General features: G+C 40.6%; 1 protein-coding gene across 1 annotated transcript; it reads right to left on the bottom strand.

Annotated features, from left to right (window-relative positions):
• Positions 1–15,073: 15,073 nt before the first annotated feature.
• prkx (protein kinase X-linked) lies at positions 15,074–48,797 on the bottom strand. Its single transcript, XM_047803398.1, has 8 exons — positions 48,261–48,797; positions 38,312–38,480; positions 37,790–38,053; positions 32,304–32,423; positions 23,292–23,387; positions 20,183–20,240; positions 18,374–18,451; positions 15,074–17,230 (listed from the first exon to the last, which is right to left on the bottom strand). The coding sequence occupies exons 1-8, from the start codon at positions 48,406–48,408 to the stop codon at positions 17,105–17,107; spliced, it is 1,059 nt and encodes a 352-aa protein (XP_047659354.1). The 5' UTR covers positions 48,409–48,797; the 3' UTR covers positions 15,074–17,104.
• Positions 48,798–72,089: the final 23,292 nt, after the last annotated feature.

The raw sequence follows: 72,089 nt of genomic DNA, 5'->3' as shown, positions 1-72,089 counted from the left end.
CAAATCATCGAGGCCTGGAGTAAAGGGGGATGGAGACTTAAAACCTGGGAAAACTGATTAAAACAGTCTGACGAGGACCATCTGTGGAATGCCATTTTAATGAATACCTTTCATTTGGGGTTGTGGCATTCGAAAGGCGAGTAGCTGCCGAAACCTCATTAATAACATCCCAGCTGAAAACCAGATAGCAAGAAAGAAAAACAAAATCTGATATCATCTTTCTTAAGCAAACATCATGCAAGGTAAGAAGCCTTTGTTTTAAGTAGGAGGCTGTTTTTTTTTTTTTTTATCTTCAAGAGGAACAGAAAGAAATCATTACCTAGCAATGAATTCAGAATTTTTGAGATGACACATGAAGAGATGAAAAAAAAAAACACCTTATAAGGAGCTCAAGGATAGATAGAATGGTCCATGACTCCAAGGAGAGATAGTAGTCAGTAGAATATCCTACCAAAGCGTGCTTGCCCTGTGCTGGCTCCTGAATAGGACCAGAAGCAAATGTTTTAAAAGTTAATCATTTTTACTGTAAGTAGAAAACGATGTAATTGCTACCTGTTGGAGCTGTAACGGAACAGCCACAAACTGCCTACACACACGATTAACCAAGCAGCTGCTCGCCACATTCAGAGAATAAAACACCAAATTACACACACCAGTTCCACATACTTATACACCTCAGTATGTTCAAGAAACCTTTAAGGTTTTGTGCTAAAGAGCAGATGGGTTATCCAGCATATTTATCTCATGTATGTTGTGGATTTGTCTAGACAGCATCTGGGCAGTATCTCGGTAGATTTCTTTAATAGAACAATGCAGATCTAAATGTTAAGCTGTGAGCTCCATCCCAAATGTTGTTTTTTTTTATAGCTGTGTGCAAATGGATGTGAAATCTAGGCCAGCTTTCTTTCTTTTCTTTTTTTTCTTTTTCGTTTCAGCTGAATTGAGAAGTTACTTACAGTACTTACTTTGGTAAAGGCCAATGCCAAAAAAAGACTAGGTCTGAATGCACGGCCCTTTTGCACAAACTGTTGAGATGAATTCCTTGTAAAAGACAGATATTACCACACAGCAAAATATGCATTTGGAAAATAGATGACAGCACAGACAGATGGAATATTATTTGTGTGCTTCAGGGAATTTTAATGGATGAACCTCAGCACATGGATCCCTTTCAGGGGTCGGGTTTGAGGGTCCAGCATATGGAAAGAAGATTGCAGGACCACCTTCAGTGAGGGAGAGGTAGAGAGATGACATTAGACAACCCATTATGAGCTGAAGACGGATACTGATAACTATTTTCTTGCATTATTATTATTATTATTATTATTATTATTATTATTATTATTATTATTATTATTATAAAGCTTTTCACGTATTACAAAACATGACCTCTTTTATTACTCTTTTAGTACATCTTTTATTACCATTAAAATGATTTGGTATTTAAAACGAGCCGATAAGAGCACGTTTCGGTTCCTGTAAAAGGACCAGCACTGTGTTTTTAATCATCGCGTAGACTTGAACATTAGCCGGACTACAGAAGCACTACGTCACCAGGACAAATTTTGGCTTCTGGATGGAATGTAGAGCCAGTCTCCATGTGCCAAATGCTGACACAAAAAATGAGAAAGGAAAAGGTAGTAACACTAAAATAATCATAGAGGAAATGGAAGTTTATGGGATCTTCTGTATTGTATTGAATCGGAACCGGTGATTTCTTTTCCAGTTTCGGACGTTTAACTTATAAATCCCATTTGGACAAAGACTCGCAGCTTGTGATCCTTTGACAGCGATGGATTCTAGTGGGAAAGACAGTTAAATAATGTGTATGAAAGTGTCTAATGGTAATAAGACAATATAAGGTGCATTTTCAGGACACCAGGACAATTATGTAGGTATTCTGAATAAGAGCAACAAAATGATACGATGACAAGCAAAAGAACACCACAGACCGCATCCCAAACCACAGACAATGTCACAGAAAGAAATAGCAACTTGATGAAATTGGAAATTCACTGGGTGTAAACCACATAATAGAAAAATATAATCCAAAGATCTCAATAAACCTTTTTTACTCAGTGTTCAGTTCCCCACACATCTCCACGCTCATTCAGTTTTATGTTTACATTCACAGATTTAAAGTCGCAAGCATCTGAGACATCGAGCTCTAGCTGAAGTTGAGGAACTATTCTGATTTTTTTTTTGTACGATTTAGAGAATTTTCTGCAGCAGAGGGGTTCATATTTTATATAAAAAAAAAACATATAACCCCCACACTAAATAAATCAATTAATTAAATTAAAAAACAAACAAACACACAAAAAAGAAGAAGAACAACAACAACAACAAAAAAAACACATTCCTGGTTGGGGTGCACAGTGGCTTAGTGGTTAGCTCGTTCTCCTCACACCTCCAGGGTTGGGCGTTCGATTCCTGCCTCCGCCTCGTGTGTGTGGAGTTTGCATGTTCTCCCTGTGCCTCGGGGGTTTCCTCCGGGTACTCCGGTTTCCTCCCCCAGTCCAAAGACATGCATGGTAGGTTGATTGGCATCTCTGGAAAATTGTCCGTAGTGTGTGAGTGTGTGTGAGTGAGAGTGTGTGTGTGCCCTGCGATGGGTTGGCACTCCGTCCAGGGTGTATCCTGCCTCGATGCCCGATGACGCCTGAGATAGACACAGGCTCCCCGTGACCCGAGAAGTTCGGATAAGCGGTAGTAAATGAATGAATGAATGAATGAATGAATGAATAATACTACTACTACTACTAATACTAATAATAATAAAAGTAGATGTTTGGAGTAATAAACCTACTTAGATCATTAGGGATAAATATGATTTGTAAATATGATATTAATTTGAATCTTTGTAATTTTGATCCTATATTTTCCTATTTCTATAATGCTGCTTTTAACATAATGTCCTTTGTTAAAATTGCTATACAAATCATTCAATTGAATTAAACCTAATCTGTAATCAATGAGATCAAGCATTAAGTCATCTTCATTTTTTTCCTGGGTTCTGTCTTGATATTGATTTATATTAACACACAATCTCTCATCTAGAATGCCACCCTTACCATCTTCATCAGGATTTTATTGCCAACATTCCACAGTAAGGAAACCACAAAAATGGAAGGTAACCTTTAATAGGAGACTACGAACATGTTCACCCATGTTTTACTGTTGTTTAAGACCCCAGGCTACGAAAGAAGACATACACATAGTTCATGTCAGAAAACCTTCTTGACGGTAATGACCGGGTGGTGACAGATAGTACATTGTGAAAGGTCGCCAGTTTACACAATATCCGGTTTTTGTTTCCAATCAGGGTTGCCCTGGTCGGGACAGACGATAGGAGAGTGTAAAAAAATACATAGGGGATGTTAAAGATTTTGCTTTAAGGTAACATTTATTCAAATCACAAGCTATGACAAACAAAGGGAATGTGTAAGGGTGCTTTCACATCTATAGTTCGGTTCATTTGGTCCGGGCCGAAAGCAAAAAATGACCCATTGTAGCTTTTTATCAGTTTTGGTTCCTTTTCACACCACACTGATCGTTCTGTTCCGCACCAGTTGAAACGAACCGAAATGCAGTCATGTGATAACATCCACATCACTCATTGGCCACATGTCTTTGAGCGTATTTCCTAAACTGCTTCTCGATTGGTCAGAATAAACGTGCGGGAAATTTCAGCGAAACTCCGGAAGTAAACAAAAAGAGAAAAATACAGCATACAGTACACCATGGAGAGACGACCGCGTGCTGCGATTATGTTCGTGGTTGTAATCTACTACATCGCTTGTATACAGCATTCTATGCAAAGTCTTGAATGAAGCGCGGATGCGGATGCGGTAAATATCATTTTAATGCACTGCAAAATGGCAAAGATGCATCGCAAGACACTTCGGGAGGCGGCGAGCATTACTTTTGCGAAACTGTGACATGCTCATCTTCCGAAATATTGCCAGCGACCCACTACGGCAGCTGGTTTAGTCCAAAATGCACAATACTTTTTGCAGTTAGGTCTATTCGAACTCGGATCGTGTTCTCACCACAAACGAACCGTACCAGAGTTCGTTTGAAAGCGTACCGAGACCACCTCTTCAAGGAGGTCTCGGTACGCTTGTCCGGTCCGCATTTGGTGCGCCCCAGAGTTCGATTGCTGCATTCTCACCTGCCCAAACGAACCACACCAAATGAGCAATCGAACTCTGATACGATTCAACCGAACTAAAACAAGGCAGGTGTGAAAGCACCCTCAATGTAGATAGTGAATCTATGATGTATAGAAACATTGTGTTCTAAAACATTGAAAAGGGGATTATAATGAAGAGTGGATCATCATAACCCTAACCCTAACGCTAACCCTAACGCTAACCCTAGGCCATACATTATGACCATAACAAAAAAAACACTGCAAATAAAGATGTTGAGTTATAGTTGAGCCGATCTATGGCATCTCAACAACATGATGTCTCATCACAGGATACGAATTTGAAAAGATGACCATTTAAATCACGCTTTCTTGTCACATAAATCAGCTGAATTTTTAGTCGAAGGATCTCAGCCATCCAGATAATGGATTCTTCTCTCTTCTCTTTTCCTCTGAAGGCAAACACAGAGAGAATAAGGAAGAGATTCTTTCTGAATGCTATTCAGGACTACAACTAGGACTTAGAACTTGAACTCCACCCAATATCTAAATTTTTTTACCCCATCACTACCTGTACAGGTTACTTTTATTTTTCTTATAACTCTATTCATTTTCTATTTCCTCTTTTGTCTTTTCTACTTTCTCTTTTCTATTGTCAGAAAAGCCTATCGCTGTATAATGTACTGTGTGTGTGGTTGTTTATGTGACCAATAAACACCCGGGATTCATTAGCGCTCCTCGGCTCGAAAGCAATCTGCCAATGAATAGTTCTGAAATTATGAGGATTCCTGAGGTTAGCCGATGATAGTATGAGAGCTTAACCGGTGGCACCACTCAAAACCCGATAAACAGCTATCGTCCTCTTGAAGACATGTCCACCGCATTCCGTAAGGATATCATATGACAGGAAGGCCAGATCTCAGCTTGAACCAGATCAGCATTCATACACTCTTAAATCTCGCATCTGCTTCTCAGCTATCGGTCTGTTTCACGTTTCCTCAACCGGTGCCAAGAAAACATCTTCCTGAATACACCTTAGCACCGCCAGCAGGGAGTCATCACCTCTGTTCTGTGTGTCAAAGTGTGTCAGCGTGTCGAGACCTGAGTGTGTTTTACAGGCGTCGTGGATGGAGTGACAGAAAAATTGGACCTACAGCTAGAGCTGTTATTTCGTCTTGTAAATCAATGTGTACTCCAGCAAAGAGATAGATGATACATGGTGTGGTGTATTGGAAGGATTCTGTTTATCATCCATGGCAATGTAACGAAATACCGAAATACTGGGTCTAATAACCCCAAAGCTATGAAGTCTTGGAATCTAAGATAATTCCAAGTTAGACATCGCAAATCAGTAAATGCTTCAATATGAAAGATCAGTCACGTTGCTACTTTATTTACAAAGCAGAGAACTGTAATGATGAGTGTGTTTTTTAGCTGCTTTATCCTTGTGAACCTGGAGTCCACACACACACACACACACACACACACACACACACACACACACACACACACACACACTCCTTAATGATATGATGATTCTTCTATTTCTTCTATCTCTACCTAAAGCCCGTTATTTGACTTTCATGTCTGAATATCCCTCTTAACTTGAGATCAGAGCGACAAGAAATGACTGGTTCCTCCCAAAGTGTCTCTAGAGTTTTCTTTAGACCTGATCCCAGATCCAAAGAATGTAATTCATCCCAAACTCCCAAACTCAGCTGTCACATCCAGCAGCTGTTTTAATCAGGAAAAGCCACAGGAAAGAGTCAGCGTTAGTTTGACCTAGTTATGATCTCATCATATCAGTTATCTTCAATAGTCCCATAGTTTAAACTGAACATTGCATGTGTCAGTTATGGATATGCTAATAATTATTCCGACCTAAAGGACATAACATATTGTAGGATCTGATGTATGTATTTACAGATCTTACGAAGAGTTGTAAATGAAAATCTAAATCAAGTTTTTAAAAACACATGGCCGCTACGGCCCTGTGCTCATAAAAAAGTCTTACAAACGCTTTGATTAGCGACTATGGCGTTGTTTGCAACAGCCGGTTCTATTAAGTTTAAACTTTAATCTTATTAGCTTTGTTGCAAAACAATGAAGGTTATGAAGTGCAGAAAATCATGAGGTCATCATAACACAAAAGCACTAAAACCAGAGTGTGACTTTGATGCAGATGTGCTTCAGCCACATCTGCATTTGGGTGGACAGAGATTTCCTTCTTGGTCCTGTTGTGCTGGTAATAAAGATATACTCTATGGTATCCATGTCCTCATTAACTCCGGTGTTAGAGACAATTGTCTCTGTGTAGCTGTTAGTCCAACATGCTTTGCTTGTGAAATCAAGGAAATAATTTCTGCCTCTTCAGCATGTGGGTCAGCTGCCTGTCCAGTGAATTAGACCAGCTGCTGAAAGACATTAAATAAATGAACATCTGATATTAGGCTAAAACAAACCCACAAAGCTGCTTTCAGCAACCGTTGCTGTCTCAGGAGGCATGACACCAATTCTCAAGCGTTGGGTTCTTTCCCAAAGTCATTCAAAACACACCAAGCAGCTGCGAGTTCTGGTCTGAAGAAAATAAATTGCCAATACAAATGAGGACAAAACAAGGCCAAGAACTCCGACCTTTCCATACACTGATTTCCCAAGTGTCAAATCAAAGCTTTTGAGTTTTTTGCTAATTATCATTATGGAGTTGTTACGATGAGTGCAAATTTTTAGTCACGGATCAGAAAAGTAGCTGACTAGTCATCGTTTCCATAGTTACAACAAACAAACAACAATTTAAATTTTTTCAACTGAAGTCAACTGAAAGTATTTCTGCTAGAGATTAGATAGTGATGTGCAACCAAAAGCACTTTTTCACCCAGCTCTGGTCACGACCACATTTACTGCAACTTCATCTATTCTGAAATCAGATTAGATTCAACTTTATTGTCATCACACATGTACAAGTACAATGCATTTGGGTTTTCACGTGTCCCAGCTTATTATCAAGCTGGGGTCAGAGCTCATGGTCAGCCGTGGTGCAGGGTAACCCCTGGAGCAGGTAAGGTTAAAGGTCTTGCTCTAGGATCTAACCTTGATAGCTTAGCAGCTTGTAGGTTTGAACCAGAGGTCTTCTCAGGTCTAAAGAAATGTCCCCGATGCGAAGTGACCCGAATCACCTTTTACCCGAACCCGACCTGCATTATTTATTTATTTATTTATTTTATGCAAGACCTGACCCGAGACAAACCCGAAAAAATTAGACCCAAGTCCGTCACGACCGGTTGGACCCGAATGTTGCATACACCGATGCAGCCCTGCACGCAACAGTCAGACAGAAAAGTAACCGCTACAGCTTGGATTCAAAATTGATTGACAGGTCTGTTTCAACGAAAATTAGCTTGCCGCCAGCAACACGATGTCATACGCGGTCTTGGCAAATAGAGGAGAGGTTTGAAAAGGATGCACACATGTGAGATACAGTAGTTCGAGACCCAATGCCGCTATTATTATACCCGACCCGTGTCTGAGGCACACGTGGAACCTTTAGACCCGAACCCACTTGGGATCTCGAGTCAGACCTCAGGTCTTTGGATCTAGGTGGACCCGTGAAGACCTCTAGTTTGAACCCCAACCTTCTGATCAGTAACCCAGCCCCTGGACCTTTGAGCCACCACGGCCCCACCAATTCAATGTTTAAAATCACTTCAAATTAACAAATTACGATTAGCCGCTTTTTATTTACTATTTAACCCAGATCCAGGAGTCAGAGCAGGAGAGACGCAGCAGAGAAACTGAGTGCGGGCGTGGCCGTGTGCATGTGCATGATGACAGGCCTCTTTGATCTTATCACACCTCGAGCTTTTAAGTGCACTAATATGAGCTGCAGCCCTGTTATTCACGTCAAGTTTTGTTGAGAGGGATGTTGTTGTTGACCCAGAGCTCTTCATCCAGAGCTCTCTTTTGTGGTCTACAGAAGGTTGGTTAATGGAAATGTGCGTGTGAGTCATTGCATTAGTCTCTTTAATCACATCACACTCGTGTCTCAATTACAAGGTGGGAAGTTGACCCAGGAAAACAAGCGGCCTTGTCTACGGCTTAAATTCACGATGTCATAGAGCTCGTTTCTGCTCGAAACTTTCTGTGAGAGGAGTTCTGTTCTGGTCTTTTTGTCATATTTCTTTTCTGAGAAATGACAGCAAATTGAAGAACTGAAGAAAAATAATGCAGAGATGAATTCTTTTGCTAGACACTTTTGTCTTCAAATTTCTCATTCGCATTCTATTCATTCTCCAAATAACTATATACAACTGTAGACAGGACATTATTTATAATTCACACTCTCTGGTGTTTATAACCATTTATAATCACACTCTCTGGTGTTTATAATCATTTATAATCACACTCTCTGGTGTTTATAATCATTTATAATCACACTCTCTGGTGTTTATAATCATTTATAATCACACTTTCTGGTGTTTATAATCATTTATAATTCACACTCTCTGGTGTTTATAATCATTTATAATCACACTCTCTGGTGTTTATAATAATTTATAATCACACTCTCTGGTGTTTATAATCATTTATAATCACACTTTCTGGTGTTTATAATCATTTATAATTCACACTCTCTGGTGTTTATAATCACACTTTCTGGTGTTTATAATCATTTATAATCACACTCTCTGGTGTTTATAATCACACTTTCTGGTGTTTATAATCATTTATAATCACACTCTCTGGTGTTTATAATCATTTATAATCACACTCTCTGGTGTTTATAACCATTTATAATCACACTCTCTGGTGTTTATAATCATTTATAATCACACTCTCTGGTGTTTTAAAGACTGGTTTAATTTTGAGTCTGGTTCCTCTCAGGGTTTCTTCCTTATACATTCTCAGGGAGTTTTTCCTTGCCACAGTCGCCTCAGTCTCGCTCGTTAGGGATAAATATAAATATGTCTAATGAATCCATGTAATATTAAACTTTGAAATGTTTGTTCTATATTTCTTACATTCTATAAAGCTACTTTCAGACAATGTCTATTGTTAAAATAGTCCATTGTTATACAAATAAATTGAATTGTATAAATTGAATATCGAATTGAATTGAATACTTTCTAAATAACACTGCCCCAGACCGTCTAGCACTGCACGACTGGTCCCACCATCTCAGGGTCTGGAACCCAGAAGGTAGAATGAACTTCCCCTAAATGTTTGAACAGCTGAGTTACTGACGAGTGAAGTCCTACCTCTTCCTGAAATACAAACATATATTACCTATATTACCTCTCGACAGCGGATAACACTCACAGTACCCTTAGTCTGTGACCTAGCCAACCAGTATTTATGCAATCATTTGGAAAACATTGTTAAAAATAAAAGTTATATTGAGTTGCTCACCTTTCCAGATGTCCTAGAGTGCTCACTGTACCAATTAGCATCATGAGTTATTACCGCACCTTCTGGTCAATAATAGGAACTGCAACTACACCTGATATGGGCTCACTGGGGTGAGATCCATGCTGACCCATGCTGCTGCTCTGAATATTTTTAGTGAAGGATGAGCAGTGGGCAGGACAACTAATAAAAGGGTTGCAAAGGGATACACTCTGATACACAGACAGTTAATATAAGTGCACTCAGCATGTGTTTGATGTACAGAGCAAGTTCTATTGTAAGATATATAGCAAGGATTGCAAGATGAACATAAAGATTGCCACGGTGACCATGCTTCCCATGCAAAGAGAGGTTTCCAACAATAAGTAGTTTGTGTGTTTTTTGTGAAACCTGTCAACTGTTAATAATAATGTTACCCTTTCTGTGTGATCTCTGGCAGTCTCTGTCCTAACCCACCAAAACCTACAGTCATGAAATGTTGCTAAATCTACCCTCATGCCAAGCAATTTTATCCTGAAAGGTGCAATTTTGTTCACTGCTCTGAAGAGACAGGAGCCTAAATTTTCTGCTGATGTGTCAAAATGTGCGTCGTTATTACATAAATGTCATCGGGATTCAATAAAGCAGCAGGCAGCTATGTCAACAAAACTATTTCATTGGAATCAAAGGGGCTGGAAAAAGTTGCCCTTTCAGTCAGGGATCATACAACATAGATCCGCCTTTGTTTTATTTTCCAAGAACAAGGATCCTAGCTTGCTAATAACGTTTCATTAGAGTGAATTAGACGATTATTAATGAAAATCTTCAAGAGCTTGTTTGGTAAAATGAGGGATTAGGCATGTCCGAATCAATCCACAGGATCTCTGGAAGCAGGGTTCGAGGAGTAAGTTAAGATCTTGTCAAGTGGGATTTCCAGAAGCTTTTCGCTCTTCATCCAAGTTGTTTATAAAACTGCAAAGCCTCACTGTATTCGTTAGAAGGTCAGCAAGTCTGTGAGGAGCGTGAAAAGCCCGGCTTGTTCTTTCAGTGTAAAGAAAGAAGACGATGGAGATCTAATCATTCAGCGCTCAACCGGTCAGAGCGAATGAGTTTACACAATGGAGGTGTGTTGTCCCACTGAGGATTTATGGTGACTAAAAACACCTACGTAACATGTCATGTGTAATTGTCAGAATCCGGACGAAGGTGGCATGGAGACAGACCCGTACGCAGGATAGCTTCAAATGAGAGGGGTTTAATACATGAGGAAGACAAACATAAACCACCCTACACAGGGAACTAACATTATTATTAATGAAGCAACGCGGCCCACATATATACAGGCAGGGACAATCACACACAATGGGGAACAGGTGTGATGACCGGGAGGATCAGACGTGGATCAGACGATTTCTAATGTATAGAAATAATTTCAACTGGAGTTACATCGGTGTATGCAACATTCGGGTCCAGTCGGGTTAAAAAAAATTGCCAAAAGGTCGTGTCGGACTTGGGTCTAATTTTTTCGAATTTGTCTCGGGTCAGGTCTTGCATAAAAAAAAAAAATAAATAAGGTGCATCATATATTTGTTTTTTTTTTTTTACAATTTTTTTAGTATGGGTATTTAATTCATTTAAAAGAGAAGGTGAACGTTCGGAGACACTCCGATGTAAAAGCCGATTTGACGTCTTGAAGTGTCTTGTATCACATTAGTCGACAGGCTCATTTGTCCACACCACCAGATTTAAAAGATATCTCTTTCGGTCTAATTATCGGAGATTAAATATGCTGTAAATAAATTTAAAAAATGCTAAATTAAAGTTAAATTAGAATTAAATTCATAATGGATTGGTAATGGCTTTTCAGTGGTGGTGGATCTGGGTTGTTGATCAGAAATTCGGTGTTCAAGCCCCTGCATTGCCATGGTTTTGGGCAATTAAGCAAGGCCTTTAACCCTCCCTGCTCCATGGGCACTGTATCATCGCTGCCCCTGCACCCTGACCACAACCTCCTCAGTTGGGGTATGTGTAGAAAAGTATTCCACTGTGCTGTAATGTATTATGTGGTGATAATAAAGGCTTCTATGCCCCAATTTTATGTTTTATTGGAGTTTTATAAAAGTATAAGCAAGTACCTTTTCACACATCTTTGCTAACGCCAACATACTGAATTTCCAAAGGATGTCAATAAATTCACCGTACAGACTCATTAATTTGTGTGATTTTCTTAAACGAACGATCTACAGTTGCACGCCGGTCTGTTTTGATAGGGACTATACATTTTCACATCCCTAAACATGATGCTGAAAAAACAGTGATTACATGTCAGTCAGACACCATCTTGGATAGATTTTGGCCAATAAAAGCTGCTTTGGCATCCAGACCCTGTGCTGTCAGTCTAGAGGTCTAAAGAGAACCTTAAGCTCAAGGTTGTGGATCGAATCCCACACATTGGGACATGGTGGATCAAGCAGTTTAGGCTCTTCTGACTAGAAGGTTAATACCTGTCACTGTTGGGAAAATCCCTTTATGCTGTCTGTATTGCATATGTGAGAAATGAAGGCTTCTTCTTCTTCTAATGTGAAACTGAAATGACTGGATTCTAAACCGAGACCACGGACTGATATCTTGCACCAAGTCATGGGACAGAACAGAGAACAGACCTTTGAGATTTATTGAAATATTTAACCAGTACAACTTAAATCGTCTTTTTTCTTGTAGATGTATTTAAGTGTCACTAGTATAAATAATACAAAATAATTCTAAGACAACTATAAAGCATAGTAATGAAGGACAGTTACTCCGATTTTTTAGCTATGGTGAGGTATTTATCATGTTAATTGGGTTCTCGCTGTCTTTATATGATTAACCCTTGTATGTTGTTCGGGTCTAACATCAATAGTTTTGAAAAACTTTGCTTTCTTGTAAATTTGTTGATTTTTTTCCACTCATAACTTGATTAAATTTGATTTTCTTTTAATAAAATGTAATTTAAAGAAAATCAAATTTAATCAAGTTATGAGTGGGAAAAAATCAACAAATTTACAAGGAAGCAAAATTTTTCAAAACTATTGATATTAGACCCGAACAACATACAACATACACCCTCATATGGTGTTAATAGTAAATAAGAGCATGTTAAAGGTTTTGGATGGGCGACAACATTAATAAGCTTTTACTATGGCGCTTTTCAGACGGCTCTTGGCAGAGAACAACGTCAGCATGTTACAGTATTCATAATTCGACGTCTCGTTCTGAGCTTGTCGTTTTATCGTGTTATCGATCTCCTGATCCAGTCTGGGTCGATACCATCAGTAGCGTTTATTCCATTTGGGAAAAAACTTTTGGTTCAAGAGGATTATGACTGAAATCCATGCTAGCTGACAGAAAAGGTTAAGGTCTTGGTTAAGTCAGTCAGTTTTTAAATAAATGAATGAATGAATGAATGAATGAATGAATGAATGAATGAATGAATGAATGGGGGGGGCACGGTGGCTTAGTGGTTAGCACGTTCGCCTCACACCTCCATGTTTGGGGGTTCGATTCCCACCTCCACCGTGTGTGTGTGGAGTTTGCATGTTCTCCCCGTGCCTCGGGGGTTTCCTCCGGGTACTCCGGTTTCCTCCCCCGGTCCAAAGACATGCATGGTAGGTTGATTGGCATCTCTGGAAAATTGTCCGTAGTGTGTGTGTGTGTGAGTGAATGAGAGTGTGTGTGTGCCCTGAGATGGGTTGGCACTCCGTCCAGGGTGTATCCTGCCTTGATGCCCGATGATGCCTGAGATAGGCACAGGCTCCCCGTGACCCGAGGTAGTTCAGATAAGCGGTAGAAAATGAATGAATGAATGAATGAATGAATGAGTAAGTAAGTAAGTAAATAAATAAATAAATAAAGGAAAAAACAACAAGACAAAAATATCACAAAAGCATCCACATGAAAGGTTTATTCATTTCTGTTTTTTAGCTCTTGTAAACAGCAGGTAACACTGCACTTACACCACTTTATATACACTGCTAAAGAAGAAATAAAAGGAAATAAAGGACCAAGGAAAAAAACCCATCATCATTTAAAAATCAGTATAAAAATCTTTAAAGCAAGATTTTTCTTTAAAGCAATATTTAAGTTCACAGAGCTTAAACATTGCAACGAGTTTCACTGTTTCAAAAGACATCGAGAGGTAAAAAACGGAGAATGGTGGATGTTTTATAAACAACAACAACAACATCAACAACAACACTGTAAGATGTGAGAGACGGTGTGGAAGGATAACAGCCAAATAATATGTACATTGTTCTGCTTCCTATTTCAGCACTGATGAAACCTAAATCTCTTTTATAACCTTTGAATACACAGCATTACCTCTGAGAGAGTTTAGGGCTCCACGGTTTTGTAGGTTTTATTTTCAACAACAATCAGAGTGTTCAGTTGGGCATAATATTTAGGGAGTTACCATAGTTATGAATGTCGAACCTTCATGCGGTGGATTAGGTTGAAGTGTTAGGGGAAACTTCAAGCTGTCATGTTCTGTGATTTGTATATATTTTCCTCCTTACTGTCGTCTGGTTTGATGATGAATCCACGGGCTACACGCTACCAGTCAAACATTAGAATACACACATCATTGTCCTATTGAATGGTCTGTTTTTTTCTTAGACATGTGAGATTTGTTAGCACATGTATATGTTTATACTTGACTCGAACATGTCTTAAAATAAGTAGCTACAACTTATTTTCAATTCCTGGACAAGGAAGATGCCAAAGATGGTGTAGAAATATTTCTATAATAGAAATAGGAAACGTTTTTTGTCCAAATGTTTGAGTGGTAATGTACAGTGGGTTGCATAGACTAGTTAACTAGTAGACTAACTAGCTGCCGCAGTGAGAATGTTGACTAGTTGGGTCAGTGGAGAAACAAACAAACAAACAAAGAAAAACAATGCTGGATAAATGTACAAATACACAAAACTACACTTAGGATTTCTTTTCACTTGGCATGTAGTAGAGAGGTTTTTATTTAAATCACTAACCAACCTACTCAGCTAGTGTTAGAGATTTACATGACGTATATTCAGACGATGCTCCGGATGTTGTTACATCCATCACATCCTCCAGCTGTCGTTAACCTGTAACGGATTTCCGCACCATGCTGCAAGCTCTCAGTTTCAGATCTGTAGAACTTCTACGATGTCCTTTATAAAAACCGGGACCTTTTTAAATACTGTAATATGTAATACACAGATTTAGTCTTTTACACGTTTATTGCACTGACGTATTTACTTTCATCATTAACAGTGTGGCTTTAGAGCTGCACAAGTTGAACGAGTTTTGTACCACACGCCTTCTTTACTGCGCATTATAAATAATGAAAGTCCTGAACCAGGTTTGTGTTTTAACTACAGACTAGAAGACTAGAACCGAGTCCTTTATGAGCTTCTTCTTAACGTGTAACAATTAATGCAACCCGTGTAGAAGATGTGGGAATTTTGTTTATGGTCAAGTAAAAGAAGAAATAGGAGAGGAAGAGCTTGATTTGGACACACACACACACACACACACACACACACACACACACACACACACACACACACACACACACACACACACACACCTAATTTAACAGCACACTTAAGTCTCACGTGTCTATACAGAGGTTTTATATCCCAGAGTAACAAGTGATTCGACTGCACCAGTGGGTTCAAACGCACCAGTACCTTTTTTTTTTTTTTTTAAAAAGAAACTAATGTTCCATGTATGCATCCTAACATAAGGCCACCTTAGGCAAGTGCTAAAAGTTTCGTTACATACATGCAGAGATGACGAGGATAGCGTCCTAACTGAGGCCGCATCAAACCTCAATGGAAACTAATGCTACCGGTTAAAAAAGTCAATAAGCACCATGTCGTTTTATTAATCATCAAAGCCGTCGATACTCAGACCCATATTTGTCGAGTTTATGATAGAGATGCATCGATACAGATGCTAAGATCAGTCTGATACTCCAAAAAAAAAAGCTCCAATACCACCATCCAGTATCAGGAGATACTAAGTTTGAACCTAGTTTGCGTTGTGGACAGCGATCTGGACGTATTTAAAAAAATGTTGTTTTTTGTGTAGTAGAGAATAGTTTGAGTAGCAGGTTTACACTTACAACTCGCAGCTTTGGTTATGTAGCAGAAGAAGGGCAGGGCTAGCAGGCACTCACGCCGGATGAGAAAACATTTTCAAGATGGCTCATGAGACTCTGGTGTATGAGACAGGCGTTAACTAAATTCCAGGGGTTTCGTTACCGCGATGTAAAGTGGGCGTGTTTCCGGAGGTCTTGGAAAAACGTCCTTTTTCCAAAAAAAAAAAAAGAGCATACCTACGAAGGACAAAACAGTCATACGGGTAGATTTCTTTTAGAAAACAATAAACAACCAAAAACTACGGTTAGGGTTAGATGATCAAATAGGCCATGCCTACCCGATGACGCAATATCTGTTATACTGTTCTGAAATCCCTGGAAATAAGTGCGCCCCGTACGAGCCGTCTTTACATCGTTATATGCTATCGATTGTGAACCTAAGAACTGCTTTGGGTATGTGATTTGGGACACTAGCTAGAATCCTCCCAATAGCTGATTGAGAAGATCAGCTTTTTTTCCAGTGTATTGTTGTTGACAATCAGCCCTTATTGGTCCTCGGCGATGACGGATTTGGACGCAGCCGAAAACATACAAAAACATCTTCTTTACGTACCGCTGTAGTAAAGCGTACTTGAAAGAGACAACCTCAACCCTACATCATCCAAGGTAACTAATGTAGCTAAATATTTGCACAAACTTACTCGCTCATAAAGAACAAGTCTAGTAGCCTAAGATCATGAACATGCACTAGTGCACTTTTCCTGGACACTAATTACCCAAGGAAAATGAAATAAAGCTGAATATTAGGGTTGAGTGACATCCCTGATTGACTGATTACTCATTTTTTTTTTTTAGAATTACTTAATATTTGGTCTGGAAAAAACCCAATACAAAACAAATCCAAGGTATCGGTGAATCTCTACTTGAACACATCGTGTTTGTCTTATTACTCATATGATGAAAAGCTTTAAATATGATAATGATGTGTATTGATATGACAATGATCTGACATCTAGATTAGAAGAACCTTTAGAGTGTAAACACTTTGTTGTTGGTTCTCTGGCTTTTCCATGTCGCATGACGCCACAACTAGACGAGAGATGCGTCTGAAAGCTAGTTTCTGATAGTGTGACAGGCGTTCGTCTAAACCGAATCAAACTACTGGCTTCTAGCATGTTCTTGGCTTAGACACCTTTGAGGAAAAACAGTGGTGCCTTTTTTACTTTCTTTTTTTTTTTTTTTTGCAAACATAAGCGCAAATAAAAAACGCTTCCTTCTGTCCACACTTGAGGATCTTCAGGATGATGGTGATAGTAAAAACGATGGCCTGTCACTCTGCGTGCTGTCGATCGAGTTGCGACAAGAGAGCATCGAGACTGGCCACCAGGATTGCAGTGGTCCTTTTGCACCAGCGGAGGAAAACATGGTTCCCTTGTTTTCCAGTTTCAAAAGTTCTTGAAAATCTCGAGGTCTTTCGGTGACACTGGAGTCTCTTTTTTCCACTCGTCCTCTGGGTAAGCTTCGAAGTTGGAAGTGTCACCTTCGTGAGATACCTTAGGAACTATAGGGGGCTGTAAAAAAAAAAGAGAGGAGAGTGTAGGGTCAAAATCCATAAGTACACTGGGATTAATATCATTTTTCCTTAAATTGGTTTTGCTAGACTAATCACAGCTGTGTCCAATCGGCAACAAACAGTTGAGTTAATCTAGTGTTTAATCCACTCTCTCACTCACACACTCTCTCTCACTCTCTCTCTTTCTCTCTCTCTCTCACTCACACACTATATATATATATATTTCTTGTTGTTGTGTTTTGTTTGCTTTTCAATTTCTGGAACGTTAACTCCTTCATTATCTGCTGCTGAGGATTGACAATGAGTGTAATGTAACCCAAAAACGATCATGAAGAAACCATGAAGATGTGACACCGTACAGTGTGATTGTGAATCATTTCTCTTCTGTAAATGTGTACAGTATGGTCAAGTGATACATTTAGAATTTGTACTGAGTTTATAGATTTCTGTGAAGCTATGAATTGAAATAAAGTGAAATATCCATTGGCCTCAATGACCACAGTGAATAGTTACAGCTGAGCAAAATTTTTCAAATTTTTTTTTGGAGAAATAACAAAATGAGGATTTCTTCAGTTCATTATTAGCTTATATTTTGGAACCCGTTCCAATGGGCATCCTTCTCTTGCCTTATAGATAGTGGTCAACCTCCCTATTGGTCTGGCTATGTCCTTCCATTGGTCTGGCTACATCCCCATTTGATTAGCAATGCCCCCCCATTGGTCTAGCTATGTCCCCCCATTGGTCTAGCTATGCCCCCCCATTGGGTTGGCTATGTCCCCCATTGGTCTGGGCACACCCCCATAGTTCTGGCTGCATCCTGTCATTTGGTCTGGCTACATCACCCCACTGGTCTGGCTACGTCCTCCCACTGGTCTGGCTACATCACCCCACTGGTCTGGCTACGTCCTCCCACTGGTCTGGCTACATCACCCCACTGGTCTGGCTACGTCCTCCCACTGGTCTGGCTACATCACCCCACTGGTCTGGCTACGTCCTCCCCCTGGTCTGGCTACATCCCCCAACTAGCCTGGCTATGTCCCCCCATTGATCTGGATATGTCCCCTGTTGGTCCAGATACATCTCTCTGTGTAAGATGTTGATCTCAATCTTTGACACTGGGATCTTAATGAAAAAGATTTACCTTTAGTTTCCTATTTGGCACCGCATCCCAGTCTACAGTCTTAAACCACCTGTGCTTTTTCACGTCTTCTGCTCCGTTCTGCCAAATAAGAACAACATGAAGACCTTCATAAGTGACTTCAAATAGAGGAACAAAGGAATCTCAGATTTGAAAGATTACTGAAACAATAAATCAATAAAAAAAAAGAACACACATGCGTGCTAACGGAATGCATTACTTTCTCCTTGGGAGTGCAGCCAAACAAAAAATCTCATGCATATGGGAATGTTTGTGCGAGATTCATTGATTGTTAGGCATTGTGAATGTCGGAGACCTTTCATCTGGGTTGTGGTGATCCATAGCCAATATAAGACAAGGACACAGGAAAAGGAAACACACAAGTTCACGCAGTATACATGTTGTACGTCTGTAAGATGACTTCAGCGCTATAAAATATCTGGAATCGTTCTTCAAGCTGATGTATTACAGCAGTGTAAGACCATGTCCATCTTCCTGTGAAGGAGTACATGCTCTTTTCTTCATTCTTACTGCCTTTTAACCATGCCGTGCTGAGACGACGGAAAAGAGAGAAGAGGATGAGCGCGAAACAAGCATGACGGCAATAATCTACCGTCAATGATCTCTGTGAGAAATGAACCCAAGTGTGCTTTCTGCATGGACGCTATATTTTGCGCGCCGTAGCTATAGAGCGTGCAAACACAAACAAACAAAAAAAAAGCTCACGAGTGGTAAGACAATCCACATTTGCTATGAGTAATCATGTGTGGTTTTATTACCAGAACTTGATGGAAAATGGAAACGGATGCACATGCAGTCACTGATGAAATCAGCGGTGAGACTGAGACTGGGACAGAGAGCGTTTCAGCTGCCACTCTGAATGCTCATTTGTCAAATCTGCTAGAGGACATTATGAAACATGACTGCCATTAAATGCAAATCTACACCTGGTCTAAGCGACCCTGATTGACCCTCTAGGGGGACTGAAGGGCAGCTGGAAGATAGCGTGTTTCCATGCACACTCCTCCTTGTGGTAATCCTGTAAGGCACCCAAGATCTACACCACAATCAGATTTCTTTCCGTGCGTTTGGGATCTTTTTTTTTTTTTTGGTTTAATGCAACACAGACATCATGCATTTTAGAATAAAAGATAAGTCAAGTTATCATGGTGGCATTGTGTTCAATTTGGTTGAAATATGAGTGTCCGTCTATGGAAAAAAACAAGATATTTGGAATGTCGGTGTGAACTGATTCTGGCAAACAGCCAAAACTTTGCTAGCTACGTGTGATCTCTTTATGTCAAGTCGTATCTAAAAGTGTGTTCTGTAGCCAAATGGATGAAAGCCAATTCAGTTTGAAGTCAGATACCAACTGTTGAAAAGTCTGGCATGCTTCCAGGTTTTCCGTTTAATAACGGTCAGTTGAGTCTAACGTAAGGGGGCACGGTGGCTTAGTGGGTAGCACGTTCGCCTCACACCTCCAGGGTTGGGGGTTCGATTCCCGCCTCCGCCTTGTGTGTGTGGAGTTTGCAAGTTCTCCCCGTGCCTTGGGGGTTTCCTCCGGGTACTCCGGTTTCCTCCCCCGATCCAAAGACATGCATGGTAGGTTGATTGGCGTCTCTGGAAAATTGTCCGTAGTGTGTGTGTGTGAGTGAATGAGAGTGTGTGTGTGCCCTGTGATGGGTTGGCACTCCGTCCATCGATGCCCGATGATGCCTGAGATAGGCACAGGCTCCCCTTGACCCGAGAAGTTCAGATAAGCGGTAGAAAATGAATGAATGAATGAATGAATGATTCTAACGTCATTCTCACCTTCATATTCCCAAGTCTTCTTGCTCGGTCAATCACCAGAAACTTCTTGATGAGGTCTCTGAACAGAAATGGACACACATGAAGCTACATGATGACAGAGTTTTAGCCTTAAAAAAATTACCATGAAATAATTTTAAACAATGTACAGCTGAAAGACTGAAGTTATTAAGCAATTTTTACCAGTCCAATGCTGTTCGATTACGCTGGTGGAATAGAAATGGACTTAATGGACATTTTCGATCAGTGTAACCCAGAGATCTGATCTAAAGTGACTCAGGACTCTGTTGGCTTTCGGTAGGAGTCAGTGTGTTTCTTACACAGAATTTTAGCTGCACTTTAGAAATGGGTTTGAGATCAACATTTACTTTGAAGATACAAACATTTGTGTGGTAAAATCGAACCATTCTTGGCTTTTTTTTTTGGAAACTTTCTATAAAATATATCTCCTAGTAGACTAAGAAAAAAAAATTCTTAAAATTCAAAATTACAAATTCTTAAAGCCCTGAGTGTCAAGGTCTCACTCTACAGTGGTGCTTAATATGAAGCTCATATAAAAGTAGACAAAGACATTCAATGTTGAACCTGAAAACAAGAACATATTTGGGCCTTATGTGTGTAATGTCATGTCTGGAATGACTTGTGTATTTTATGTCGTGAAAACATCTCGAGCTTGTGTTAATCACAGACGTTATTTCAGGCATTTGACCCAAAACCCGATCAAAAAAACCCACTGACTTCTGGATGATGGAACTCTAAGTGATAAAATGCTTATTTCCCAGGATTTAGGACTCATTTCCTCAGCTCTTTATTGTAAAATAGTCAAGATTGCATCACATCACATCGTCATGACGATGCTTATTTTTTCGCCCAAACAATACGTATCCTGCAGATGACATTGATATTTCCCATATGCTTGATGTCATGCTGGTAGCACTGCTAGTACATTATCCTGATAGCTCTGGTGTTTCTCAGAATGAATGTCTACAGATAGAGAACTCCTTTCGGATCCAACACTGTTACTCGCAGCCGCACGCATAACTTATTGCTGCCTTTGTGATATCCGATTGCGTTGACTGGAATATATTCATCTCATCATGCCTTGTTGCGCCAAGCAGCTTATTCAGATGCTGATTGTAGTAGAAAGGCCTCATATTTCTTTTGCTTGTTATGTTGTCGAGTTGACGTGAGTGATGCCTCGAATACGTGCGTTTGCAACTCAGTTTGGCGCGTGCGGATTCTTACCCATCTCCTGCCTGATATCTCTCTTTCTCTCTCTTCAAGCTTCTCCTGATGTACGGCTCTGGCCTGAACGAGGTCTGGCCTACTTAGCGCTGTCAAAACACCACTCGGACAAATTCACCTGGCTTAAAGGTCTGTATCAGTGTTTGAAGTATTTCTAAGTGCCTTCAGATGGGAAAGTGTGATATAATGCTTATGTGTTCTGATGCTGCTGCTGTTGACTGAATGGACACATTAGGCTTGAAAAAGCTTTGCGTTTGGCAAGAAATGTTTTACGTTCGAAAGCTTAAAAGCTGGACATTCAGCAAACTTGTACGAGTAATGCTCAGGGTTTCGGTCATTTAATCTGGATTTTAATGGGGACACGGACAGTTACCGTCACCACCGAAATGTTCGATAACATCTTGATTTCCACAGTTATTTGCCAATGCTAAGAATATTTTATTGACCGATAAGCGACATGTTGTATCTTTTTATCAGTTTATAGTTCTGACCAATCAGAATTGAGAATTTACCAGTGTTGTTTTTACAAGGAACACATTGTAGTGGAATCTTTGTTTGCTTTATAATCTGCATTTTCTCTCTATTTATGCCATGTTCTAAATATGGTCCTAATTTGTTTAAAATGAATATCATCCTTTGGTTTCTTAATTTTTAAACTCAGGAATCACTTTTCCTGGAATGTAGGGACTTTTATGTCCATAAATGGTTCACACATAAAAACTCCTAATAATAATTTGGTCTAGGGACTTTGCCTCCTGATTAATTATCATTCAATTCCATTATTAAAAAAAAAAAAAGGACTGGAGCTCTATTGCAAAAGTTTACACACCTGAACATCATGAGGATTTGACTTGTTCCTCATGTGAATCACAGACAGCTATGACTATGTCTAACCCAAAGTGGGTGTGTCCTAATCCAGACGGGTGATATTTGAATATGAGCCCTTCCACGATGCCATTATGTGACTGGTCAGAAGTAAAAACATTCTGTTTACGTGATTTCCTGTTGCGTCCCATTGGACCCCAGACCTCACTCTTACCCCGAGGGTCAACCAGATACCCTGTGTAGGCAAGCTTTTTATAAAAAAATTAATCTAAAAATTGTGGATCTTCTATTATAGGTATATGCGTATTAGTATCTGTTTAGTTGTTCATTCTAAATAATGTATTTTTATATCTCTAATTCTGTCGTTCTTTACCGATTTCAACCTTCAGACTCAAACATCTGTCTGTCTTCTGCCCATGACGCTGCTGTAAATCTCACTATTCTCACACAAGGATTATGATGAATGCCATAAGTAATGCTGTGAAATGAAATGGAACGCATGCTGGGATGATCAATCTTCCTTTCCCTCCATGAAGGTGTATTAAGATGACTGATAACACACATCAAGTCATCTCTCCATACTGCATAAACCTGATGTATAGTGTGAGTGGGGCTGTGAAAGTGGCTTAGTAGTCAGAGAGTGAGGGAAAGAGAGAGAGAGAGAGAGAGAGAGAGAGAGAGAGAGAGAAAGAGATAAAGACAGACAGAGAGATAGATAGAAAGTAACAAGTGTGCATTCCTCCGCTGCAGCTGTCTCGGGCCTAAGCTAATGGGTTCACATCAGCACTAGTCGGATTAGACTGCAGCACTTTTTAATGAGAATGTGTTAGTGTGTGTGTGTGTGTGTGTGTGTGTGTCTTGACTACACTTTGGTTAGCCATGTGCAGGTCACAGGGGCAAACCCATCTACAAGATGGCACATTAGCAAAATTCATCAACTTGATGAATAAGCCCGTTCTGTCCTTTCTAGTCTCCCTGTTAACAGAGAGCCGTGTAATTAAGCCTTGTTCATTTGTCTTTGTATTGTTTGGATCAAGCTTACTTTACGTAGAAATCCAGATGCCGTGGAAACTCCAGCTTTCCCGCCAGGATCTTCTGATAGATGCCGAAAGGATTGTCGTCGAAAAACGGCGGGTACCTGGGAAAAAAAAAAAAAAACGTGACGCAAATCAATAGTGAGACATTATGCGATGGGTTTGGATGAGAAGATCACAGAAATGAACACGTCTGAAATCCTTAGCTTGTGTTTACTTTTCTACTGCAAAAGTTCAGTGTGTCAAATTACTGTGAAAAAAAAGGATCAGTAATGAAGACTAGCGCAGAGCTCTTTCCATCTTGCTGGCAGGACGTCTGAATTCAGTAAATCTGCGCAAAGTGACGAGACGTAACAAATGATGTGTCTCCGGTTGCTCGGTTACGTTCATGCCTCTTCCAATACTGAAAAATATTGGCGCCGCGATTCGGCTGCTCTCCGAAGCCAGCATGTCTGTCAGTTCCTTATTTGCACGACATACAGTACGGAACGTATTCCTGCAGCAGCAGCGGTTATAGTGTTTATGGGTAATTGTTAAATGTTTACTTCAAATTCTTGCGAAAGGGAAGGGATGTGTGTGTGTGGTTCGTATACAGAAGTGTGAATGGTCTGCTGTCTGAGTGTTTCTCCGGGACTGACTGTAGGCCAGCATTTGCACTTACACCTAATCCTTCATCACACACACACACACACTCTGACTATACCACATTACAATTAATCAAGACTGTTAAAGTTAAACTCAAATTTAATTTGCTTCAAAGATTTAGTATTCAAAGTCATTTAAAGTCTAATAAGCCTGTAATTTTTACTGCCACATGAGGCTGGAAGGAAAAGCGACACTACAGCTACACGCTAACGTTGCAGTCCTGTACAAAAGAACCATGACACCGTGACAGTACTGTAATACTTCACATTTGTCACAGTAATGTTTTTCTGCCAGTCTGTGATATTTGTCTTTCCCTTAAGTAGTCGAGACAAAATAACTTCCTATTCGTTATATATGAGCTCTGTTTGTCACTGGAGATATATGTAGGGAATCTGTCACTAAACTGATCTACTGGTTCACATAACTAAACTATTATAAATCTCTGAAAAAATATCTGTAAAAATACAAGACCGTAATAACACCTTGATGAAATAAAGGTATCTGTTCAGCTGGTAAAAGGCTGTAAATTGGTGTACTGCAAGTTCTGTTGAAAGTCACTTTTCCCCTGTTCTACCAGTTTTTCTTACTTTTGTGTAAGTATTTTTCCTGTACTTTTACTAATCCAACACAAAACAGTATTTTATTAGTTATATATGAAGGCTGCTGCCATTGCAGTTTGCATACTTTAGCCCTATTCGGATGGGATTAGTTCTACGTGGGGACGTGGGGGGGTAAAGTAATTATTACCAGAGCTTCTTGGTGATTTTAGTCCCGTCCGAATGCGCCATCTCTGTAATAATTACGGACAATGTCAGTAAAGATTACGGCGAATTTTACCTTCTGTAAAAAGGTCCGGAAAAATGACTTCAGGTAATACTAATCCCGTCCGAATAGACCCGCTGTAAATATGTACGGTAAAATTCCGTCATTTCCTGTTTAAAAGTAGTTTTTGGCGCGTTTTTCAAGCATGGAGGCGCCAAGTTGTCTGTTTGCGCACGTGATAACAGGAAGTAACGTCATACGCACATGACGACAAGGAGGTTACTGTGGTGCGTAAAGCGAGTTACCCCTCCCACTTCTGCTAGGTTTACTGAGATGTCTTGTCCCGTGCGAATTGGCCAATTAATATTACAGACTTCCTGAGGTAAAATTGCATTACTCCACGTCCCCACGTAAAACTAATCCCGTCCGAATAGTGCTTTTGTGTGTTTTCCTCGCACTTTGTGGGTCTATTTCAGGTTTCCTCCATAAGTCCAATGACATACATCAAAGTTTTACTGGCATCGCTAAATTTGCTTGTGAGGGCGTCGAGGGTGGCCCCTACGTTGTGCCACATTTCTCCTGGCACTCTGGGACCCTGGATGGATGGAAGAATAGATAGATAGATGGATGGATAGATATATAGATAGATGGATGGATGGATAAATGGAAAGACTTAAAAAGTCCTACCGTATCTCTCAGCTTTCTATCTTGTACTATTATCATGTCCGACCTGATCGACTGACTGAATTATTTTATCACTAATGGTCTGATCGGGATCGGGAACAGCATCTCCAGCACCACCACACTGAACACTGGAGCTCCTCAAGGCTGCGTGCTCAGTCCACTGCTGTTCACTCTGCTGACTCACGACTGTGCAGCAATGCACAGATCGAATCATATTATTAAGTTCGCCGATGACACGACCGTGGTGGGTCTCATCAACAAGAACGACGAGTCAGCATACAGGGAGGAGGTGCAACAACTAACTGCCTGGTGTAGAGCCAACAACCTTTCTCTGAATGTGGACAAAACTAAAGAGATGGTTGTGGACTTCAGGAGAGCACAGAGCGACCACTCTCCGCTGAACATCGACGGATCATCTGTAGAGATCGTCAAGAGCACCAAATTTCTGGGTGTTCATCTAGCGGAGAACCTCACCTGGTCACTCAACACCAGCGCCATCACCAAGAAAGCCCAGCAGCGTCTCTACTTCCTCCGAAGGCTGAGAAAGGCACATCTCCCTCCCCCAACCCTGACCATGTTCTACAGAGGGACCATTGAGAGCATCCTGAGCAGCTGCATCACTGTCTGGTTTGGGAACTGTACGATCTCGGATCGCAAAACCCTGCAGCGGCTAGTGAGGACAGCGGAGAAGATCATTGGGGTCTCTCTTCCCTCTATCATGGACACTTACACCACACGCTGCGTCCGCAAAGGCAACAGCATTGTGGATGACCCCACACACCCCTCACACACACTCTTCACCCTCCTGCCGTCTGGAAAAAGGTACCGAAGCATTCGGGCCCTCACGACCAGACTGCGTAACAGTTTCTTCCCACAAGCCATCAGACTTCTCAATAACCGAACTGTACTATACTGAGCACAACATACACACACATCATCTGTATGGACTGCACAGACCCTCACAAAACACACACACTGTTTTGCACACTTTTCTGCTGTTTTGCACATATTGGACAATATCTCAGTCATCTGCTGTTTTTTGCACAACTCCATATATAATCCAAAGGACCTGCTGCTAAGAACCTGCTGCTGTTCATTCTTTTACTGGACAAAATACTGTTTGAACATTCAGTATTTACACTGGTCGGTCGGCGCTGTTTCTGTTACTGTTTATTGTCTTTTGTGTATTGCATTTTTTGTACTTTTTGTATTGTCTTGTAACTTAATGTCTGCACTGTTTTTTGTCCTGCACTGTCTTTTGTCCTGCACTGTCTTTTGTCCTGCACTGTCTTGCTTGTCTTGTCCTGCACTGTTTGCACCAGGTTGCACAGTTGCACTTTATGTGGCTAAGACTACTTACATGTCCTTAGCCCTGTCTTTGTTTTATGTAGCACCTTGATCCTGGAGAAACGTTGTCTCATTTCACTGTGTACTGCAACAGCTATATATGGTTGAAATGACAATAAAAAGCTTCTTGACTTGACTTGACTCTTGACTTGACACTAATAAATAACATCGATCTCTAAATCGACTGCTTGGAGAAATGTAGAAGAAGATCGTGTTTCATTTCATAACTCTGTCGAACAAAACTAAATACAATACTTGTTGATTGTATCGTCCACCTACTACTATTATTAGTAGTAGGTGGACGATATTATTTAGCGTCCTGGATGAATAAATGTAAATGAGCCCCAGTGTAAAAAAGATCAGGGTTTTGTGGTCTTTCCTTGTGAGGTCTTTCTAACATAGTTGCAGTAACGGATTTAGCAGCAGCAGGCTGCCAACACAAAGCACATGGAAAAGCCAAGAGATGAAAAATGGCAAGAAACAATGACACTTTTCAAGCTATTTAACTAGGAGTTAGTGACATAGGATGGAAAGAAATGAAATCGTTGGGTTATGAAACTTGAACATACTTTGTCTAACGCCGCAGGTGTCCGGAACTCCCAAAAAGGCAGATAAAGTAAAGCAAACAGAGTAGGTGTGGATGGCAGTGTCCAGCTCTCTGTCCTCCTCCAGGCTTGGAACACAAAAACAGCGGCGTGCTGGGCTATTACACCTGCATAAGAGTATAATAAGCCTGAAGACGTACGGCCTTAACGTATGTTGACAGTTGGCTCAGGCGAGAGCAGCAGGTGGAAGCACTTAACGTAAGTGCGGAGGACTGTAGAACAGCATCAAAGCAAATCGTTCCTCAATATTATTATGACTCCACTCCTGAAAGCTTGACCAGACTGAAATGAACACCAGTTGACATCTTCTAGTGCAGAAGACACAGTATTTGGACCCTGACTTGTTTCCATAACAAGTCCTTAGTTTGGAAATCGGTTTCCTTCATGATCGATGAAGAAGCATTGTACTCATGCGAGGGGGAAAGTACCTCAGGGCTCGTCTGTTTAGAAATCTAGGTTGATACGTAAATGCCTCAGGATGTGTTCACATTAATGGTATTGTGTCTCCTGAGATAACATGATACTAATGTGTGATAAAATACTGTATAAAAGAGCAAATTAAAGAACCCACAAGCCGTTAACTGGAATTAAAAAACAAAGTAACCGTGCCACCTTCACTAGGACTATAGCATATAGAGGCCACACCCCCTTAACTATTATTGACAAAGAGGAAACACCACGTTAATATGAACTGAGATACAGAGGCCACACCTGTTTAATTGGAACTGAGGCACAGGGGCCACACCTCCTTAATTGGAACTGAGGCACAGAGACCATGCCTCCTTAATTGCAGCTGAGGCACAGAGACCATGCCTCCTTAATTGCAGCTGAGGCACAGAGACAACACCTCCTTAACTGGAACTGAGGCACAGAGGCCACACCACCTTAACTGGAACTGAGGCACAGAGGCCACACCTCCTTAACTGGAACTGAGGCACAGAGGCCACACCTCCTTAACTGGAACTGAGGCACAGAGGCCACACCACCTTAACTGGAACTGAGGCACAGAGGCCACACCTCCTTAACTGGAGCTGAGGCACAGAGGCCACACCTCCTTAACTGGAACTGAGGCACAGAGGCCACACCTCCTTAACTGGAACTGAGGCACAGAGGCCACACCTCCTTAATTGCAACTGAGGCACAGAGGCCACACCTCCTTAATTGCAACTGAGGCACAGAGGTTACACCTCTTTCACTGGAAGGCACATAGGTCATGTTTCCTCAGCTGTGACTTTTTGTACCCAGCTAATGCCTTCTTGCCTGAGACTGAAGCACACAGACTCCTGCCTCCTTCACAAACACTGACAGAGACGCCTGAATCTGTTTCCAATTTTTACCTCATAAATGGCAGCACAGGCGCATGGTACATATTGGGTGAATCTTTATACTCTTATTTAACTGTGCACTTTTCCAAGACCACCCTGACTACCAGGAAAACATCTGCATTCATGCAATGCTAAGTGTACCGGGCCCTAGGAAACTTCTCTTTCATGAGGTACTCGCTACAATTCTGAAGAGCCAGTATGAGGCCTTTGACAAAGCACACATGAGACAGAAGAGCTCTATAAGCCACTTAGACCTGAATGAGTCTATAAGTGTGTGCAAGACAAGGAGGGAAGTGGGAGAAAGTGTGTGTGTGTGTGTGTGTGTGTGTGTGTGTGTGTGTGTGTGTGTGTGTGTGTGTGTGTGTGTGTGTGTCTTCAAAAGGACTGGAAAAAAGGCCAAGGGCCAAGAGCGGGTCTCTGTCTCACAGGACTGCACACTTCTAAAAAGGCTGGGGAGTAAGACGGGCGGGTCTCACTTTTTCCACTACGCAGTAGTCTGGGAGAAGCTGTATAGCACATTTAGAACAAAGAAAGGTCAGATGGAGGAGCTGAAGTTACTGCTAACAAACCCATGCATAAAAAAATGTCAAATTCAGGTTCGTTAGATACATATTTCCCAGAATATAGTTTCTTAAATGTATTGGCACCCTAGAAACAGCAGGCAATATTGCTAGTTAAAAGATCCTTCACTGCTTCGGTGCTTTGAAAAAAAAAACGATCAGCCATCTTCTTCAACGGAAAGAGTCGATCGCATTTCTCGCGACGTCTATAAAAACCGGCCCGGTTCAACAGATACGTGAGCAGTGATGAGTTGTAATAGATCACTCGGAGCCTATTTTAGATCGCTGTCTCAGTGAGCATTGAAAACCAGATGAATGTTGCATCTTTTCATTTCATTCTTTGCCACGGCAAACAAAAAGCCTTTTCTGTGACACATTACAGTCATAAAAGACCACTGATGCGTTGTGCTTTCCTGAAAAGATGTCAACCTTTTCACGAGAGCTGCTCTTTGGTTTTAGCAGCTGTGAGTAATTAATGGACCTTCTGCAGTTTTGTGAATGTGAATTATTGTGCAAGAAAAAAATGAGCTTCTTTCAAGGTTATGATGATGTATGCAGGTTACTCCAGGACAGATAGCACAATCGTAGCCAAGACCGGAGCTGATCTGGTTCACTTACTGTATGATCAGAGAAGCTACAGGGATATTGTCACCACAAGAACTTCTTCAAGATCCCAGGAACATTGGAGGAACTTGTGGTTATTCACACAGCAGAATCCGTTTCACAGGAGTAACTTAAGGTTGTATTCCGCCTTCAGGATCCACAGGAACTTTATAAAGCTCACAGAAACTTTTGGTGGGTTTCACTGCATGAACATTTTCAGGATGTCTGGAAACTTTAGTTGGGTTTCTACTACAGGATTTCATCAGGCTCTCAGGAATTTCATATGGATTTGTGCAACAGAGACTTTTTTAGCTGGTTTTGGTCTCAGGAACCCTTTCAGGATCTCAGAAACAATGAATCGGATAAGGTGTGTTTTCAGGACAGGGACTTAGTTTAGCTCTAAGGATTAATTTATCTCCAGATTCAGTACAATCGGTTCTGTGGACCAGGAGCCACCTTGCCAGTCTGAAGCTGGCTTCTTGGAGCAACAGAAACTTCACAGAAAGACCCAGAAGTGTAAAATCTATCCCAAAGCCTCCGTTGTAGTCTTCCAAATAATCAGGATGCAAGTTTAGGGCTAAGAGAGAAAAACAAACATGGAAGACAGAGTGGCAGTGAAATCTCCAAAGACGAGCCCAAATGTTTGATCTCAAGAAGTTTCTGTTTAAACTGACAGGTCCAGGAAAAGAAAAATCAAGCAGCAAGCTATAAAACACCCATAAAAATGTGTGTGTTGGCTTTATATCACGGCAGGTCAAACCCACACCTAAACTGATTGAAATAGCTGACTCCAGTTAGACGCTTTTCAGGAGGTCATTATGCTTGCGGTTCAAATGTTTTTTCCATCAATTCACTTAACTGTTTAAACCGTTCGTTCAATAAAAACCCTGCACCATAACAATAATCATCTGTGTAGTTGTCCATCATGTATAACATTATTGTGTGAACCGGGATGATGTTTCTTGGATTTAAACATCAATGAAAATCATTGAGTGCGTTATGGAACAGCGGGAAAGGTTAGACAGGAGCCTTTTTATTCGGATGCATTATATTTTCTGAACAAACTCCTTTCTTGCCAAGAAAAGCACAGTGCTTTTGAGTTAGTGTTTGACGGTGAGGTGATTTGTCTTTGTAGGTGCGCAACAAGCGGGACCAGGGAACAGAAGTGCCGCTGGGCTTCCCAGCCGGACAGCCAGAAATGAAAAGCTTGTGTTGTGAAGCTGTGTACACTGGTCATGTGCGGGTGCTTACGAGGGTGTCTGGAGGTCAGGTTTGAAAAATAACAGCAGCAGCAGCAGCAGCAGCAGCGTTCATGACCAGATGTAGACTAATATCTCACCAAAGAGCTGAACAATCAGGGGATGATATCTGATTGTGGGTTTTTGGACAAACAGGATTTCTCTTTAAATAAAGCTCCAGGCCTTTTCAGGTTGGCTGGACGATAATAAATATCGACCAGACGAAATTAGACAATTATCTTCTTGAAAAGAATCAGATAAAACGATGAGTAACTAAGTGAACTCTTTATTTAAAAGTCTGCTTTGCTGTGTGTTGAAACTGAAGTCGTGTCGAAGCAATGAGATCATTGTGATAAAAATCTGAATTAAAAAACAAATCTTTACCGAAGCAGCTTTTAGCGAAAGGTTCTATTTAAATCTGTTCGCAACAATGCAGCCGATGTTCCAGAAAAAGAGCAGTTACAGATTACGGATCGAACCCTTTTTCTGAGACGACTGGACCCGTTGCCGTTGTTTAAGAGCTTTGTTATTTTTGTGCCAGCTGTTGTATTTACACTCCTCTTAAATAATTAAATCCTCGCCACAAACAGACAAACCCAGGGCAGATGTCAGGTGACAGACACATCTGTCCTGAGCCATGGAACAGCTGCAGTCGTCCCACATCCCCTCACCGCCGCCCTTGCTAGCAGGAAAGTGTTTTCTGTCGCTTACACAGGACATGCGGGTTTTGTGTAAAACTGTGAGTTTAACCAATCGAAGGTGAGAGAGTGAATGAGTGAGTGAGTGAGTGAGTGAGTGAGTGAGAGAGAGAGAGAATGGAGCAAAATAATTCTATGCTAATTGCACAAAAGTGAAATAAACGTCTCGATAAAGAAGTAGTTCATTAAAAAAAATAAAAAAATAAATAAATCACATAGTCGGGCTGATGAAGATGCATTCTGGTATATTCCGCATTTGCAGGAAACCTGATTTGGATTTCGACAGAACATTTCTAAATGGTTGCAGTCTGTTTTTCGAGAATTTGAATGCAGCCAGATGTGTATATTTCACTTGTCCTTTCTGGTTAACGTCTGTGTTATTTCTCATTTGAGAAAAAGTCCTGTGATCCACGTTTGTCTTAGCTGAGTTCTGCCCTCTAGTGGGGAACATTTACCATGCTCGTCTGGCTCCAGCATTTCTGTCCGAGTGTGTGTGTGTGTGTGTGTGTGTGTGTGTGTGTGTGTGTGTGTGTGTGTGCATTTGCTCTCTCACCCAGCCAGCATTTCAAATATGAGTACCCCCAGAGCCCACCAGTCCACCGCCCGGCCGTGACCTTTACTCTGGATCACCTCTGGAGCTAAATACTCAGGAGTGCCGCACAGAGTCCACGTCCTGCAGAGACAAAGAAAACGACAAAGAAACATGATTAGACACTTTTTATTTTCCCGTATAGAAATTTACACTAGACTGCAATACCCATCAGCCCCAGCAGGTCACATGACTTCAATTTCAACCCTACATTTACCTGGCAAGCGTTCAAGAGAAAAGTGTTGAATAAGCCTGGACTCATACATACGAGTGGCCATAACATACATTAACCTTTACTTTAAACACACACAATTATGTTAATGTATCACATGGCTAGTCTGGTCCCATGAACAATGTTTCTACTGAAAGGGATGAAGATAAATATATCCCACATTTCACATTAGTGTATCTGTGGCCAGCTGGGCTTTCAGTTCTATTTAAAAAAAAAAAGGATGTTTCTTCCATCTTATTTTCTGTGTAGACTGAATGGCGGGCGAGAGATAAAGTGAGGATTTGTGCCGCATATCCACGGGTTATTACATTTATTAGGTCCACTTGAAGATTTCCTAATAAAGCGGCAAATCTGCATAGAGCACATCTCCTTCTCCCTAACTCTGAATCGGACTGTTTATTAAACACTAAACAAGTGTCGCTAATAAAGTGACAGGTCTGTTATACGGCTCAGTAACAGGGGAAATAATCACGACACATTTATTCATCCAGCTTAAAAACTGACACAGGTTCTGACACAGCAAGAAAGAAAGAAAGAAAGAAAGAAAGAAAGAAAGAAAGAAAGAAAGAAAGAAGAGAGGGAGACAGATAGATAGATAGATAGATAGATAGATAGATAGATAGATAGATAGATAGATAGATAGATAGATAGATAGATAGATAGAGGGAGAGAGAACGACCGCCCGCCCGCCCGCCCGCCGCCCGCCCGCCCGCCCGCCCGCCCGCCCGCACGCCACGCCCGCCGCCGCGGGGCGCCCGCTAGCTCGCTCGCTCGCTAGCTAGATCGCTCGCTCGCTCGCTCGCTCGCTCGCTCGCTCGCTCGCTCGCTCGCTCGCTCGCTCGCTCGCGGGCGCAGCGGGCGCGCGCCCGCCCGCCCGCCCGCCCGCCCCCGCCCCCCCGCGCCCCCGCGCCCGCCCGCCCGCTCGCTCACCTCGCTCGCTCGCGGTCGCGGGCGCGCGCCGCCCCCTCCCCGCCCGCGCGCCCGCCCGCCCGCCCCCCCGCCCGCCCGCCCGCCCGCGCCCCGCGCCCGCCCGCCCCCTCGCTCGCTCGCTCGCTCGCTCGCTCGCTCGCTCTCTCGCTCTCGCTCGCTCGCTCGCTCGCCCGCCCGCCCGCGGGCCCCCCGCCCGCCCGCCTCGGGCGGGCGGGCGCCCGCCCTCTCGCCCGCCCGCGCCCCCTCGCGCTCGCCCTCCCGCCCGCGCGCGCCCCCCTCGCCCGCCGCCGCCCGCTCCTCCCTCCCGCTCGCTCGCCCGCGCGCGCGGGGGCGGCTGCCCGCCCCGCCGCCCGCCCGCTCGCTCCCTCGCTCGCTCGCGCGCGCGGGCGCGCGCGCGCCCGCCCCCTCCCCCGCCCGCCCGCCCGCCCCGCCCGCACCGCCTCGGGCGGGCGGGCGGGCGGGCGGGCGCCCGCCCTCTCGCCCGCCCGCGCGCCCCCTCGCGCTCGCCCTCCCGCCCGCCCGCGCGCCCCCCGCGCCCGCCCGCCCGCCCGCCCCCTCCCTCCCGCTCGCTCCCCGCGCCGGGGGCCGGCTGCCCGCCCGCCCGCCCGCCCGCCCGCCCGCCCCGCCCCCCCGCCGCCCGCCCGCCGCCCGCCCGCCCGCCCGCCCCCCGCCGCCGCCCGCCCGCCCGCCCGCCCGCCGCCCGCCCGCCCGCCCGCCGGCCCGCCTCGGCGGGCGGGCGGGCGGGGCGGGCGGGCGGGCGCCCGCCCTCTCGCCCGCCCGCGCGCCCCCTCGCGCTCGCCCTCCCGCCCGCGCGCCCCCCCGCGCCCGCCCGCCCCCGCCCCCTCCCTCCCGCTCGCTCGCCGCCCGCGCCCGGGGGCCGGCTGCCGCCCGCCGCCCGCCCGCCCGCCCCCCGCCGCCAGCACGAAAGAAAGAAAGAAAGAAAGAAAGAAAGAAAGAACACGATTCAGCTCGACCCTACAGGTCATTGATATGCTGAGTGTTCATCACAAAGCCATTTGATTACCATCTCCACCCACTACAGCGCCCTCACATCCTCAACATCCTGCCAGTTTGATTGACAGTAGACAAGGTGGTAAATCCACAGAGAACCTCTTCACCCTGCTAACTAGCGGCTTGGCGGATTTGTGTGTTTTGACAGCCGGAAGGGAAATTTGCAATATTTTTTTGTGAGCGCAAAAACAAAAGATCTCTAGAAAAAGGTATAAATATATAATACAACCTTTTCGGGTACTGGAGTAACTACCCCATCAGTGACATGTGGAATCTCATGGTCATATTAATCTACAGTCAGTCCTACTGTACAATGTCAACCTTCAGGTAAAACAAACAAAAAAAACTCATTTAGGGGGTGTGGCTTTATGCAAATCAGTCTGTGTTTAGCCAATCAGCCAGGGGAATACTTGTACCACAGTTCTTATTTAAAATAATATATTTATATAATAGAACAGATCATTATAACAATGGGATTAGGTTACATGTTAGCTACACATGCTAATACTACTAGCCACTAGACAGTTTATTTTTATACATGTCTGATATCAAATAAAAAAATGCTAATGAAAGACATGTTTTATCTCATTCTCATGCTGCTTTCGCCAGCATGGAAAGCCGGAACTCTTGAAAAAAAGAACCGAATTTCTTCCTTAAAGTTTAGAGTTGCAGCATCTCTGGACTGTTTCTAGGCGACTGGATGTGGATGTAATTTTTTAGAAGAGCTCTCGAGTTATAATTGAGATTGTGTCCATATGGACGTGGTAAGAGGGAAAAGGTCTGCTGTAAATGGTGCTCTGTAGTCATGCTGGGCTCACCCCGGCCCCTCGGTGCTGCTTGGCCTCTGTTTCATTCTCTCAGCTGTGGGAGAGCAGCTAGTACCATCAAGATACACGTACTCGCTTAGTTGCTGTGGTGACGGTGCTTTTGTGTGTGTGTCCCATGGCAGACATGATGAGAAAGGTATGGAAGATAATTCTTCAGCCAGAGAGCACTATTAGATCTGACCATCCCTTCCACACACACACACACACACACACACACACACACACACACACACACACACACACACACACACACACACACACGTCGTAGACGACATACATCATGACAATAGTCTTCCTGCTCACCCCATCACCCGCTGAGACAGAGTAATGAAAGTCTCAACTGATCGTCTCATGTGTAATGTTTCTTGCACTTTTTTCCTGCTGCAACCTTCAGACTGTTGAACAGAGGAAAAACAAACTGGGAAATAATAAACATTTCAAACAGTCACTGAGAAGGAATCCTTATTTGAAAATGACTCAAAGAAGACTAAAATATGTCTGCGATTGGTCGTCTGTCATGTCAGTCAAACTAAATGGTTTTTAATCGATGCAACGATTGTTTTTTTTTTTTTTAGATGGTTAACTGGTATTATTAAACCTTTAATCACATCCCAGTACAAGCTACACTATAGATGTCAAACTCAAGTGACTAATACAGCATTTTCAGTCAAGACATAAAAGAAAAAAGAAAAAAAGGTTGATAGCAGTTTCAGGACAGATAATGACCTGACGCAGACTTGTGCGACTCCCATTTGTTTTTAAAAGTAGCTCAGGAGATGTGGTGATTATTTGGCAAACCGCATGACGAAAGCCAACAATATATGACTGAAATATGATCAAACTCCTATCTAAACAGCACTCACCATGACACACAGTGGTCACCAGGTGGCAGTATTAATACGGTACAGAATTCGATAGTCACCTTCTCGGTGCTGCTAGTTACAGAGTCTGGGTCAGTTGCACAATGGAGAACAGCCTTCTCCGAATCTACTCCACAGTCTGAAATGGGCAAAAATTACAACTCTGCCAAATATATGTACATGCCACATGGATCAGCTTGTGCACAGAAAACACACACAGCTTTTTTCCCCAGTTTTTTTTTTAAACTTCAGCTACAGATACTTCCAGTTCCCCTGCCGGTCCTGCTGGTGGAGTTTTCAATTTCACCAAGGTTATTTGGATCCTGCTGCCTCTCTCTTCAGGGATAAATATCAGTGAAGGCAGACAGGGCGAGCATACGAGCCATGAAAGAGTCTTTCTTTCTACTCCTTATTGCATCTAGGTTGATCGGTATGACAACTTTCATTGCTTTCTACGATACCTGCTGCTGTTCACTTTTCGACCAATGGCTGTGTATTTTAACCATTATTAGTTATTATTAAGTGAAAACTGTAAATGACTTTTTAGATTTGTGTCACACACAGACACGATTAATGTCACTAAACAGCAGTCTAATTTTAATTCCAAAAATTGAATTGAAAATAAATATAATTATTTAAAGATCTGTAGGTTGACGACGTACAATATTACACCGAGGGAGTGGGTAATAAGCATGAGACAATAGGCCAAGTTTTCTGGCAATCGTGAGAATGAATCCACGTCGTGTTTACATTCCTATAACGTTTATGGTGACGATTACGGACAACCGCTGTTGCTAGGCAACCACAAAACCACTCTGACTACAAACTAGCTATGACTGAAGGCTCAGTTTTATCACGCCAACATAGCCAGGAAGTATAAACTATAAACATGTGAAGGCGGAATGACAATAAAAACCTGACGGGAATGTTGAGAATATTAGCATTTTCCTCGGATGTGTTAATAAACTACACAAAAACTTGTTGAGCATGACTGAAATCGCAATGTAAACACACACTTAGCATCGATTGCTACCTGAATTTCTCTGGGCTTCACTACACTGAAAATCAGCAGAGAGGGCCGGTCCATTTGAACGAGTTGTAAAGCAAATAATTATAAAATCATGACGTATGTTTGCAACCATTTTCAAGCATTTACTCAGGACTCGGTTTGGAAATTTTTGTCTGACTATTGCTTTATTTGTTGCAAAAAAAAAAAAAGTGACTGACAGCAAGATCTTTATAGTGATTCTTGAAGACTCCTGAAGGACACAAATATAACCCAAACAACTCAGTAAGGAGCTCTGAAACTGCTGGAAGCAAGGACGAAAATAAAAGCAAGACATAGGTAGTTATTAGGAGGAAACAGTTTCTACAGTACGCCAGGCTTGCCAAACACATCCACCCCTGGAGATCTATTATGTTTCACTCAAACACTAAATAATAGAGGTCATGAGAAGCTTGTTCAGAATTGGCTCTTTAATGCTAAACTCCTGGAAGACAAATCTGAAAGGATTTCTTTTAGACATAAAACGATGGTCTGATATTGTCGCTAGGCAGTTGCCCCGTATGTGTAAGTGTGTGTCGGCGTACCGGTCGGAAAGTTTCTTGGCGAAGCCGAAGTCGGTGAGGCGGATGTGGCCTTCTGTGTCCAGCAGGATGTTCTCGGGTTTCAGGTCCCTGTAGACGATCTCTTTAGAGTGCAGGTACTCTATGGCACACACTATCTCGGCTGAGTAGAACAGTCCGGTGCCGTTGCTGAAGCGGCCACGGTTGCGCAGGTAGCTGAACAGCTCGCCGCCGGGCACATAGTCCAATAACATGTACAGGAAGCGCTCGTCGTGGTGCGTCCAAAACCTGCACACAGAAACGTGGCTTGTTATAGCAGAATACACAAAACGCACACTCAGTGACTTTAGAAACACATGTCAACACATATACAAAGGGAAGGTGCTCAATGAGATCTTGTGGATAGCTTAGAAATGAACCCAGGGAACTGGGTAGGGTGTAAACAGCTATTATTCTGCACTATTAATTATTAATTATCAAGCCATTTATGATTTGGCCTAAGAGTTGTGGTTTGGTGTGTTTGAGTGTGTGGTGTGTCACACTCACAGCCGGATGAGGAAGGGATGGTTCACCTCCGACAGAACCTCCTTCTCGTTATGAACGTGCTGCTCCTGTTTTAATCGGATGACGTCTGGAATCTTCATGGCTTTCAGGGCAAAGAAACTCCTCGTCTTTTTGTCCTTGACCAGAAAAACCCGCCCGAATGTCCCTGTGCCTGTCAAAAAGACACATACACAGTACAGGGCATGAGGGCTGCTATTAGAAGATTAGTTTTACGACCCATCCACCTTCCCAAGGCGTCTGATCATTATCTGATAACTCGGCACTTTCTCAACATCTTGTGTAGTAATCAAAAGAAAAAAAACAACACTTTCAACCGTGTGCTTAACCTCTAGCCAAATGTCTAGCAGGGAATCACACGAACAATAGCTCCAACACTGTAAACACTCGCAGCTCACACAGTTCAACCTGCTGTAAATAACATTAACCCGTGCTTTTAAAGGCTTCGGAAAGGAAGCCGTCACCGAACCCATGGCTTTGTTTAAATCTCTGGCGACAAAAGGCGATTCTGTCTCCGTGCTCACTCAGACATCACGCCTGAACAATTATCCCTTTCTTCTCTGACATGGTTCACTTTGGGTTAAAGGTCTAACATAATAGTCAGGTAGATGAAGAAACAAAGAACAAGCTAGTAGCGCTAGCTAGAGGAAGACGGTCGGAATCAAAAGAGTCCAAAAAAAAAACTGTGTAACTGAATAGAAAAATTAATGATAGAGCAAGTTGATGAAATAAGTGAGGAACAAAACCCACTGAAGTGTGCGGGTCTGGGAAGGTTAATGGATACTGTTAGCGCCATGAAGATGAGTTTTATCCAATGAACGCACATCCTGAGGTGTTGTATTCCTTTAACACCAAATGAAGCACGGACACTGGATGCCCTTTTCAAAGAGACGTAATAAGCCTTAACAGGCACAACGATGTTAGAACAGTAATTCAGATTTACGCATTACGGTAAATAAGACAACGCCCATTGCTTTGATCTGATAGGTCACTGTTGCTTTTTCCTATTTAGACTTGCCTCGATGTTGTAGCACATTTGGTAACATTGCGTTTGTGCTTTACACCTTCATACTACTGTCCTCTAGTGAAGGTAAGTTTATATTAGTGGCTGTCCATCTACTTATGTTGCACAGGCAATCGACTATTTGTATAAAAGTGTGAAAGAAGTGGAGAAGGGTTTGGGATGTTAGGGAGGGTGGACATCTTTTTCGGCGTCCGTCGCTCCGCGCAAACAAAAGCACTGTCACCACAGCAACTAAGCGAGTACGTGTATCTTGATGGCACTAGCTGCTCTCCCACAGCTGAGAGAATGAAACAGAGGCCAAGCAGCACAGAGGGACTGGGGCGAGCTCAGCATGACTACAGAGTACCATTTACAGCAGACCTTTTCCCTCTCACCATGTCCATATGGACATGGAGAGAGAGAAAGTAAGAGACAGAGACAGAGACAGAGAGAGAGAGAGAGAGAGAGAGAGAGAGAGAGAGAGAGAGAGAGAGAGAGATGGAACAATAGAGATCAATACAGAGAGACGGAGAAAGCAGGTGCCATGGAGAGAACGATAGAGAGATTGAACCATAGGGTGTGAGAGAGAGAGAGAGAGAGAGAGAGAGAGACCTAGAGATCGAACAATAGAAAGAGAAATTGATAGAGAGAATGATGGAGAGAGCAATAGAGTGTAAATGATAGAGAATAATAGAGAGAGAGAGACCTAGAGATTGAACAATAGAAAGAGAAATTAATAGAGAATGATGGAGAGAGCAATAGGATGTAAATGATAGAGAATAAGAGAGAGAGAGAGTGTGTGCTTGAGAGATAAGTGTATGGAGACTGTTAGCGGCTCCCATACAGAGGACAGAGGATGTTGAGTAGGAGATTCAACACTACACACATGATCTAGTGTGAGAGTGAGGTCGACCTGGACTTCCTAAAATAATACGTGCTAAGCAAAGCTTCAAGGAGCTACTTACATGCCCAGGTTTTATTTCCAGTAAACATACGAGTTAACCTTTAACTGAGGCACACAATGTACTTAGTTAATTAATTACTATTAATAAGCGATAATTTGAAATGATTAACACAGTAGTAACACTGCATGCTCTGGTCTATTAGTTTTCTACCACAACGATTTTCCAATGACGCATTGTACTTTTTACCCATATATATAGTTTCACTTAATGTTGCAGAACAGGTACATTTCAATTTTCACTTTCGTTATGGTGGCATGGAAATTCTGCTTGTATTTTAAAGTGAAGTGAAATACGGCTAAGTACGGTGACCCATACTCAGAATTCGTTCTCTGCATTTAACCCATCCAAAGTGCACACACACAGTAGTGAACATACACACACCGTGAACAGCCATTTTTTTATTTTTTTATGCTGCAGCGCCTGGGGAGCAGTTGGGGGGTTCGGTGCCTTGCTCAAGGGCACCTCAGACGTGGCCAGCCCGAGACTCGAACCCACAACCTTAGGATTACGAGGCAGACTCTCTAACCATTAGGCCACGACTTGCCCCAAGTACTGATACTGAGCAGCCATGGAGCAGAAAAGGTCAAGGTCCTTGCTCAAGGGCCCAACAGTGGCAGCTTGGAAGTGCTAAGGCTTTAAAGTTATATGACATCCGATCTCAAAACAAACAACCGAATCCATACTGGTTAAACAGTAATTTAAGACTCAGGATGTCCAGGAGGCTTCAATCTTCTTACACACTTCAGAATGCCATAGAAATGTTAACTCTGGGGTGCCAGTAGTTTTGAAAACAGTGGCAAAACTTGCATTACTTTCTAGGTCTTTACTAGTTTAATAGCTTACAAGTTACTATAAAAACCGAATCTGAGAACATGAGAATCGCCCCATGCTTACATTTAAAATATTACTCAATGTCATGAAGGGTGCCAATACTTCTGGAGTTATCTGTGGCATGTAACTTTGCTAGCCAGTATCTACCCGACTCTAGTATGTATGACATGCACAAAAGTGAGTAAAAAAAGAGAGTAAATAATCTGTTTACCATTACTCATACGCATTTCCTAATCCGCCAGGTCCCGCTCGTCTAGACATGTTTCAAACTGAAATAAATCCGGTTAGAATTAAACCCAATCAACTGGGAAAGTGCTGACTGTTTTCTTAAACAGCTCTCCAAATTGCCTTCCTAGACAAAACAATATTGTTCTCCAAACCTCCCAGACTCTCGGATTTCTCGTTCACGTCTCACACATTCCTACCTATTTACACATAACCCCAACAACACGAACAATGCGCTTCGCCATGGAGACTATCAACGGACCATTCCAGCACGAATCTTGACCATGAGAAAGCTCTGTGTGGAGTGCAAATACAGAACCTGATAATCGGCAGGAATTTTGGGACACGACATTTTTCACGAACGGCAGTAAAGAGAAAATCCTTCGATGGGCAAGCAAGGGAGATGAATAAAGTGTGTCTAAAGCTATAAGCAGCAGCACATGAGATTATGAGTGAGCTCATTTAGTTCATGTGACTGAATAAAAGAAATTCGCTGACTATATATATTATATATATACACACATATACATACACACACAACACACATTAGTGCACAGAAGTTGCCAACTTTCTGCAGCATCAATAGCGACAGACCTCCAAACTTCATGCATCCTTCAGATTAGCTCAAGAACAGTGCGTAGTGAGCTTCATGGAATGGGTTTCTGTGGCCGAGCAGCTGCAACCAAGCTTTACATCACTAAGTGCTATGCAAAGTGGCAGATGCAGTGGTGTAAAGCACGCAGCCACTGGACTCTAGAAGAGTGGAGGCGTGTTCTCTAGAGTGACAAACCACACGCTTCTCTGTCTTGCGATCCGATGAACGAGTCTGGGTTTGACAGGTGCCAGGAGAACAGTACTTGCCTGACTGCATTGTGCCATGTGTGAAGTTTGGTGAAGGAGGGATTATGGTGTGTGGTTGTCTTTCAGTGGTTGGGCTTGACCTCTTAGTTCTAAATGAATTCTTAATGCTTCAGCATACCAAGATATTTTGAACAACAAAAACACCAGTGCACAAAACAAGGTCCATAAAGACATGGATGAGCGGGTTTGGTGTGGAGGAACTTAATTGGCCTGCACCACAACCCAGAAGAACACCTTTTTTGGATGAAGTAAAGTGGAGATTGCGGGCCAGGCTTTCTCGTCTAACATCAATGCGCTTCTATAGGAATGGTCAAAAATTCCCATTAAGACACTCCGAAACCTTGTGGAAAGCGTTCCCAGAACAGTTTAAGCTGTAAAAGCTGCACTGCAAAGTGTGGGACATCTCCATATGAAACCCTATGGATTAAAAATAAAATGTCATTAAAGTAAATTAAAATTTGAAATTAAATGTCATCATGTAAATGTAAAGGCAGATGTCCCAAAACTTTTGGATATATAGTGTAGATTATGACTTTATTCAATTAACTCTAACAATAAATCTGCTCTTTAAGTATTCAGCTGTGAGGACACTCTTTCTATGGGATCGAAGCGGAGCTCGGCTAATTTCTGAGGTGATTTTTTTTAGCTAGCAAGAAGTTTCCGACGAAGAAAGTTAGCAAAAACCGAACAAGCACATTGAGAATATCAACATTTCTCTCAGATGCCTTGAAACATTACTAAGAAAAAAACCCGCACGGTAACTGCACATAGCGCGGACTGCTAATTGAATCTTCACAGACATACTGAAAAACAACCCCGTTTCAGATCATCTCTTCTCAGAATATTTGCAGGAATATTATTTTTTATAACATTACAGCCAAATTTTCTCAGAATTTGACGTAATATATTTTATCCTACACGGTTTTGATTCATTTTCTTCATCTGTGTGAGCACTAACTTGTAAATGTTCTCTAATAAAAAAAGGGCCCTTTTCATTATTCCATTAAAAAATCATGAGATGCAAATTTCATATGGTTATAAACACTACGACATGGCTTCGAGCAACTTCCATCCAATAAAAGATTCATTATGTTGAAACACAGTCATGTTACTTCAATGGAGCCTTCATTTTAATTTATTCTGGTGGGTGGACATAATTTTTCCACTTAATAAATGATGCACAAACACTGTACGGCTAGAAACAAAAACTCTAAGAACGGTGGACGTAAATTTGACTGAACCGCAGAATATTTTCCTGGTCAATTCCAAGTAACGTCGGTCATTCTTAAAACTAAACACGCCCGTTAATACCGCAGTGACCGTCCTAATCCGTCTGGCAAACGTTTTTTTTCCCAAGGATCTCCTAAACAGCACTGTCTTCCTCAACTGACCCATGTGTGTGTTTGTAGCAGACATTTCCCAGTACCACCCAGCTCCAGTCTGACAGCTATTTCCATATTTATATAATGTTACAGAAAAGTTTCCTTATATCCTGGAGAACGTTACCTCAGCTTTCTCGAAATTGTAAATCATAAAAGCGTGACGCATCGCTTCTCCGCCGCACCTACAATCTGCTGTGATTCATGTCAAGCCAAACCATGAGGGAGCGGTAGATACAGCTGATTCATGAAAATGACCTCTTTCTTAATCACGGTAATGTTAAAAATCTGTAACAAGAGCGTCGAGATGAGAGCGTAACTGATTTGTCACAGGCTGTAAATCCGTGGCGTCTGAGCACAGAGTCAGCAAATTGGATTTTTTATGCTAGGCCTAGTGCTGTACGCTTGTCATTCTGCTGCAGTTCAGCTGGAGGTCTCCGAGTTATATCCTTTAAAAACATTTTTTTCCTCCACAGTGGAATCCCCCACACGCATCCATTAACATCGAATTACTTGGCAGATGCGTTTATTCAGTGTGATTAACAAATGAGTCAGAATTAAATGCAAGCGTATTAATCAGAGCTCTCTGTTGTGTGTTTTTCCCTATTTGATAAGGAATTTTAATGGTTGAAGATAAACACCTTCATATTTTAGCTGCCTCTGAACAAACACTCAGAGAGCAAAAACGGTTTTGATATCAACATTTACTTTGAAATTAAAATTGAAATAAAAAATTAAAATCTGTCATGACACTGCTCATGGTAACTTTAGTTTATTTAACATGCTAATTCCAATTGAAATGCTAGGCGTCACTGAGTAAAAACAAAAAATATAAAAAGGTTTTTTTTTTGATAAACTTTACCTACTGCACATTTAAGAACACAAAGCCCTGTCACTGGAGACTCCTTCCAAAAATTCCACGTTCATTATACAGTAAAAAAAAAAAATTCGAATGATAGCAAATCGATCGCGAATAAAAGCGTTGTGGAAAGACTCTGTGTAATATATGAATATTTGTCAATATATGTCAAATTACTTTAATTACAGAGACGCTACGAATGAAACTGACCTTGTGTTCACTTTATGACATGCTGTGAGTTTAGGCTGAGAGGCAAATGAGCTGTTTGAAAATTAGAAGGTTATGGAATAGGCAGCAGCATAGTCTGAGCAGCATCAATCTATATAAGCTTTAGAATACCACACACACACACACACACACACACACACACACACACACACACACACACACACACACAAAAGCTTCAGTGCTTACGGCAATAAAACAAAATCGTTATCATCAAACCCTTTACACAGGTAGAGAACATGTTAGCACTAGCAAGTACGAAACTCTGACATAACTTGCGTATACAGTATGTGTGTGTGTGTGTGTTTGTATGTGTGCGTGCATATGTGTGTTTGTGTGTGCATGTGTGTGAGATTGTGTGTGTGTGTGTGTGTGTGTGTGTGTGTGATTGTGTGTGTATATGTGTGAGATTGTGTGTGTGTGTGTCCTAACATGACCTAGATCCCATCCCTCAGACCCTAGAGGAGGGGCTGTCCTTTCAAATTCACACACCACTGACCAAAGAGGCCACAAGGAGTACCACTACCACACACACACATACACACACACACACACACACACACACACACACACACACACACAAATAACATGACTAAAAATAAAGTGTCTACAGTGTCAGCATGCTTCTCTCTCTGTTCTGTCTCTACTCGAGTCACGGTTTCAGTTCTACTTACATTTCCTAATATTTTCAAACAAAAATATTCAAACAAAACGACACATTTTATTGTTCGCATCTAAGTCCTACATTTAGAGGCTATTTTCCGAAATATTTTCGGCGGATAAACCTATGAGAGAAAGTCTGTCATTAGGAGGTCAGGAATCAGGAGATTTAGCATTAAGCTAACTCCAGAGGCTTCCTCACAGAGCTGTTATTTCTGTGAAGTAAATCTGAAGGAAATCTCAGATACAGGAAAATAAATAAAAATCAGTCACTCGAGTTCAACATTAAAATGGTGTTCCTATTAATTATCTGTCTGTAAAATTATAATCTCATTAACATTTGGAGGGAATTTGAACATATTTCCTGAGAAGCAAATCAAATTGTATGACTGATTACTAAACCATGGCTCATGTAGACTTTTAGTCAAAGGCAAATCAGGCAATTGTTTTTTATTCTTTTGTAAGATAAAATCTGTTGAATTTTCCATTGCTCAGAGTTGCTCTGATGTCCTGAATCGCTCTTAAGATAAGATTCCTAGTTGGGGCTTTTTAATTGTTGAAAATTGGAGACGTCGAAAAGAAAAAGAATTGTTTTTGCGCTTCACCGACATCACCACAAGAGCTTCTATGTTTTTCACTCATTCTCAGAAAGACTTTACACACAGACGTGCAAATGCACAAAAAAATATGGCTTTTTAACACTTGTGGCAACAGAGCGCGAACGTGGCGAACAAAACTAATTAAAAGGTGTTGGAGCTGCGATTATGATGAGGAAGTCTCTCTTCTGAGTCGGAGGAAATGTCAGCACCCAGACACGCCGTTGTTGAAAAACTCACAACACTAACATGTCTAAAAATATGGTGAATTTATCACCTCTGAGTCCCTGTTAGAACAGCGCATCTCAATGATGAGAATGAGCTCACAACAGGTCGCTTTTAAATCAAAACTATTAAAACCAAATTGTTCTAGAACTTGTTTTTTTATTTAAAAAAAAAAAACACTTGCAAAAGTTATAATTCATTTTCAAATATTTTTGTATCCACATACAGCTTTAAATCGACTGTGTCTCTTTTGACCGCATTTGGGAGCTTTACATCGTTGGTACACAAACCGACATTAGCGTGAGCGACAATATTCACACTTTGACAACTGCGTGATTTAAAAAATGGCAATTATTAAATAAAACCTCCATGTGTAATGTTTCTGAGTCACGCTGTAAAACCTGAAGCGACGTTAAACACACAGCCGACAAACTTTCTGCCTGCATCGTGGCTGTTGTCATGAACACACATTGGAAACTCGCCCATTCACTCAAATGTGTTTACTAATCTAGGGAATGCAGACGACTGTACACAAAACATAGTAGAACAGTAAGCCATTTTAGACACAACACTGGTATGTTTAGTGGAATAGTGCAGTTATTTCTCCACACATGAAGCAATGTCACCAATCTGAAATTTTTAAGCAGGAATTGCAGTATGGTTCGCAACCCGAGACTTCCTGTAGGAAGTGGAGTGAGTTCGGTTGAACAGGAACTATGGAGTGATTCACTTTAAACATGACGTACTCGGGTCTACACTTGTTTAGAAAGAAAAGTATCCTGTGTTTTAGCCGACGATGATGACTTCATTAGTTTCCACAAGACTCCTGTAATGTTACGGAGTAATAACAAGTTTTATTAATTCATATGACAAAACGCAGAGATCACTGCCCTGAAGACTTTCCATAGTAGAGAAATGACTAACACTGGAGACTCCTTCATAAATAAATAACACATCACTATATCAACAATTATACGTTTTGAAAGAATAACACTTCCCAGACTGTGGTTTTTGTGGCACAGAAAAAACCCAAGTCTTTTTTTTAAGTTGGTTTATTATTATATTATATACTGTAAGTGTAGATTACCTGGAGCATCTGTTACTATAGAAACAACAACGTATTTTCTAACATGCGTATTAATATTAACCTACTGTTCGAATTTGACACAGAACTACTTTCTACACTTTTATACAAAATTATACAACACAGTTGTATAAAAATAATGCTTTAGAAAATAATCTTCTGGCAGATTTGAGCATTCAGCTGTGCTGCGGTTAGAATCATTCTTAAATAACTACACTTTTTTTTAATCGTACAAGTCCCTGTGAATAGCAACCATCTAAAAAAACAGTGATTTAAATTAAAACTACTGTCAGTTGTCCGGTGCAGAAGTGACCAGTGGTATAAAGTTTCCTCCTGCAGTATTGCGTCTTTTTTCAGAATATTAATTGGAAATTGGTTTGGACTTACAATAATAAGCATTGCATTAACAATAAAATTAGTGAGGTATATTTTAAAATTATACACCTAATTCATCCACCAAACCAATTTCTACAAAAATAAAAAAAATGATATATCTGATTCTTATACATTCTGAAATATAAATACAGAATGCAAAACAGTATACATTTTTAGAATCGATGTCGAACATGTTTTTGAATCATTATGCGGAACCAAATTGAATATACAGAAAAAAACATTTTTTTTTATGAGAAAAGTAAAACGTATTTTTAATTTTATTTGGAAAGTTTCATATCCGTAAAAAAACGTAAAGTGATCTGAAAAGAAACCAAACATGATCAATTTTAAGCTGAAAATTCAATTCTATTCATTCTAAATTTTATTAAATACAATAATAATATAAAAAAGTGCTATAAAGTTTCCTGTTGTGATTTTTCTATTGCTCGATACCCTTTAATTGCATTTATTTATTTTTTTCTTTCCCTTTATGTGTTGTGACTATTTTAATATTTGAAAAATGTGGCATTTGCATTGTATTATCTGTCATCATTTGTTATTGAAAATTAATATAATAAAATATAATAAAATAAAAAAGTGCTATAAAGTTTCCTGGTGTGATTTCAGTGTACTAACATGAACTCACCGACAGTGGCCACTGTTTCGAGGTCGTCCAGAGAGTAAACCCTGTTGTTTAAAGCTAAAGATGCTGCCATTGTAGACAATGTAGCGCTGTTTGTTGTGTCGGTCTCTTCAGTGTTCAGTCCTTTAGCTGTTGTTATTATTGTTGCCATCTTGACTGTATATAAAGATCCACACCGCGTCTTTATGGACTTACTCCGGTTTCTTCCCAATAGACGGACACCGTTGATCTTCTTTTGTTCACACTGACATAAGATTCGTTCCTATAAAGCACCATAACCGCTTAATCTCTTACATAAACAAAACAACGCTATTAATTCATACACCTAGTTTATAAAGCGTTTATAAAGCGTTAGTAAACAAAGGCACGACTGACAACTGACACCACAAAGTTGTCCAAAAAAAACGACTCTTCTGGTCACAAGCAATACCCGCTGTTGTGTCCTTCCGTTTCTTTTCGCTGTTTGAGACATTTAAATTATTCACTTCCTCTCTCCCTTTAGTACCCACAGAAACACGAGCACCGGAAAATAAATGAAAATGAATAAAGTACGATTGACAACCGTAAGAACCAATCGGATCGATCTCGTGCTAGAAACGCACCAATGGAGCGTTAGATGGGCGGGGTTTAGACTAAGGGAGGCTCTGTGTCATGAAGGCGTGGCTGTCTTTCTGTCTTTTCCAACGTGTTTGAAGGAAACGTCCCAAACCGCAACTGATAGTGTGTACGAATTACACGGTTACTACGGTTACTCATTCATAGTAGACATACTATTTAGGGGGCTAGTTCTGGATTTGAGACAGAACCCTGAATTTTCGGTTTGGGTGAGAGATACAAAACAAAAACAAGGAACGTCTTTATTTCCTTGTCTGGTTTATTTATATATTTTATTATTATTTTATTATTTATTATTTCTCTTTTTTCTTTCTTTCTTATATTCCTTACATTTATTTACTGTATATATTTTCCTTTTAGCATTCTTGTCGTTTTTTTGTTAATTTACTTTCTTTATTTTCATTTCTTTTTTTATATATATTAATTTTAATAGGTAAAATGATAAATATACATACATGATGCATATAAATAAACACGCATTTTTTTCACCTTGAATTATTTAGTTTTTTTGTTTTAAACTCAATGCATTTCAATGCTTCATCTTTAATTTACGTTTTTATTGTTTATTTATTTATTTTTATAAATTGAACTGAGTTGAACTGAGCTTTTAAACAAACTCTCTAGTTGAAATGTAATTTAAAATAGATATATTGATAATATATAGGAAAACATGACATTTCTTCTAGAATTAGTCATGCCGCTAATCCCTACCTGACTCTACAGGGCCCTGTCATTTACACCTGACACTCCTTGCTGTGGTGTGTATTGTGTGACTGCATGATGAAATGCCGGGGAAAAAAAATCCAGACTAACAGCTGCCTTCTAGAGGAGAAAACCTGGGGAGTGTTTAAATCAGCTCTCTTGCTCCCTAGGTGGTGAATCAGTGTATCATATACACGTGTTTCAGGCACTGCTACACACACTTGTTCACTACACACTGGGATGCTGTTGACTCAGTTGCTTGGAAAAATCTGTAATTTGTTTAGAGGTAGGTATTTTGAGGAATCATGAAATTTGAAATGGAATCCTGACTTTTTGGTGATGCATTATTTATTTATTTATTTATTTATTTATTTATCGCAAGTTAATACACTGTGTGACTTACAAGAGAGACTACATAAAGGGTACATACAACCCACTTTCCAAGAACTCCTGAGCCGTCCTAAATTACTGCCAGCAGCCGGTTGGGTTCTCAGGCGACTCTTTAGATAGACTGGTACGCACACACACACACACACACACACACACACACACACACACACACACACACACACACACACACACACTTTTACAGAAGAGGCTCTTTGACTCAGTGACTTACTGACCTACCGGCAAACAGTCTCGTATTTCACTGTGTACACCCTACACTCACACTCGTCTATAGGCCCGTGTGCCATATGTACGACCCTTCTGCAAGCATCAACGGGAAGAAATGTTAAATCTAAAACCAGATATTTTTATTTTGCTCTTGACACCTCATTTGTTGGATGGAATCACAATTTGAAGTGCGAGCTCTCGATGTCATACTTCTCTCTGCAGCCCTCACACCTTTTATTCTTTCATATTTATTGTGAAATGGTTTTCTGTTTCACACCAGCATGGCGGATATTAGAAAAAAACAAATGTGTCTCATAAGACATGTAATAAAATCATCCTTCACAGGTTCATTTGATTCCCAATTTCAGTGACAAATAAAGCAATCGTTATAGGTTCAAGATTTACATTGGAGTTGTTACCAGAAACAGGCAAAACTTCATAATACAAAATACAATATAACTCCCAAGTAAATGGATCATAATAAACTAGAAACTACTGCAACTGAATAGCAGACAGAAACGCATGCTCAGCGCTACTTATAAAGGTAGATAAAGGTATTCTCACATTTTAAAAAAGAAGTATGTTAGATATCTTTTAAAAAAATTATAATAATGGTCAACTGTCATCTACAGTACATTCATCTGTCTAGTCTTGTTTACGTTTAATAATCAGATTGAGGGCTCAATCAGACTGAAAAGCCTTCATGTGAACACTGAAAAGGTTCAAAGAAAAAAAAAACAGACAAAAATATAGTGTTAAATATAATAATAAAATAAAAAGTGCTATAAAGTTTCCTGTTGTGATTTTTCTATGCTCGATACCCCTTAATTGCATTAAAAGCTACAGCTTCAAATGTTGCAGCAGCATTGTATTCATTCATTCATTCATTTTCTACCACTTATCCAAATTTCTTGGGTCATGGGGAGCCTGTGCCTATCTCAGGTATCATCGGGCATCAAGGCAGGATACACCCTGGACGGAGAGCCAACCCATCGCAGGGCACACACACACACACACACACACACACACACACACACACACACACACACACACACACACACACACACACACACACACACACAACAGAAAATTTTCCAGAGATGCCAATCAACCTTTCCATGCATGTCTTTGGACTGGGGGAGGAAACCGGAGTACCTGGAGGAAACCCCCGAGGCATGGGGAGAACATGTAAACTCCACACACACAAGGCGGAGACGGGAATCGAACCCCCAACCCTGGATGTGTGAAACGAACGTGCTAACCACTAAGCCATGTGCCCCCCCCAGCATTGTATTCATGTTTATTAAATGTTAGTTATCCTATTATACAGAGCTGTTGTATTCTCCTTTACAAAACAGCAGTTCTGGCTGCAAGGCAGATCACAGGTATATGTCAATAAGCTTATTATTATATGTTATTGTATCTATACAACAGAAGAGAGAAAGAGGCTGGGAACAAAATTGTTTCATCAGGGCTGTCAAGTGTCACGCATTGGGAGTGACAGTCAAGCATTTTGGTCTTTTCTCACGCTCTCCCGCCACACATCGTATTTCTCACGCAGAAAAACTTTTTGACTATTTATCATATACTTAATATATGATATCAATATATTATATTTGCCACAGCACCCAAAATGTATTTGTCCACACCGCTGTCTCTATGGAACCAGACAGGAATCAAGCACGTCTCCCCTGGAGTTCTTAGTCGAGCCTGACACTTATCAGCCAATCAAAAAAAAAAAAAAAAAGAGGCTACACAATAGCCAATCAGAAAATAGCACTATCTGGGTAAGATTTAACGCAACAACCAATGAAAAAAAAATCATTAGAGAGGGTATTTGCGATGGTCGGTTTGAACAAAACCTCAACACGAAACAGCTCATCTCTGGACGGGACATTGTCCTCAATCATGACCCTAAAAATTTTTGTGGTTGCCGCTGCTGCGCTAACGTTGCTGGGACACGTGACACGTATATAGTGACGTCACACTCAGCGCTGTGATGCTCTCTAGCCGGTGGAAAGGCAAACCGGTTCTTAGAAGGTTCGCCAGTGGAACCAACTTTGAACCAGCACTAGCGCTAGCTCTGAACCAGCACCCGGTTCTTTCCGGTGGAAAAGGGGCATTAGAGGACAACAACCTCCTAATCAACACACAACTTTGGGACTGTATCTGACTGTAGAAAGGACGTTATTCATAATAACACTCTCCAGTGTTTATAATAATTTATAATCACACCCCCATTGTCACCCACATGAGGATGAGGTTCACTTTTGAGTCTGGTTCCTTTCAAGGTTTCTTCCTCTTCTATTTAAGGAAGTATATCTTCACCACAGTTGCCTCAATCACCTCAAGCTTGTTCATTGGGGATAAATAACACATTTAAATACAAATCTAATATTAATCTTGAACTTTTGGATCTTTGTTAAAAGCGCTAAACAAATACAATTGAATTGAATTGAGCAATTAGCGACAAAATGATGTCCCTTTTGCAGTCTAAAGACATGGTTTGTAGAATGATTGGCATCTCTAAATTGTACTGTGCGAATGGCTGTGTGAGAGATGACATACAGGGTTTCCCACACCTTGTGCCATGAATCCCTCAGGATAGACTCCAGGCTTCTGTGTAGGATAAGTGCTTTTCAAAATAGATGGATGGATGAATGGATGGAGAATTATTATTGTCACTGCTGAATTTACTTTGTACAAAGTCCAACGCCACCAACATTACAGCATTGAGTCCTCTGATATAATACATCATTATGTTATGTAATGGAATAAATGGGTTGAGTTGTCATTGGAAATAGTTAAACAATGGGGTTTGAGTCACATGGCCTGAAGTGAAGCAGAGTTTCTTTTTAGAACAAAGGGCTCAAACTGTTTATTCTTCTTATACAGAAGTTATTTATCAACCGTTACAATAATACACCTTATTATTTTTTAAGCCAAGAAATTATGTAGACTTCTTTTTACAAACACTGACATTGGAAACTTAAATCCTGGTCTAAGAGGTTTCTATAAAGCAAGCGTGTTTAATATAAACCTTGTAGTTGGGATTACAATACTGTTAACGCCACTGTTATAGAAAACTAATCAATACCTTCTGACCAATCAGAATCAAGCATTCAAAAGCTAGGTGTTTTATTAAATCAAACAAATAAACAACTTTTAAACTATGTCATTTCCTCTGTTTATATCCTGGTGCATTACCGACCCCCGGATCGTTTTTATTCTGTTATTAACATGATTGTGACAGCGTATTTAGAAACGTCAGCTTCTAAGTTCTAGCATCTGCCATAGGACATCGAGTGGTTTATCTTAATCCAGTTTTGCAAATGGAATCTGCGTCAAATGTAATATATTCACCCAGATTTAATCAGTGTAACGTAATTTACTATATAATGAAAAATCATTTAGCATCTTTTTTTCTCAGACAGTTTTCTCTACTAATTGAGTCTGGTGTAATAGTTTCTGACAAAAAAAAAAAAAAACAGACAATGAAGTGAAACCGAGGAAAGTTCCTGCATGAGCTGGAGTTCTGGTATGATCCCGACTGACAGGTAACAAGGTGGTTACACCCTCTCCTAAGGCTGAGACATATCTGAGGTAACTCACCAGTGCTTCATAATCAACAGGTGAAATTTCCTTTATTACCACGTGGTAAAATCAGCTCACTTTATGTTAATTTTTTACTTTGGACTGAACGCTGACATTTCTAAACACGTTTGCTGACGTTTCCTGAATGTTAACACGGTTCCTCATTCACCAAGGGTCTAAAAGTCAAAAAGGTCACTCAAGGTTCTGGGACTGGGGTAAAACAGGCAGATGATTTAAGAATGCTCATATATAATGATAGTCTTTACGTTATTTCATCAGAGATTCTTCATCAACATATAAATTTTAATAGGATTTACACCAAATGGTTATCTAAAGATTTCTGTTTTTGGCTGACAGAATAAGGAAAATAATGTGCTCATCTTCTGCTGTAGCCCATCTGAAAGCATGTTCATGTGAGTTCTGAGATGATTTTTATTCTCACCACATTTGTAAAGAGTAGGTAATTATGAGTCTTACCATTCCCCCATGTCCTCAACTGGATACTTTTTTTTATTTTATAACCATTCTGTGTAAAATCTAGAGCCTGCCATGTCTGAAAATCTCAGAGTTTGACAGAAATGTTAACTGAAGCTCTTGATCTGATGATTTAAGGCATTGTGCTGCTGCCACATTGGCTGATCGGATAATTACATAACGACATGAACTCCTGTATAGATCTAGAGCTGTATACAGTATTACCTGGGGGTATTTCACTACTTTCTCACGAAAACTAATCCATCTCTACATGTAATGAGTACCAGGTTGCATTTTCTTAAGTAATATCTCTAACATAGACACTAACTGACTGACTGACTATTTGACAGAAACCTTGCCAGTCCCACAACTCCTCAATCCCTATTTCTAACCTTTTCCAGTGTTCATTTTAGCTGTACACTGTCTGAACTGGAAATAGAAGCCATAAAAGACATACAAAGTTAGACACAGTTGTCATTCTTCAGACATAAACATACACATACACCGACAGCTATACTGAGCGTGTATCCTTGGCAACAATATCACCAAGCATGAAGAATATAGTACCAATCTAGCCAAGCATAGACAATTCGTCATGCTGTTGTGGACTGTCACAAGGAATATTTATATCCAGGAAGATACAGGACCTCATCCCGTAAGAGTGGACTTTTGTAGCTGACAAGCATCCGAATCCGATTCACCGTGCGGACGTTTTCTCTCCTCTCACAGCCAGCACTCTGAAAACCCTTATATGGTTTCGAAATCCAATAATGTCATGAACTTCCAGTCTCACAAGGAGGGAAGAAGTGGCTGAAGCACACAGCTCAGCGGTTTGAGAACACTATCTTTTCATGCGGCGGAGTGCATTGACATAGCGGCCAGCTGCTGCTGTATTCGAAATTCTACAGAGACCTGCTAAAACAGCGGTGTCAGGCCACAGCAGTACAAGATGAATTAGTTAGGGTGGGTTAATATGCAGTAAACCTCCTCTAGGAATCAGATATACACTAGCACTTTATTTAGCACATCTCCAAGTAGATTACTAAAACAGTTGAATAGTAAAAGATATATATGCTAATATGGCTTTAGAAATTGCTAGAATTTGGTTGTTAAGTCTTTTATATAATCAGAATAAGATTAAAAATAAGACAAAGTGATCCAGTATATCAACATTTCCCTCAGATCTGTTGGTTACATTTCTTAAACAAGACTCTATACGACTCAAATTACACAGAATTAGCATCAAGTCCTTATATAATACACGTGGGCTTCTCCACATCAGCAAAAACCAATACTTTTAATTTAACAGCATTTATTTTTTCACTGCTGAAGCGGTGAAGTGCGGAAAAAATGAATCGTCTACGAATGGTAACCTTTGAATGTTTTTATATGAAGTAATTTAGCATGCTGTTATTGGAAGATAAACCTCAGCAATTTGTTCCCTTTTGTAGTTTATTTCTCTTTCACTACTAGAATATTGAAAATATAAAGTTTAAGATAATCATTTTAGCTTTAATATTGTGTAACAACGTCTCCTACAGATTGTGCCTTTTCCTCAAGAAACATCCTGACTGTTAAAAAGTACTGACACTGGAGACTCCTTCCATTTGAGATCTGCTGTTTTAACAAATTAATCAACAACTTTGCCCAATCGGAATTGAGATTTCTCCATTTTAGGGCAAAATAACATTATTTCAGTCCAGAAAGTTTGACAATGCTTTTACGTTAGCTGTAATCTTTAGCAGCATGTTTCTGAAAACAAAATGGCTTCCTGATCCCCAGGAATGGCATAAATACACATGCTTTAAAATGCAGTTTATTCATTCACTGGCATACTTTTAGTTTACTTTCGGGAGTTTGCTTCTTTATCCATTTCTTGCACTTTCCTTTTCATTTATTCATCAGAGTCCTCGTTCTTGTTCTTTCTCTCCTCCGAGATCTCGGTCATCTCTCAGAGCTCTGCTGTGCAGATCCTCACGATCCGTCATTGGGATTTCCTCTTCTTGATGTGTACACCGCTTCTTGACTTGATGGCCTCTCAGGAACGTCTCTCTGCGTTCTGCTCTCTCTTTAAAGCACATGTAGTGGCTCAGAGGCTCATCCGTGTGCTAAATCAGCTGTGGTTTGAAGGATTATGTTCTACTCAGCTAAGCTTAGTGAAAGGGAATGCTTGGGAGCGTCTGGTTTTGTCTGCCAGTATCTGAAAGCACAGATCAGATCCTGTTCCCATCTGTTTAGGTTTTTTCAGATGCTCATGATGGAGTTAGCCGCGCGTGTAATTGTCACTTAATGTAGCCTGATCATCCCAGAGCTGGTCATCCTCTGCCTCTCTTACCATCTGTTTGGTGGTTAGTGTCGCCCTCTAGCTGCTAAATGATGGGGCTTGGACTGGAATAAAGTTGGCTCAGTGGTAAATTTACAAGGAATCAAATGGGAGAACGAGTCAGATAACTGTGGTAATAAGGTTTTTTTGTTTTTTTTGTGAATCAGATCAGCAAAAAATTACTTTTGAATTAGCTCACTGGCAGATTTTACACAAAATCACAAAAAAATTGTTGGACATTTGTTGACCAACTGGCTCTGAATCGTTATGCTTAGTCTAATGACTCAATTGATTCACTGCATTCTTTTTGATTACTGTTTGATAATTATAATTGAATACTGAAGACGAATACTGAATACTGACATATTGTCCTTAAAGATGTAAAAAAATGTTGGTTCTATACCTCCCCTGAAAAATCAGTGCAAGAGTCGATTCAGATCCAGTGCAAGAGTTGATTCATCATACTGTCAGCCTGAGGAAACCCTGTTTTGTCTGTCAAGGCAATCCAGACATTTTTCATCAGCCTGACTTTACAAAGTTGGCACACTGCAGAAGTCGAAAATAAGTATAATCAGACAAACGCACACGCCGACCGATGCTGGTTGTGTTATCATTTCAATTATCCACCAAGAGTTTTACAGAAGTGTTTGGATGTAGCAGTGCTTCCAACATCAATAGAACAAAAAGAGTGAGCTGTTGAGTCTCTTGGTTGTTGTTGATTAGGAGCTCTGGCCCCGAGGGAGCACATTGCAGATGGCGTTTTGCATGTTTTATGAGTCACTCACATTGGCTCGCTTGTGTCGGGAATACTAACAAAGCTGAGTTGGTAAATCAAAAGGTTTTTGAGGAGCGGTGATCAGAAGAGCCTGGAGACAGGAAGGTAAATTATATGTGTGTGTGTGTGTACTGAGTCATAGCTTTTGAACCATTTTTGAATTTATTAGCATTAAAATGGACTTTTCTATAATACAGAGGTCAGAGGGACAAAAGTAAGAACTCAAACAGGACAACAAACAAGCAAACAAACAAATAATTGTCACCGTTTTACCTTGTTCATTAGAAAATGTCTAACTCTGACTGTTTACAGCTCTGGCACTGGAGACTCCTTCCAGAAAACTCCTTACAGAACACCACCATATACCAACATTTATTTATTCATTTATTTATTTGTTAGGCGTTTGTATAGTTTTGTTTAAACTAACATTTGATCTAATGTCTGTTATAGAAAATTCATTGTTCAACACAATGGTGGTAGTTTTTTTATTTGCTGGTTGCCTTTATGTTTCATTTTTAGACATTTATTGTGATAATCATGGAGAAATCTAATAATTGCCATCTCTCATTACAATCCGTCTAATTCTTTACATTGTTTTCCCCAGAGGCCAAAAAAAAGGAATTTTTTGTTGTGTTCATGTTCCGTATTGAATGCCTTTGTCATGTCTCACTCCACATTGGTGTTCATATGAAGCTCATATGAAAGTAAACACAGAGTTTTATGAATTTCTAGTGTTTCATAAGTATTTCTGTTTTAACATAGTCTACTAGGAGCAATATATTCATAGGAAAGTTGCAAAAAAAGTTTTTTTCCCACAGAAATGTTTCTATCGTCATGTTGACATCAAACCCATTTCTGCTCTCTGAGATGCTCCACGTGTTTGTTCATGAACATCTTAAATCTAAAGGTGTTTATCTTCAACTACTTACAATTCAGTGTAAGATTATCAACAGTGAGAAAAACACACGTCTCACACTGAAAGCCAACGGATTCCTGACTCACTTTAGATCAGACTTGTGGAGATAAAATCATTTGTTTCCTATAAAAGGGTTCATTAAATCATGTAACATACTATATTCAATACAAACAGTTAATAAGGCTTCAATAGATGTAAGAGATTGTATTTAATTTTCAAATCCTTGGTTTGAGAGTCATGCTATCTGTCTATTGTGTATGCTATCAGAATATGCTAAAATATTTGGAAATATGGAACATGATTTTAAAGCCTATTTACAGTCTGTGGCAAAAGATAATGCACATAAAGCAACACTGCTAGCATTAGCATAGAAATGCGGTGAATTATTAACGTTAAAACGAAACATAAGCTCATTTAAAAGACATCCTTAAGACGTCTCGTCCACCTGAGTGTCATCGGCCATCTTGAAAATGTCCATCTTGAAAATAAAATCTGATGTTAGCATCTGGTAGCCACAGCATCTGGTAGCCACCTACAACACTGTACAACTGCTCATTGAATCCAAATAGAATAAAAAAACTTTTTGGTAACTTAAAAAAACAGGCTACATGAAGCCCTGGATTTCAAGTTTCCAATTATCTTTATTCATTTATATTTCATTTATTTACCAGGTGAAAAACATCTCCACTGATTCCACATCTGTACAGCAGTGCTGTAGAGACCATGAGCTCAGGAGAATCTGCTCCACTGAGCATGGAAGTGTGGCCCAATGCTCCACACTGGCCACATACTGTAGATAAGCCTCAGAGCATGTTGGGAAACACGTTTCTCCCGGTTTTATCAGCTTAAAACATGGGGTCTTTCTGCTCCGTAATTCTCTCTGGGCGGAGCAGCTAAGCGCTAGTCTGTCTAAGATGAGGTACGGGAACCTTTCTGGAAGCCCGAATCACCTCACTGAGGACTGAGGAAGAAATATACGGCATATAAGCAGCCCCTGTGATCCAACTGACTTTTATCTAACTTTAATCTAACTGGTACTTCCAAAAAGTACAAACTTTCAAAAGTTTGCACACCCCCAGAACGAAGATGCTGTAAAAGATTTTATCATCTGGTGGAATCATCATAACCATTTATAATGTCTTATGGTTGTCTCATTCTTATCAAAGTTACCAAAAGATAAAAAGAAATGAATAAAAATCTTGAATAGAGTCATTATCCTCTATAACTTACATGTCCACTCATTACAGCCTTAATAATCACCGGAATTTCTTTTATATTCTTTGAGCAGGATTTAAATTAGCCTTAACTTATAAAGCACAAAGAATGAATCATTTAAAAATCTAACGTTTGCGCCTGAAGGTTTCTTGATATCATAACAATATGATATCATTGATATCTGAAGTCTCCTGACAGCTAAACGTCTCATAAATCATAAAAATAACCCACGTTTCATTTTAAAATGATACGATCAATATAAGTTACATAAAGTGAAGCTAAAATGTTTCATTTTTCTGTATGCATGCTTTTCTGAGTCTGTTGAACTCAGACTTATCAGGGAAAACCATCTGTCAGAGCTTGACGTGTTTTAAAAGAAAAAACTAAAAAACATTTGTTTAGTGGTAATTGCACTAATTAAGCAGCTGGTATCAAGAAACGTGAGCTGATGGACTTAACATCAATGTCCCCAGGAAGAGACATGCAGAATGTTCTGGATTATTAAGGAAAAATAAAAAAAAGAAATAAATAACAATGCGGTGGTGGGTGGGGGTTGTGTTGTTGTGGCAGACAGAAAAGCGTCTGCGGCATGCTAATTCACGTTCAAGGCTGATACAAGGACATCTAAAATATTTCATCATACCGTTTAGTTCTGAATATTAGACAGAAATCCAAGCTGATATATCTCCGCTTTTGCCTCCAAACTCCACAGCATGAGCTCCGTCCCATTCAGACAGACGTCCACGAACAAATTTGCACCTTTTAAGTAAATTAAAAAGCTGTTTCCTGTACCTGCAGGGGGTGTGATGATAAAGGGAGAGAAAGGAAATTCATTAATTCTCACATCCACAGGCTTTCATGTGTGGTACGTTGTGAAAACGAGCTAACGAGTATTGAGGTATTGGTGAACCGCTCAAGGAAAGTTTTCAAAGGAAATCTTTCGGATAAACTCACGCTTCACTTAGTTTCATGTCAGCGGAGGAACAGTCGTGAACATGCTCGAATAACATATAAAACATATATAATATAATTTGGATATTAATAGCTCAGAAATTGTTGAATCAATTGTTATTTCCTCTAATTTATAGCTCGGAAATTGTTGAATCAATTGTTATTTCCTCTAATTTTCTTGTTGAATCAATTGTTATTTCCTCTAATTTTCTTGTTGAATCAATTGTTTTTTCCTCTAATTTTCTTATTAATTTTGGCCAGTTTCCACACAACACAACAGCTAACATGCAGACTAAGACTTCCTTTGAGACATAAAGCCAGCCAATGACATCTTTTCAAACTGCTGCTCCTGCTGCTTCACATGGCAGAGTAACAGCCTCAGAGGAAAGACTCACAAACTTACATTTTCTGCATGTTTGAGCTCACAGATGGCTGTGATTGATGGGTGAGAGAGTGTATAACATCCCTCCCACTCAGAGAACACAATCAATCAGGATCCTGATGCTCTCATTTCTTTTGCATAGTAAAAATAGAGACTCGTATAGTTGTAAATGTTCTACCTGAACAGATTAAATATATGCATGTTTTTTTTTGTAGGAATAGATTTATTTGGAGCATTTTTGATTCTTATTGTCAACAAACAAGGAGTATGTGCTTTCTGGTTTCTCTGTAACATTACCAGCTGAGTTTTAAAGGAGTAAAGGAGCTCTTGAGGAAGGGCTTTAATCCTTTCTGGTTCAGTGGTGCAGTATCATGGCTGACCCTGTGCTCTGACACCAACCTTTAAAGTTGGGATATGTGAAGAAAGAATTTTACTGTGCTGTAATGTCTATGTGACAAAATAATGTCTTCTTCTTCTTCTTCTTTTTTTTTTTTACCAGCATGCATTAGCTTTTTCCCTTGTTAGAGGTTATAGAGTGTATACTGAGACATTATTTACTCCCATCAGCTCAAAAGCTCTCCACTTGTTTCCTGTCGAGATGGGCTACTGCAGTTCTCCCACTGGTCCGGACCTCCTTTTACTGGATTTACACTGTGGACCACAACAAAATACTCTGACTGAAAACCATCGACCTGCATCGACCGTCATTACTGCAGCAGATCTGTTGAGTTTCTGACCGATTGGATTAAACCTGTTGACTTATGTAACCAAATATTCCTGTCACAGGAATCCTGGCACCACACACACAGAGAGTAACACACGCACACTAAATTACTGCCAGCAGCCGGTTGGGTTCTCAGGCGACTCTTTAGATAGACTGGTACGCACACACACACACACACACACACACACACACACACACACACACGCACACACACACATACACACATCCATCATGTAGAGCTGTATGTGCTCTGTTCTGTTCAATATGTTTTTTTCATCATATTTTATTACACGGATAGTAAGAAATATTAGAGAATTTGCCCACATACATCGAGGGAATGTCAGTGGGATAGTTTATTCAATCCTCGCAGTGGCTATTAATGGAAATTACAAAATCGAATGACTGGCTGGTTTGTTTCATTTGAACTTATCAGGATCAATGACATTGTGTTAGAAATGAGCTCATCTGCTCAGAGCCAATGTCAATGCCACCTTTATTATTTCTGCAGGGGATTTTCGAGACTTGTAGCCAGACAATACGTAATATAGGCACAATCACTGGTGTAAGATCACCCTGAATGAAGTAGCAGAACTGATGGGAGATCACAGGCTTTAGTTCAATGCTTATCATGAGAAAACTTGACCTAATTCGGTTGTTGATTGCATGATACATTTATGAACCACACACACACACACACACACACACACACACACACACACACACACACACACACACTGTAGACTTTGTCTCTAGCCTGAAATCTGACCTGAAAATAATACTTGAAGGCAATTGACAACCAACTTTCCCTCTTTTCAGTTTTTCAGTGCAAAAAGTAAGTGAGTTTTTAAGTAAGTAATTGTAAGTATAGTAATAATTAAGTATAATAATAATAATGAGTAAAATAATTAAGTAATAAGTTATTTATGTTGCAGCAAATGGCTGAATTCTGACAAAAAGGCAAAAACTGGAGGTAAATCAAGTTTAAGAATCTTTATTAATATGACAGAAATGTTTTTATTTACTTGTGTGTAAGTAAATAAGTAAATCTGGAAGTTGTCGGTTTGGCTGAAAATCTCTAAAACTTTGCTGGCCGAGTTCTTCAAACTGTGAGCATGACGCTTTGATCGTCAGTCAGTTCAGTTTTCAGTGAAATATTTTTAGGTGATTTTAAGTTTCTTAAACCTCACTTTAAATGCAAATATTCAGGGATGTCTGCAGTTTTCCCAACTCTATTGCTTTCTATACACCTTTCAGCCGTAACATTAAAGCCACTGACAGGTGAAGTGAATAACATTTGAGTGGTGAATAACATTCTGTGTGATGGTCTGGGGCAGAGGGGCTATAGTGGTTTAAAGGCTCTGGGTTGTTAATCGGAGGATCGAAGACCCAGCACTGACAAGCTGCCACAGTTGGGCCCTTGAGTAAGGCCCTTAACCCTTTCTGCTCCAGTGATGCTCTATCATGTCTGACCCTGCGCTCTAACCCCAACCTCCAAACTTGGGATATGCAAAGAAAGAATTTCACTGTGCTTTAATGTATATGTGACAAAATAAAGGCTTCTGCTGGGAAACCTTGGGTCCTAGGTTGCCCTCTGGTGGTGTGGTGGTGAATTGTCCCTGCTAGATGTGACAATATGATTACAATTATTATGGCTGAAAATATATAAAACTTTGCTAGCCGAGTTCATCAAACTGCGAACATGATGTTTTGATCATCAGTCAGTTTTTAGTGAAATATATATATATATATATATATATGTCTTGTAGAACAGCAATGTCATCAAACACAGATATTAGGAAGTATGTTGAGTGTATTTAAATAAAGCTAAGATTAGCAAGTGATTCATTATTAAAATGCTGTTTAATACAAGAGATGGATCAATTCACCATGTCATTTTTTTAGTTTTTTGATTTTTGGAATTTCCATTCATTATTAAAAGTACTTCCCGCCTCCACCTTGTGTGTGAGGAGTTTGCATGTTCTCCCCGTGCCTCGGGGGTTTCCTCCGGGTACTCCGGTTTCCTCCCCCGGTCCAAAGACATGCATGGTAGGTTGATTGGAATCTCTGGAAAATTGTCCGTAGTGTGTGAGTGAATGAGTGTGTGTGTGTGTGTGTGTGCCCTGCGATGGGTTGGCACTCTGTCCAGGGTGTATCCTGCCTCGATGCCCGATGACGCCTGAGATAGGCACAGGCTCCCTGTGACCCAAGAAGTTCGGATAAGAAGAAAATGAATGAATGAATGAACAAGGCCAAACATTTTGCCGAAATTTACTCTTAAAGGTAAAATTCAACTCTCTGCAATCCAGAGAGACCTTTTTCTGGGCCAAGTGATTGGTCTTCTTCTTTCACTATTTTGCTGAGAAAAGACATCAAGGTCTTTAAGAAAACAAGAAGACTGCAATTCCCTGGAATAGCACCTGCTACAACAGAGCTGTCAGCAGTAACAAGCGATAAGAGAGGATTGTGCATGGAAAGAAATTAGGTTTTAATATCTTCTTGAAATGGCTTAAGAGCTGTGTTTGGATTCTGCACAATGATGTACTTGCTTCTTGCAAGAGCTTTATTTATTTATTTTATTTTATTTTCTGTGTAGAATTTGTCATCATCCCCTTCAATCATGCATATAAAATGATCATAAACCATTTTCTGGAGTCCGGGTTACACATGTGAGCTGAAGTTGACTGCGCTAGCTACAAGTGGTGATGCTACTTTTGATAAAATCATATAATTTAATCATGTTGTCGTTGCAAGTCGGTTAGGTTAGTAGGTTTTCCTGCTACTGGTTGCCATGGTGATAACGTTTACCATACGGTTGCTCGACTAGCGTTCCAAATATCGCTAAACCAAACATTTTGGATTATTACACAAGGTGATGGAGAAGCATCGTGTGCTCTTCATTATGGATCATGTTCACTCCCATTGGTAGCCTCTGCATTGAATCAGTCTATGTTTTTCTCACTTTTTTCTTTTCACTGGACACACACATCTAATCACATCTGCTCTTTGCTCGCTTTGTCACTAAGTACCAAGAGTACCTGGATAACTTCCTCTAAATGAATAAATTCCAGTCATTTATTCTCAACAAAAGAAAACGAGCTACAACTGCAGAGCAAGACCCACTTCGGTGTCGGAACATATAATCAGACGATCAAAAGTCTATTATAGATACTGTATGTGTCATTGAAAATGATGAATAGTTTTCCCAAAAGTGACTAAATTCAAACATTTCATAGGCTTTTATTCCTTTTTTCTTTTTTCCCGTAGATATAGTAATGTATTGCTGCTCAAAACACTAAGTAACAACAAGCTCCAAAACACCAATTTTAATTCTAATTCTAATTTCGAACTAATTCAGATGTTGATTAGCCCAACCAGGCAAATTAGCAAAAACGCCAGCGCATTTGATGCTAATCACAATTTAGCTGCCTTGGTAACAGGACGATTTGGAAATTGCCTAATCAGTTTTATAGACTAATGCTGTAGACCAATCTGGGCAAGTTTGAGGACAGAAAAGTTGAGCTGGAAATCCCTGTCTGCATCCTTAAAAGATTAAAAATAAACTAAAAAAAAAATCTAGTCAGCATTTGGCAGAGATTTCTGGCACCAAAGCAAGCTTTAACAGTGAGATGACTTTTTTTTTTAAAGGTGTAGAAAGATTGTTGTTGCTGAAAAGCTCAAAACTTTAATAGAAGCTAAGCTGAAGAGACTGTAGTAAGAATGCTAGTAAAGCATTAAGCAGAGACTAAATTCAAGACCGGGGGGCACGGTGGCTTAGTGGTTAGCAAGTTCGCCTCACACCTTCAGGGTTGGGGGTTCGATTCCCACCTCCACCTTGTGTGTGTGGAGTTTGCATGTTCTCCCTGTGCCTCGGGGGTTTCCTCCGGGTACTCCAGTTTCCTCCCCCGGTCCAAAGACATGCATGGTAGGTTGATTGGCATCTCTGGAAAATTGTCCGTAGTGTGTGAGTGCGTCAGTGAATGAGAGTGTGTGTGTGCCCTGTGATGGATTGGCACTCCGTCCAGGGTGTATCCTGCCTCGATGCCCGATGACGCCTGAGATAGGCACAGGCTCCCCTTGACTCGAGAAGTTCGGATAAGTGGTAGAAAATGAATGAATAAATTCAAGGGTTCTTTTCATTAGCATTAATATGAGGTTACCTAAAACCAAAAACAAGGAAGTTGAAAAACAATTGATGCTATTATGTAATATGACTGGACATAAGATTTAGAAAAATGAACACAGCATATAAAATCTTCTGAAATATCATGGCTGTAACTACAAATGTTAAAAATGACCAAACCACTGCTAGCAACTGGATCTCCATGCACAGATTTTTGGGCTTGATATTGTTAATCCTCATCATTATGGAGACGATGTTATAAATACGTTTTTTAATAATAAATACAAGGTATCTCATGTACTGAAATTACTGGTATCAGTATCTCTTTAGTGCTCTAAATGTTCATATCTTAATTCAGATTCGGAGCACCTGGTGGTTTGCTCTAAGTTGAATTTTGTTTTCAAAATAGACTTTCCAATTAAAAAAAAATTGCATCCATAAATAAAAATACAAAAAGATATACTGTGACAGTATCTACTGCATTTGATTCTAACTACTGCAATCGATTCAGTGCCTACTGCATGTGATTCAGCATATACTGCATGTGATTCAGCACCTACTGCAATCGATTCAGTGCCTACTGCAATCGATTCAGTGCCTACTGCATGTGATTCAGCATATACTGCATGTGATTCAGCACTTACTGGATATAATTCAGTGCCTACTGCAATCGATTCTGTGAATACTGCATTTGATTCAGTGTCTACTGCAATCGATTCATTGCTTACTGCATTCAATTCAGTGACTACATCCTTCATATGAGTACCCACTGAAATTTATTCAGAACCTACAGCATTTAATTCAGTGTCTAATGCATTTGATTCAGTGTCTAATGCATTTGATTCAGTACCTGCTGCAGTCGATTTAGTACCTACTGCTCTCAAATCAGTATCCAATGTACTTTATTGTATACTACATTCACTATGTTTGGATCATCATGTGACCTAGGATGTCATCTTACATCGCATATTCTCAACAATTAACTCAGTTGTTGGTAAACAAGTACAGTTTTACCACGAGAGCAACATTAAATACCTATTGCATTTACAGTGACATACAGCAGACATGCTTCTTTTTGTCATTTTTAATTTTCGCAGCATTTGTGTGCTAGTCCCGTCGCATGATGGGACATTATGTGCTACTCCTTTGGCATTATGCGCTCCTCCTGGTCTTTTGTAGCACACCTCTATTCTCAGATCCACTGTAAACCTTTCATCCTATTCATATCTGTATCTGTATTCAAAACATTATCTGTTCATCCTGAATGATATATTCACATCTTTTTTATATCCACAGTTCTGTTGTACTGGTATAAAAGCTAAAACATGACCAGAGGCAACTGGAAACATCACCTCTATAAAGAAAAAAAGAGATAATAGACACCTGAATAACATTTTTTTGTGGTTTGTCATGATGACCGAATACTTCTCTGGGCTTCTAGGGTTGAAAACTAAATGGTCAGATAAACTGAAATGATGTTTTGAGGAAGTGCAGCCATGTGGGTTTGAGTGCCAAGGTAATGAGTGACATGAACACTTCTCTACCTACGGTACCATTTCTACTAGATCACAGCTTTTACCGATTGCTAGACTATTCAGAAAGAGTGTACCTCTAGCCTTTGGCTTATACTTTTAGCACAGAGTGTCGGCAAAATGTATTGTATTTTTTTTTCTTGCTTTTGGTTCTTTTGATTTTGCTTTTGGTTCTTGAGCATGTGGTATGCACTCGCTCCTTTACATTTTCACCAAGTGTTCGCTCAAACTGTATTAATTCAGGATGTGTTGGATGTTTGACAGTATGAACATGTGGGCAGAGTATAAAGCAGTGACTTTACACGATTAGGTCTGATACCAGATCATAGAAATCCCCTGTTGATGAAGAAACCAGTGGTATTGTGAGCATCACTCACTGTCATAGCGATTGAAACACTTACCTTTGGTGCCAGATGGGGGCGCTGTGGCTCTGTAGTGACAAGCCAGGCACGTTTTCACCATCCACCATCATTCCTACTTTGGTGTGTCTCTGCAGTGATTGCTTAAATTAAACAGGAGTGGGCAAGGAGGGAGGCAGGGAGCGAGGGAGTGAGAAGGAGTCTAACTAAGAGAGGTCCATTTTACCTCCTGGTACTTTGGCGAGAAGAGGAGGAGGATTGAGAAAGAAGGAGGACAGTAAATGAGAGCAGCATGAAGTTATTAGTGGTTTGAGAGCAGGAGATTGAGAGAATATTCCGGTATGTTGATGGATCGGATGAGTGATACGGAAATGTGAAATAGCTAAAGCATCATGTAACAAAGCACAAGCTATGTGAAAACCTGGAGCGAAAAGTGCAGCAAACCGATTGCTACACGAAATATTCTGTTTTTTTTCCCCTTCATCCAATCACGTACACATTTACGTAAAATTCATCTCGGCGCTTCGAGACGGAGCAACTTTCCATCCATTATTTGATGTAAATAAATAAAAAAATGAAAACGGAATGTTTTAAATATGTCTGGACTGATAAGTACGCATTTAAAGGTGTTTGAAAGCCAATGTTGACATTTGAAAAACACCAAAAGAAATATGCCCCTAAGCCGAATGGGTCCCACCCCTGTTTTGATAGCTCCGCCCCACACATACACCAGACAGGTATAACCCAAATATAAACCAGACAAGTATCATGGGGGAACCTGCTGGGGCAGCTGACCGAGGGGATATTTTTATCAATAAATGAACTCAATGTGTTTTTGTAGTACTGTGTGTTGTACCGTGAAAGGGTTAGCTCCGTTTCACGCAGAAGGAAACGGTCAACACCTAGAACCCGAGGCAGAGGTAATGTTAGAAGTTGTAACGTTGCTGCCGATAACATGGAAACAGAAGACTTGGAGCGTGTGCGCATGTTTCAGGCACAGTAACGCAAGTTAGTGTATTGATTGATTCAATATTCTGAACTTTATTTGATAGAAAGCCGTATTCTGTTAGTCCTACTTCTGGCCTTATCGCAAGCCTTTCTTCGCTGTCTTTCTTTGTTTTTATCAATGTTTATTTTGTCAATGTTAAAACCGCTTTCTGCTAATGTCACACATGCTCACTGAACACTCTCTCCGCCCATATTGACAAGACACGCCCCTTTCTGCTCATTGGCTACACTTTTGTTTTGTTTTTGTTTTGCTTGGCGGCCCAACGCAGTTTTCTGAAGCGTTTCTCAAACAACGGAGACCCCACCTTTAATCGCCGCTTCAGTCTTAATCCCGGCTGTAGATGGATCAAAGTTTACTCAGTATCACATTCTTCTAAAATAATTACCGCTAGTTCTTCACAACGGCATGCCTGATGTATAGCAGTAGATTGTGTTCATGATTTTATCACTAGAAATGAGTTTATTATAATTATATACATTATATAAGTCTTTAATATAACCATACGTGTAACAGCAACTAGTCTTTTTACTGCTTAGCAACTGTTATATATATATATATATATATATACTGCATAAAATTTCTTCTCTGAAATGCAGCCTTAGCTATGAGCACCTATTAGCACCTAATCCAAACACCAGGCTTGTGAATACTACGAGCAGGGATCTTAACTCTAGATCTAAATATTTGGCCTGGTTTCCATTTCAGTAACTGAGAAATTCCATTTGGTAGTGGAAAAATTTGGTAAAAGAAGACACTAGACACCATTTGACTACACCGCGTCAAAGCTGAGCCTGGAGTCTATCCCAGGAGGCATGGGGGACATCCTGGATTTGGCGCCAACCCATCACGGGGCTCCATCACACACTGACACATAAGGGACCCATGTCACCCAAGGGATGGGTTCCCTTCTGCGTCTGGTTCCTCTCGAGGGTCTAAAACGCATATCTTTGCACAGGAAACTGGAAAACCCAGAGGAAACCCCTAAAGCACAGAATTACCACACAAACACAGGGCAGAAGCAGGAATCACACTTAAAGCATCCTATCCACTAAGCCACTGCTCAAACCAGTGAATAGTTTTATCAATATTACACACCGAGCAGCTCTTAGTACCTAAGTGGTTAAAGTTATTTATATGATTTGTGCTTTTGACAGAGAAATAAGGGAAAAATCTCCACATTTTTTGCAGTGAAAATCCAGCCTCTGGCTATGGATAGTCTTTACCAGTCTGTGAGCTGCCTTAAGTGACATCCTATATACATATGTAGTGTTTTTTTCTTCTTTCTTCTACAGCCAAATGATGGCTTGTGGTCCCAACTGCTTATAATACTTATATCTACATCTGTCCTTATATCTGTATATTAAATGTTATTTCATCAAGCTAGAAACAGCTAGAGTGTTAGATTACCTGTTTGAGAGAGAGAGAGAGAGAGAGAGAGAGAGAGAGAGAGAGAGAGAGAGAGAGAGAGAGAGAGATTCAATGGAGGCGACTGGTGTCAGGACTGGCAATGATGGATTGGATTAACTTCATGCTCTAAGGCAAACGTCCACGGTTTCCTCAACCTGACCTTGTCAACTCAGTGGCACAATCTCTGAGGACTTCCTGTCTCCTCAGGCCAACTCAAACTGAACACCTAGTGCACATAAAACTAAGATTTTTCACCCCAACAACAACAACAAGAACAACACCAGCATCGCCAATGCGGTCCGCCGGAAAAACAAACTACTTCTATTTGTGTGATGAGTTCATGACCAATTCAGACGATATTCGTTAGATCCCTGCTTCTTAAAAATCTGGATTGGGGATATGTTTTTTTAATCTTTACTATTTTTTTGACAAACTCAAGGGTGCGATGATTATTTTAGTGCCATCTGGATGGACAGCTCTGTGATTTTATAGGCAGATGTTGGATGGATTTTTTTAACCGTCGCTATGTGTTTAGTCGTCATTATGCATGCACGCACGCACGCACACACACACACACAAGCACACACACATACACACACAAGCACATTCAGAGGATATTTCAAGTTTTCCAATCACAAAATGGACGATTTGAGGACTGACATCTTCCTGAAGCTCTATTACAACTGAAGTGTTGAGTGAAAAGGTTTTTTGTTTTCCTTTTCTTTGTTTCCTTTTTTTATTACATAGATACTTTGACAAATTTCCGATAAGATTAAATGTAGTTAGAGTAAACTACAGTTTCAGTTGATGCTAGATAGCTGGTAAACGATTTGCATTTCTTCTAGTATTCTAGGAAATTTAGCATTCAAGCGATTCTCAAATGGGATTAAGAAAGCATTCCCCACAGCCTTACACTACCTCCACCATCCTGCACTGTTGATACAAGGTGTTAAGGAGTAGTTAGTGGAGGAGGCATCTTGAGAATCCATATGCAAAGATGTTTATTAAGTGAAACATGTATGAAAGTCTTGGCACGCAGTAAAAGAACTGACAACACTTTGTGCCGAGACGCCAGTGTGAGAGTGTTTATATGTATACAAGTGAAATCCTGGAAATGGAAGCTCGGGAAGTCTCAGAGGTGGATTCCCTCCTTTGGATGGGAGGGGAAATTGCTGGTGAGCTTCTGACACCAGGGCAATAATGTTAAAACAGGCTAACAATCCAATCAGACAAATGAGACCGAGTATTCCAATGGATGAAATACACAAAGGTCAAACGATGGAGAACGGTTTAATGTAAGTAAACTTGCAAAACAACACATATAACCAAGTCCATATAGCAAACAGGAAATGACATCAAATGGATCAGTATTCAGGAGAAGGCTCCTTCTGTTGGTTGATAGGATTGGTGTCTAACATTTACACAAGGCGGAATCAGTCCACGGATTTGTGATGTTTATGACAAATTCTGACTCTACCATGTGCATCAGAAATCATCAGTGCACTGCTTAGGAATGTTTTTGACTGACAGGAGGGAAATGTTCTGTTAGTCCAACCTCCAAAACAAGGTTCTGCAATCTGAGATGCTTTTCTGCTCACCACGGCTGTAAAAACCGATGTGTTCTGCTTATTTTCCTTTGACTTACACCATCAACAAGGTGTTTTTCTTTTACGAAGCTTTTTGTCCAAACTCTATACACTGCTCTTCGTGAACATCTCAAGACAGCATCAGCAGTGTTGGGCAGTAACGCATTACTTGTAACGCGTTACTGTAACACCGTTACTTTTGATAGTAACTAATAATCTAATGCGTTACTTTCTTAATTAAAGTAACTCCGTTACCGTTACCGTTATTATGGTGCGTTACTCGTTACTTTTTTAAATTAATTAATTTTGGCTGAAGTGTAGCCTACAGCCTAACCCGTTCTACAGCAGGGACGCATTGTAGGATTGGTGGATGCCAACCATTGTAAACATGAAGAAGACGCGCTGGGCGCGTGTTTCCGTTTATTCAAGTTTTTGCGGCAGTAATTCCGAAACACATGGGCTATAGCCCGCCCACACTGACAATTGATTGGTTGACTTACCGAAACAGGCGTTACAAGGTTTGGAGCACATAC

The sequence above is a fragment of the Tachysurus fulvidraco genome, chromosome 18, assembly GCF_022655615.1.
Source record: "Tachysurus fulvidraco isolate hzauxx_2018 chromosome 18, HZAU_PFXX_2.0, whole genome shotgun sequence".
In the NCBI taxonomy this organism is placed as follows: Eukaryota; Metazoa; Chordata; class Actinopteri; order Siluriformes; family Bagridae; genus Tachysurus; species Tachysurus fulvidraco.
The sequence above is the reverse complement of the archived record's forward strand: the minus strand, read 5'-3'. Positions and strand labels throughout refer to the sequence as shown.

What these genes read in the sequence shown, in the direction of transcription:
- prkx (XM_047803398.1), bottom strand. Translation starts at nt 48,408, where the DNA reads ATGGCAACAATAATAACAACAGCTAAAGGACTGAACACTGAAGAGACC. An exon ending in GCCAAGAAACTTTCCGACCG is followed by an intron (nt 32,424 to 37,789) that starts GTACGCCGACAC and finishes TTGTCTCTGCAG; the next exon opens with GACGTGGACTCTGTGCGGCA. An exon ending in GAAGACTTGGGAATATGAAG is followed by an intron (nt 18,452 to 20,182) that starts GTGAGAATGACG and finishes CTTATTTGGCAG; the next exon opens with AACGGAGCAGAAGACGTGAA.